The sequence below is a fragment of the Falco peregrinus genome, chromosome 2 (assembly GCF_023634155.1).
Source record: "Falco peregrinus isolate bFalPer1 chromosome 2, bFalPer1.pri, whole genome shotgun sequence".
NCBI classification, from domain to species: Eukaryota; Metazoa; Chordata; class Aves; order Falconiformes; family Falconidae; genus Falco; species Falco peregrinus.
In genome coordinates this window covers 124,078,945-124,139,892 of record NC_073722.1, presented here as the reverse complement: position 1 = coordinate 124,139,892, position 60,948 = coordinate 124,078,945, and the positions used below count along the sequence as shown (strand labels likewise).

The window sequence follows — 60,948 nt, the reverse complement described above, 5'->3', positions numbered from 1 at the left end:
GGACATCTTCTAGAGCAAAGACACAAAGTAGCCTTGTCACAGAAAGAGAAATATCCATATTCTTTATTTTAGCTTGTCAGAGAAGACTAGAAATGGAGAAAAATCCATGCCTGATCTACAAGGAAGTGTCTGTGGTGGGCTGGCAGGATTTAAAATTACTGGGAGCTTTGGAGTTCAGCAAGGTTGAAGAGCTCATACCTTAGCTTGAGCTCTTCAGAACTATTTCTCCTGGATCTCCTGCAAGAAAATTTTATTCTTTCTGAATTCATTTTAGACCCAGTTTTCAAATGTTTTTCATGGATAAGGCACCTATATTCCTCACTGGAACTTTTAAAGTCAGTATTTTGGGATGAAACGACCATTTTTATTCCTTTAAGTATGTGGGGCACAGAGCTGGCAGTGATTGATCCTTTACTCAGGCCAGTGTCTGCACCTCACCTAGAGCAGTTCCGAGTCCTTCCACCACCTGGGAGGGAGAAGGAAAACGGCTGTTCAGAGGAACTATCTGTAGTTTATAACAAGTTTTGCTGGTTTGCTTACCAAACTAAGAAACTGAGATGAGCTACATCTTTTTGCGTGCTATTTACCCTGACATTACGTCCGAAAGGATTACTTCCACGTATAGAGGTTGCATTCTCCTGCCAGTATCGGTCTCTCTCAGAAATGGAAGCGCTTTTATTAGCTGGCATTTTCAAAATGCCTGCATGTCTTCACTGTCCTTTCCCTTGCTTCCTCTGACTCCACTCTGAATTCCCTCTCTCTTGCTGTTTGCCTCCAGAACCGCCCGTTCTACTGGAGTTTCTGTCACCTCTGCCATTTCAGAGGGCCACTGGGATCTGAGCTTGGTTTCAGAGAACAAAACAGCACCTCAGCACTTGAAATTATGAGATGCTGCAAATGCGTGAAGAACTCTCCCCCTGCTCCTTCTGGCTGTCAGCTGATACCTTGAAGCATAAGGTATGATAACTTTGATACTAACATGTGGAATGACAGAGATTACTCATAATGATTAAATCACCTAGCAGCATGGAGCAGAGAAGAGTGGAAAAGCCTTCTGGAAAGCATGGAGCATCTGATCCAGCAGCTGCTGTGACTCACAGGGGGATTTCACATGGGAATGACTGAGCAGACACAGGAGAAGGGCCTTCCAAAGCACTGGCTTGCACAGATACTGTATAGAGTGGAGACAAAGATAAAACACTTCCATAAGGGCAGCAAAGCAACCGGGAAAGCAGCCCGTGCCTTCAGGGTATTGCTATGAATGGAAAAAGCACTCCGCTCCAAGTTCAGAGCCAACATGCTTTCCTCAAACGTGCAAACCACTGATCGTAACACCAGAACAGTCACAAACACTGTGGTGGGGAAGGCATTGCCCTGAGAAACAGCTGTGCACGTGTGTAGGAAGCGTGGGTGCTCCCTGTGACTTGGAAACACAGATGTGTAGTATGTTATATACACATCGATGGGGCTATAAATGTGCCTGTATGTCCAGGGGACACACAGGAGCATGACGGCAGCATTGGGTGGGATCTGCTCCTGGAGAGTGTGGTGTGGTGAGTGCCTGCTCAGTATGTGTACACATAGCACTGTGCACGCCGAGGTGTGAGCACATGCTCCCATGTGCATTCCGTGCAGTGTGCAGGGAGGTTTGCACACACCACGTGTAGGTGCCTGTCATTCAAAAGGGCAACACACCCACGTGGCTGGCAGGAATTCCTGGGAATGCCTCCTAGGAGCCTTGGCGCAATTAGATTCTGCATGAGTGGGGACCCAACCCTCTCCCCTGCCCGGCTGGGCTGTGCTGGCAGGCCGAGCCCTGGGCAGCTGGGGGAAACGCCACCATTTTCTGAAGAAACCAGAAAAAATGGAGCTCTGTTCCTAGCACTGCCAGCTGGGTACCGCTCCTCCTGGCATGAACATGAGCCAGCTCCATTGCGAGGAAGCACTCTGTAACCCACTGCCTTCCTCTCTGTCACCATTTCCATGCATGGCAAAGCCACCAACCCCCCCCCCCAAACCCACCCGGTGGGCTGCTGCACCCACAGCTGAGCTGAGCTAATCAAGAGCTCGACCAAGGCTGGTGGCATTCAAGAAGCAGACGCCTGAAGCACTGCTCACCTCCCGCACCAGCGCCACACGCCATTGCAGCAGCTGGCTCCGGTGCCCTGGTCGTTCCCTAGCTTGTACCCTGGCTCTCTACATAGAGACCAGCAGCGCTGGGGGGCGCCACCAGCTCCTGCCCTGCGCAAACACTCCCCTTTGTAAGGGCCGTTTGCAGTGCGACCCCCGGGCTGCGCGCACACGGGCAGGGGCAGGGGCCGGCGGCCGGCACCCTCCGCCGCGCGCTCCCGCTAGCGCCCCGAGGCGGCAACCGCGCCGCCCCGCGCCTTCATGTAAATGAGCGTGGGGCGGCGGGTGGTGATTGGCTGCGGCGCGCAGCGCTGGCGCCGCCCCCGGCAGGGAGAGGAGGCGGCGGCGGCGGCGGCGGCGGCGGGTGGCGGGCGGCCGCAGCCAGGTGCGCCCGGGGGCTGCCGCTCCGCCAGTGCGCTGCGCCCGCCGCGCTGCCCGGCCCGCCACCATGACCGTCGCACGGCTCGACCAGGGGCAGCGCCACCGGCCGCGGATGGCCTTCCTGAAAAAGGTGAGGGCTGAGCAGTGCGGGCACAGCCGCACCGCTGTGGGCATCGGCACCGGCGGGCACGTTGGGGGCCGCGTCCGGGCGGGGCGGAGCGGTGCCCGGGGCAGCGCTGAGTGGTGCTCCGGGCGGGGGGACCCGTGTCCATAGCATCCCGCCCGGCCGCGGCTCCCCGCCGCCCCCAGGGTGTGCGGGGTCCGAGGGGTGACAGCCCCATCCCTGGGGGTTTGGGGCCGTGGCCTGTTGTGGAGCCCCGTGGATCTAGGGTTCAGTCTTGGGGGGCAGAGAGGCAACGTGTGCTGATGTCACGGAGGAAATAAAAATGTAATTTTGTTTATTTTTGTAGCTTAGACTCAGCTAAATTCGCCTGACACGTTTCCTTCCTCGCCCATTTCTTCCACAAAGACCCTCAAAACCGTGTCGTTTCCCAGGGAAAACCCATCATCTATGGTGCCAGGCTGCTCAGTTAAGCTCTGGGCCACAGTCAGTCCAGTGTGTGCATTCCCAGTGCTTCCAGTTTGCTTTCAGAGGACGTATCACGGCCAACTGTCTGCTCTCTGTCTCTTTCCACTTTTTCAAAAATGAGCGTATTTGTGACCAAAAACAGTTGAAAGAGTGGGAAGATGTAGCCTACACTTTTGGATGCGATGCATAATTTTGGAAAGCATTTGGTGTTCTTTTTTTTTACAGCATTCATTCAAAAGTGTAGCCAGTTCTAGTATAACTGGTATCTGCAGATTTTAAAAAGCAGAGTCTTTTCTCCCACACACCTCTCCTGCCCGTGGCTTATCTTGTTGAGAGGAATTAACTGAATTTCCAGTGACAAATACAGCCAGCTAGTTGCTGTTTGAGTTGCACTTAGCTCTCCTACAACACCCATGACCTAAGGAGGATTCCGAGGGGAAAAAGGAGGGAATGTGAGGCTATTCCATGCTAAGGTACAAGCTTGGCAATACAAGCACCATATTTTTTAATACTGGAGGAAGTAAAGAAGGTATTTTCTTTTGGTTCTGTGTCTTTCAAGGTAAATTTGGCTGGGGAGCCCTGCCAGAGGAAATAATCTGGGCCAAATTCTGCACTGAGTAATACTCCATGGAGTTGGATGCGGGGGTGCAGAAGAGAAGCTGTGTTCTTTGAGAAAACAACCACCAGCAGCTGTGCTTTAGCTGCTTCCTAGGAGCATAGCAGTCTTTGCAAAGTGCTCAGAGTTCCTCAGGTGGGAAGATCCGTTAAAATGCAGTGTATTGCTGTTACAGAGCACGCACCTCTCGCACTGTGAGCAGCAAGAGGGTTTGAGTAGTTCTAGTGCTTTGCAAGTCTAAGACCTGTTAGCACTAGGAAGAGAAGCTCCCAGATGGTCAGCAGAAGGGCTTTGGCTCTCATCGCTGCCTTCATTCCTCCTCTCTTTTTTTCCGAAGCTGTGTATGGAGCCTGGGCTGTTACATGGCATTGTGGTCTGTATGCAGCCAGCCATGTCCTCAGAGCTGAAATACTGAGCACCTTTACTGGTTGCCTGTGTGGTGGGAGCTGAGGATGCTCAGCATGCATCCAACAAGTACCTTTGCAGGCTTAGATCTGTGAGGAGCTAAAATCCTAGAGAAGCTTTCTTAATTGCTTAAGTCTGTGCTCAAGCTTTGCCACCAGCTGGCACATATGCTGTAACCTTGGGTTTGCTCCAGCCACACGAAGGGATTCCTGCCGTGCTGTCAGGCTGCTGGCCTTGTTCTGCCTTTGCAGCTGTGATTCATCTCCATGCGCTGGTTCTCCAGCAAGCAGCTTGCGACTGCAGCAATCCTGCCCTCGGACAGGGGGAGAAGAAAGGGGGTAGCTTTAGGGGTGGTGGGCAGTGCTGTGTACGTGCTGTGATGCTGCTCTTGCATGACTTGGACTGGATGTAGAGCTTGGTCTTCATGGCTAAACCATGGGGGAATTGGAGAGCCTCCTCTGAGGCTCTGCAGTGCCTGCTAGGCCATGAAATACTCATGACTAAAACTTAGGTTGTTTTATTCTATTTTTTTTCCCCTCCTAAACTGCCTTGGCAGGAAGAATATTGGCACAAAAGTCTGTCGGGATGGGGAGGAAGCCTCTGAAATGCATTTTGGCTGTATGCGCTTGGCCAGATGCTGGGAGAGCTTGAATCAGCTCGAGTTCTTGGTACCTCTGCACCCCCCAGCAGCCAGGGTCTGGCCTCCACTGGGCATGAGCTGGGAAAGCAGGAGACAGCGCCGGGCCAGGGCTGTGCTCTCCAGCGGCTGCTGGGCTGTGTATTTTTCCTTGCTGTGCTACATGAGCTGCATTGTGACTCATACCTTGTGGGTAGGTCTGATGGATGCCACCCGCCTTTCTTCTCTGCCTCCTCCTTACTCTGGTTCCTAATGGCTCTTCCTGAGGCAGCGCTGCAACCGGGGAAGGACCAGCCTGAGGTCTGCAGCATGGCTGGAGTCTTCTCCAGCCTGGCTTCGATTCTTCAGGCTTAGACTCTCCAGCAGCTGCTGGCCCTCATCTGCCTGGGCATTTCTTGAGGTGTGCGAGCATCTGAATTGTGCTTTTGCTGGAAGGAGCTATCAATCAGACTCCTGCTCTCTGTTTGAGTGAGGCCCTGGATGTGGCTAAAGCTGAGCCTGAGGCCAGGCTGAGCCTCATTCCATCCTCCCTTTCCCCATCCCAGGCAGGGAGATGCTGGTGCTATGCGTTTCTGTGGAGCACTGCACTGAGCATGACATGCTCCAAGCAGCCCTGATGAAAGGCAGCATGCTTGGCCCCACAGGACTGTACTTTGGTAAAAAAAAGCAGGAAATTTTAGGTGGTTAACTATTGATTTTTTTTTTTTAATTTCTTCTTTTTTCCAATCATCCATGCATGTGCAAAGCAGGATTGTTAGTTGTAGACCTAGAAAACAATTGAATTAGCCTTCTGAGACCAGAGTCATGATTAAGATTTCCAAGATCACTACCTCAGAAATCAGAGCAGGGAGGGATGACCTTTGCAAACAGTACCAGGCAGTGAGCAGGGCTAGAACTGGGCAAATACTTGCGATGGAGAAAGCAGCAGATTTTAAACATAGCATGAGGTGTGTGCTGTGAGCTGGAGCCTGCTGGAAAAATTTGTCTTTCTTACATCTGAAGCAAAGATGCCTCTGACTTGATGCTGAAAGGGGCTGAACTTCTCACCTTGGAAGTGTTTTGCTGTTGCATGGCAGAGTCTCAGCACCCGGAGCCTGACACTTCTGTGATGTGGATGCTCTGACCCTGGGGAGCTGATGGGTCCCCAAAGGGTACAGCTCAGAGAGATGCACCCAGGGTAACTTACCCAAGCAACACATCATCAGTCATCTGCCCCCACTGCTCCCTCCCATGGGAGAGCATCTGTGCTGGATCCATCCTCTTCTTCCAGAGCCATGGGTACCCCATGGCTGATCATTGCAGAGAGGACCCTCACCTGCCCTGAGGCTTCCCACGTGCTTCTGAAATGCAGTGATGTTTTTTGTTATCATTTGCAAGTTTGAGTTTTGCTGTGCACTCAGTGAACTGGTAACTTCTTGCAATCAGATGGGGAGCAAACAGTTTTCCTGTTGTCTCCTCTGTGTCTTTTGGGGTGAGGTCATCTCCGTGCAGGGTCTAGCTGATGTGAAGGGAGACCTCAGTGTGCTCATGCCTCATGGTGGCTCTGTGCTTGAGGTGAGCTCAGTCTAGAGCCTGACTCTTTTAGCAGTCCTCCTGCTGATACTTACCTCTGCGTGCATCTCCACCCATCAACCAGAGTCAGGAAGTGGCTTCTGGCTCTACAAAATTCAAACCAGACAGCGTTTCCCTGGCTGAAAGCGTGACAAAATGTGTTAGAGCCCTTAGCAAAGCAAGTAAATGTTCCCACTGTATTTTAACCAGCCCTCCTGGCCTCTTGCCGGCAGCCTGGTGTTGATAGCAACTCCTGATCAGCAGTGTTCCCTTAGGAGAAAAGGAGGAGACAGGCTGAGTTTTGATCAGCAAAGTGCATGGTTTGCAGCCAGAGAAGTAGGCACCCCCCAACAGCAGCTCCCTGGCTCATCTCACTTGTTTCTTTTTAATATATATTATTTCTCCAATGATGAGTGGAAGCCCGGCAGGGTATGAACACAAGAGTCTGGAGCTCTTTGCTGGTTGAAGAAAGGGAACACGCTGTGCTGGGAGGCGGTGTGGGTTTCTGAGTCAATTCCTCATTCTTGGCTGGTAAAGACCCATCTCTTGAGCCCACTGGGGAGCAAACAGCAGCCCCTTGCTGGGGCAGGGTGTGCTGTACTGCTTGCAGGGAACTTGCTTGTGCCTGGTGGTACCTGCCTGGTGGTCGTAGTACTGCAGCACGGTGGTGATGAGCGGTGCTGTGTTCCCCCCAGTATCCCTGATGCTGAAAAAGTGCTGTCCATGGAGCAGCCATGCCTCTACGGAGAGAGTAAGTGACTTCCCCAAGATACCAATGTTTGTTTAGAGGGAACTGAATCTGAGTTTCCTAAATTAGTGCCCTGCCTGCTGGGCCATCCTGCCCCACCTCATCTCACACAGCTACACGGGCATCTCTCCATGCCCAACTCTGAACTTGCTGAGGCTGAAATTGGGGGTTCAGTTAAAATGTCTAAAAGAGTCTTCATATTCCATTGCTTTGGTCGTGTTTTTCTATTTTAATATATTTTATGTAAGTATTTTTACAAATATTAGTGTGAAATAATACCAGGCTTCTCCATTTTAGTATTAATTTGACACTGGCTTTATAAACCGTTGAAAATCCATTTTTACTGTCAAGCCCAGAGTGCATCCTGTCACTACAGGCTTAAATTCTCACTGAACTTGGCAAGACTTAGGACCAAAGTCACTGTGGTGCCTGTGAAGACAATACCCTTTATTATGCATGAGTGTCATCAAGTCACACTCGTTAAATCCTCTAATCCTAGTTAAAAAGCTACAGCCTCACCCAAAATGAATGTGTGGAGAGACCAAATTGGTCCTATTGGACCAGTTTTGATTTAATATCTCTGGAAGCAGAAGACAAAGAGAAGAGCATTATTCACAAAGCCAATGCTGTTGTGATACTCAGATAATTTAAAACGAGGAGATGAGGTGCGTGCTCCAACTCCACCCATCCGAGCAGAGGATCCCAAGTGAAGCAGGAGGCTGTTGTGCTTCTGGGATGATGCTAGTAGGAAGTCAAATATAAGAGGAGGAAAATATGTTTTAAAATCTTCATCTTAAAAAAAAAAAGATAATTGGGAACCAGAAATAAAAGAAGTCTGGCCCTGAGGGTGAGACTCTTTAACATGGTCTGTTAAAAACAAGTTATCAGCATCCCTCAGGGCTCAAAGGCAGGAGATGCTGCCAGATAGGAGGGTGAGTTGCTCCTGGTGGTGTGTCTCTGCCATGTCCCTGGAGGGACTGAGCTTTCTGCCCACAGGTGGGGCTAAGAACCCAAGGTGGGTGAGTGCAGCCGTCCACAGGAACAGCCAGAGTCCGTTGTACACCTCCTTCCTATAGCTGGGCTCTGTTTCTGCGTTTGCAGTCTGCTTTCCCACATGTGAATTCTGGTCCCTGCTGTAACCGGTCCTTGGCCAGCTTCTTAGAGCCTTGGCTCTGGTGGTGGCTGTGCTTTCTCTAAGGACGAGCCGTTCTTATCTCCCCTGGGGACTGAGCTTCTTGCTCAGTGCTGGAGCAAAGTGGTGTGCTTTTCCTGTTGCTCTTCTAAAGTCCTGTCTGGTTATTATCTGCAGACCAGAGACAGAACCTTTGCTGTTTGGTCTCCAGCCAAAATATTGCTTATTTGCTTGGTGCGTGGTGCAATATCTACAAGTCTGTACACATCTGGGATATTTGTGTAAAAGAAACACAGGTTTTATTTCCTCCCCTTTTTTCTTTCTTATTGCCCCAACAAACAGCCCACTGAGCCAGAGAAGAACATTTATGGTTAGCAGAGACTTTATTTGTTTTCTTGTTTTTTGTTTGGATTTTTTTTTTTTAAATCTCAGCTGTCATGGAGTGGTTACATCCTGTCCCTCCTCTGCTAACCCTGGCTGTGAGTGTCTTCTGTAGGAAGGAGTGACGCTGTGAGTCACTGTGAGAGCTGACGGGGTTTAGAGGTGGCATCTCTAATGGCAAGAGGAGGTTCCTTCCTGTGGCACCACTGCACGCTCCTCTGGGATGCTGCCCAGAGCTGTGGTGGTCCTGAGGCTCCCTCCTGTCCGCTCCTGTAATACGTCCCATCCCTGTCATGCTTTGCAGATCGAAGCACTTATGATGGAGATGCAAAATCCAGACACAGGCATCAAGATGCAGACACAAAGGGTGATGATCACGAGCATCCCACATGCTGTGGCAGGTAAGAGCTTCACTGAGGGAAGGGACTGGGCCAAGGAAGTTCATAAAAGAAAACTGTGTGTGGACGCCATGGCCACCCCGGGGTTACTACTGCCTGGCTGCATGCTGGAGCCTGTATGCCCAATAAATATTTGCTGTGCATCCTTTGAGATGTACCTACGCCCTTTATCTCATTCTCACTTGTGTCTCTTTTCAGTCCTAGCTCTTTGAATGAGAGACACTGTGACTGATAATCACGTGCTTTTAGCTGTCTCGTGTCAGTTTAACTCAAGTGACCTCCTCTTAGCATAGAGGTGAGTAGGTGCTTCAGCCTCCAGATCTGTTGTAGTCCTAGTGAGGCTAGATCGCAAGTAAAGATAAATGTTAAAATCTGATTAAAACGGGCAGCCTGGCGTCTGACTGAAAGATGGTACTTCAGAAATGAGCCATAAACAATTAGTCTCACTTTAATGTTTTCTGCTAATAATAATTTTTCTTCAGTACGCAGGAAAAGAACAAATATTCAGCCCACTTCTCTGCCTCTAAGTGGCAACTTTTCCTCCTTCAAGCAGGCTGAAGGAGAAACAGATGGGGAGCTGTGCTGTGTCGCGTGCAGCGTTACAGGCAGCTCTTATCGCAGTCTCCTTTGTGCCTGCTAGCTCCTTTCACGGGGCGCTGTCAGTACCTCTGCTTCCCTCTTCTCCAAGCCTCCACAAAAGCTCTTGTGAAGGATCCTCCGTTATAAATATTCACACATACTGTACCAGAGTTTCCCCCTCCTGCTTTGGTCTTTCTGCAGCCCTTTGAAATTCAGAACAAAACCTCCTGCTGAAACCAGAGAGCTTGCTTCAGGCAACTCAGGAGACAACTTAGCCAAATAGATTAATTTTTCCAGGCTGTATTTGCAAAGCCCGGTAGGCCCTCTGTGTTGTTTGCCCCAATTTTTTTTCTTCTTTTCTAATCAGAAAGCAGAGGCACTGAGATGAAGTCACTTGCCCATGGGCACAGTCAGTCAGTGAAAAAGGGTAAGGAGAACTTCGATGACATCTGAAGCTCATTCTCAGCAGCACCCTCCATGCATTACAGTACAAACCATATCCCAGCTTACACAGCTATTCTGCAGCTGAATTTGGTGGAGTGCTTTGCATCTATCTGCAAAGGAGCTGGCCTTGCCCCCCCTAGCTGTTAGTAAATAGTTAAGGCAGCGCTGCAGAAAAGATTTTCCTGTACTGAAGATAACGTGCCACCTAGATTAAGTGCAGGGGGAACAAGTACTTCTCTTGATGTCTGACCAATGTAAAATACCACTTCCCAAAAGTCCATGGCTAGATGGTGTGGAGAGAGGATGTCCATTGACACTCATCCTCTTTGCATGCTGTCTGCTTTATTTTTGGTTCATTCCCCAAAACTGCTACAAGTTCCCTCTTGCATGTCAGAAATTTTAGTCAACTTCTGATAGGCAAGTGAGTTGCAGTCTTCTTGCATGACGGTCATCACTCCCTGAACCATGATATTTTTCGTGCTGTACAAGTTGCATATATATTGATTGGCTTCTGCATGTTGCAAAAGAGACTGATTTGTGTTTATTGAGGGAATGGTGAAGATGTCAGAGCAGTGGACACAGACCCACTGAAGAGAGCTTGGCTCTTCACATGCAGGAAGCTAACTAGTTAAATTCAGTGTCAGTAAAATGGCTCACAACAGAAAAGGCAAATAAACCTCCATGTTAAATGTGTACCTTTGGGGGAAAATGCTTACCGAGAGAGCTGTCTAGAAATGAATGATGAGATAATCCTTTAATTTCATCTATTTCAGGAAGCAGGCAGTAGGATAAGAGCTCTGAGCCCCTATTAGAAAGTTAAGTCATCACTGCAATGTCAAGAAAGGTCAACACCTCAATCTGCAATCCTAGGAGGAAAAGACCAATAATTGATCAGGGAATGAGTGCATTTTTGTGCTGTTTAGGTGGAAGGAGGTTCATGAGATTTTCCCCTCGGAACATAAAACTAAAACTGCTGGAGGTTTATGCTGACTATGGCTGGTCACACTCCAACAAAAGAACTGGGAGGGGTGAAGTGTTTGTGAATGTAGAAATCTTGTTTCCCTTTGAAATGTGCTGTTACTACTACAACTACAGCTTGGATCTGAGACTCGGGGAAGCTGTGACTCTTAAAAGGAGTCGAGGGGACCAGTCACTCGTCTCTTACTAAAACTGAGACGGGACTGTGCTCTGTGAATCTGGAGATACTTTGCAGTGAATCTTTCAAGACAAGATGGTGCAAAACAAGGGGCACTTCCCCTTCCCTGGCTGTGGAAGCTGTTGCATTGCTTAAGTCCTTTCTAAACCAGTTATGAGGGTTTAAGTGTTGCTCAGGCCGCATGTGCTTCTGCGTTCTCACACTGTGCCATGCTGAGGTTGCTGCCTGCCTCAGGCTCACTCTGCCAGGGACTGATGCCTGCTTGGTCAGGAGAAAGCTGGAACGACAGCATGGCCAGTGAGGTACTGGCAGTGCATTTTATCTCTGTTTCTCTTGTGTGGTGCATTTGAAAGCACATTCGCAAGAAGGGGTCTTTGCGCTCGGTGTGATCCAGAGCACAGTGAGGGGTGAGGACTGGAGAGGTCTTGTTTTTGCCCATGGATTTGGGCACACTCCTGATTTCAAGCACCTGACATTTTCTTTGCTTTACAGGTAATGATATATTGCAGTGGATTCTCCAACGCTTGCAGATCACTCAGGAAGGTGGGTAGAAATGTAAAAACTGAGGCTTTTTCAGATTAGAGTTGTAAAACTTTAAGGTCTCCATAGACAAAACCTCTTAGATGAATTCTGTCCTGAGTAGCAGCTCACCTTTGCAGTGTTTTGGTGCACTCAGAATGTTTGCCTTCTCCGTTTTCAGAGGCACTGCACCTGGGGGACCTGTTTGTCAAATATGGATACATCTACCCTCTTCAGGAGCCAAAGAATCTCACCCTTAAGACAGATGGCAGCCTGTACAGGTTTCAAGTGAGTTACATCTTCTTTAAATCCACTGAGAGGGAGTTCAGCACTAGTTTTTAGAACAGGCAGCTGGGGCAGTTGCCCAGGAGCTGTAGTCATGGAGGCTATGCTGTCTAGCCGTGCTAGTAGTTCAGCATGCAGGAGGAAGGGATCCACAGAGAAGCCTCAGGCCAGTTCCTCCAGTTCCATGTGTCAGATTACAGTTTATAGGGAAACTAAATTGTTGTACTTTGTTCAACTTCAAAATAGCTGTGCTTTGTTCCAAATGTGTGTGCCTTCCAGGTCTTAAAGTAGCAAATGGAGTCGCTGGTTGGAAATAGAATGATTTGGGGAGACTGAATAATGAATATACAAAAGGCACAGTAATAATGGGATGTTATCAAGGTTTGTGGTTGGACTGTTTCCACTACGACGGGAAATGAGGGTACCCTTGTTGGTACTTTGAAAGAGGAGTCTGGTTCCCGCGCTATGCCAAATCAGGCTCCAGCATCTCAGTCTGAATGCTCAGGCAGCAGTGAAAGGTTGTCCATATTAACCGGCTGCAGAGCAGGAGTGGATTTGATTTGGCAGTCTCCTGACCTCAGTTCTCCTGCTGTAACTGGCCCGCACCACTGTGCAAGCTGACACACAGCTAAGGAGCTGAGGCTCTGAGTATAGCAGAGGAGAATTTTCCTCTCCCTCCAGTGTGCATGGTGCTTGCGTGCCTTTTGGCATGAGTTCGAGGCTATTGTGCACTAACAAAAGGGTTGTTTTTCTGCAGACCCCCTATTTCTGGCCTGTGCAGAGCTGGCCTGCTGATGACACAGACTATGGTAAGTGGTAGTGTTGTGCGTGTTTAGGAGGTGTAGTGCAACCCCATGTGTGTTTGCATACAGTCCTGCACTGTGTTTGCTGTTCATCTCTTTGTGTTGTGTCCACATGCGATGACCAGCCCTTGCATTTTCTTTCATACTGTTTTGTGAATAATTCTCAGTAATGCTGAACTGAGGGAATGCTCTGGATGTGACCACTTTGTGGTGGCCTTGGTGAGAGAAAGTGCTTAAGCTTCTCTTATGTTCCACTAAGATCCATCAGACTGGAACTCATCTGAAATACCCTGCTGGGTAGGGAAGTCTTTAAACACAAGGTTAGATTTCCCTGAGTAGTTAAGTGTATTCCTGGATCTGAGCCCAAGACTGTCTTCCTGTAGATTTGGATCAAGCCCTGCACTCGGAGATGGTACTTTCTTTACATAATGCACAGTGGCTTCCAGTATTTCCTGATGTCTCTTTCCATATCAATTTTTTGTTGCCTTTATAGTGCTTTTTATTATAGGACTGGTCATGAATTTGCTCCTGTGGGCTGTGCAGTTCACAGACTGATTTGTTTATACCAAGAGTGTCTTCTGTGGCTTTTATCTACATATCTGTATATCTTCTGGGGAAATAAAAAAGCCCGTTTTAGATTGGAATGTTTTTAATAGAACTTTGAGCAAAACATTAGCCTATGTTCAGAAAACTTGGAGGTCAAACTGTGAAGAACCTCAGCGTCTTAAAGATTTGGTCCAGTATCCTTTGACCTGTGAAACCCTGGCGGAGTTCCCAAAGGAGGAGTGACTGCTGGCAGAAGGCACGTGCTGCCCATTCTGTGTGGCTGTTCCCAGCCTGGGCACTGGCTTGTGAAGCATCAGTGACAAAGCGAAGCCACCAAGTTCATTTTTCTTCAGTGAGCTTGGAGCTCGTGCCTGGGGAGATATTGTAGAAGACAAAGATTTCTGTGTTTGCCATGTGGGTAAATTTTTAATTATTCTTGATTTGTTGATCTGAGTGTAACTGAAAGCTTATTTGCTTCTCCCTCCACAGCAATTTACTTAGCAAAGAAGAACATTAAGAGGAAAGGGATTTTAGAAGAATATGAAAAGGTAAAGATGTTGCCCTTGTTCCATTGCAAGCCCCTCATTTGCTACAGCTTTAGCCCTCTGTTGCAAATGAATGGAGCATGGCAAAAAATTACCTCTTCAACTGCATGAAATATTACTCCAGCAGTGTCAAAAGCCAAAATTTTGGAAGTGAAAAAGTGGCCAGTACAGGAAAATACTCTGAAGTCAATGATAATTTTAGCAGGGGTAATTGCTCTCCTTGCAGTGGTATTTTTGAACTGTTGCAATTCCTGTAATTACGTTCAGAACAATCCAGATTTCTTGGCTTGGTTGCTGGCCTGGCCTAGTTGAGCTATGGAGAGTCAAGAAAACCCTAGCATGGGAGTGCCTTGTCCAGAATTTTCACACTAACTGCTTTTTTATTTTTATTCCAGGAACATTACAACATGCTCAATCAAAAAATAAACTACAAGTGGGATTTTGTTATTATGCAGGCCAAGGAGCAGTATAAGTGAGTTGACTTGTGTTCCCTTATTTGCATCATTGGGGGAGGGTATGAGTAGGCAGAGTGTCGCTGTCTTGGTACACAGTTAAATTACAGTTTTAAAACATAAACTACAGCTTTAAAGTAACTTGCAAGTGCCCATCAAGATCGTGAAACAAACCTGCCTTGGTCAGCTTGGGTTTTTTTCATATAACAAGGAAACTTGGTTCGCTTCACAAGCTGTGAGTGAAGGAGTTCAGATGTTTCCAAATGACTGGATGCCCATTTGCAAAGCCTCACCCTCGCCCACTGCACCTGAGTTTCTCTCTATACCTGTGTTTGTCCACCAAAGATGTGCAATCGGTGTGGTTTGTGAGAGCACAGGCGGGGGTGGGTGCCTTCCCTGCTGACACAGTTGCATGCCTCTTTGCAAATGGTTTTTGCACATGCGTAAGTGTGCAAGGGGAGGTTTTGATTTTTGCACCTTATGCGACACCCTGAAGAAGCCAGAGTCTGATGCTGCAGCGTGCAAGCCCTCATTAGAGGCGGCTTCTTTTATCTCAGGGCTGTCCATGAGCATTTGTGGATCACGCTACTGGGCTTAGGACCTGTTATTGGTCTGGTTCAATTATTACTTGCACATGTCTCACAGCTGAACTGAATGGCCTGAATCAAGAAGCCATAAATGTTCCCAGCAGAGACTTCTGGAGAAAACTCTGAAGTGCATACTTAGGCACCCAGCCAAAATTATTTGATTTTTAGAAGCAGAATCCTTTACATTCCCAGGAAAGTTTAGTGAACGTGAGATGGGATTACTCCTTTGGAGATAGGATCTTTCCTACTTCTGGTGATTTCTTTTACCTTTTTTTACCTCCCAGCATGGCAGGCACTGCCTCTGCTGTTCAGCAGTGTTTCTGTCTTCACTGGGATGGTAGCCAAGTCATCAGAATACAGCTCATCAGATAACTGTCTCATTAAACACGAGACTGTTGTTCTTGTAAATGGAGGTCAGACTTTGGCTAAGGGATGCCAAATGCATTTTTAAAGTTAGATACTGAGACTGTCTGAACTAGTAAATTAAACACGTCTGAGGCTGTTTGATGATGGTGCTGGGGCAGACTGGTGCAGAACAGCCTGCATCCACCCTGTTAACCACAGCAGGGTGGCCACATGCAAACAGCCTTTTGGGAATGCTCCTTTGCCCATGCTAAATCCCAAACTGTGCTTAGGACTTTTCTGGGAAAGGATTAGTTGGTCCAAGCCCAAACCATGCTAGTGCCTCTTCCATTTAATAAAGAGGTGATTTCGGTTTTAGTGCCTGGGAACACTGCTTGGTACCATTTCCAAATCATTTCTGTGAGAAGCGCCCTCCTTTACTGTGAGACAGAGGTGAGACGTGTCCAAGGATGTACCTCTGCATGGCAGTCCTCGGATACTGCCTCAGGACATTGCAGATGGATAAGTATGAGGCAGCAGAAGTGACCACAAGTAGCAGGCTGTTAGTATAAAACTACCAAAGGGCTGTCTGTCTAATCAAAAGAGGATGTGTCTGCTCCCAGCTGAGCTCAGGAAGATGATGATTTCTCAAAAGCTACAGTCATGTGTGGCCATGTGAACAGCGTGATCTGCAGTCCAGAATTAGCTGGGGTAAGATGTGGTCAGGAGGCTGCATCAGAGCATCACGTAGTCAGGCTGGGACCCGTGGGGCAGGGGAGACTGGAGGTGTGCCTCCTTTCTCATCCCACTGGTTTTAGGAGAGTAAAACGAATGAATTCCCCTGGTAGAATCAAATCCTGTTCTTGGCTTTGCAGGGCAGGGAAGGAGCGGAAGAAGGCGGACAGGTATGCCCTGGACTGCCAGGAGAGAGCCTACTGGCTTGTGAACCGAACTCCTGTAAGTAGAGGATGACAGTGTGTGGCGTTAGTGCCTTAGCGATGCCCTCCCTGCAGCCACCTGGGACAAACTCCTCCACACTAAGAGGACGGCTGTGGGCATGGCCGTCAGGCTGTGCCTCCTGTCGCTTCTCGTCAGGGAAGGGGCCAGCCCAGGCCTGCCCTGGATCCACACTACCTTTCTTGGTTGCTCTCAAAGGTGTCAGCAGGGGCTCCAAAGAGGTGCTCTCAAAGGGAGGGAGGTCTGGCTGCAGCACCTGTGCTCAGAGCGGGGTGTTCCCAGATTCAGCAGGCAGAGCTCCCCCAGGGCACTGCTGCCCAGGAGCCCTTTGGGGCTCAGGGGTCTCCTCATGCATTTGCACGAACCACAGACTTTACAACAAATGAGTGACAAAGCTGTTGGTGTTTCTTGTTTGTAACAGCCCGGCATGCTAGATGTCCTAGAGTATGGATTAGACCGCGTAACGGATCCCAATGAAAATAAGGTAAACCAGGTGAGACAGTTTTGTTTTGTATCTTTTTTTCACACCTACTGAATTTGTTTGGGAGGACCCAGACAGTGTCCCTGGGATTGTTGTTTTTTGGGCACCGCAGGCCGAGTGAGTCAGCTCAGCTGTGACAGCCGAACAGGCCAGGGGTTGAAGCAGACTCATTATCTGGGGAGTGGGGGCCTCAAAATAAGCTTTGGCAGCTCCTCTTGGATTGAAAATACTTAGTCAGCTTTCTTGCCACACCAGTTAGTGTGAGTACTTGGCTACAGAACATGCTTTCTTTGCTGGTGAAGCTGAATTAAGGAATTCTCTATCTCCAGATGCTCGTTGCTGCCTTCTTATTAGTGCTGAATGAACTGTATGGGGCTGTGGGGTGTAAAGGATCAGTGGAAAGATCCAGGTTTAAATTAAAATGACAGAATACCTGCAAAAGGGTAACGTGTGGCAAGAAGATGGAGAAGTTGGTGTGGTGGATAGGAGACACAAAACGTTACATAAAGATGCATATTGTGTAGCTAGACCGTAAGGAGACAGAATTGATGAACTGAGACCATGGAGGCTGTAACTGGGTGGGACTGGTTCAGAGTCCACTGTAGGACAAATGCAGTCAGTGGATGAGGAGCTGGAGCTGCTCTTCTCTTTCTCCATCAGTCCTTTTAAGTGATCCTGTATTTGTGCACTTAATGGTGTTCATTTGGAAGCAAAGTCAAAGTCTCTCTCAGCAATTAAATGCAAATGTTACTGCGATCACACTCACTGTATTCCCACAACTTCTCATTTTTGTAACAGCCTTTAAACATCTCAACAGCCAGAAGCAGAGTAATTGCTTTGGCCAACTGCGTTCTGTTGCTATAGAGACTGAAAAAGAGCAAAATGTAGGGTTGGGGTGTATTTTATTTTTTCTTGCTCTAAGTAGCAGCTGCCAAAAGCCTTTTTTGTATGTGTTTTGTGTGTAAGAGAAAAGGAGTGGTGGAAAGAGAGAGGGATAGAAGAGAGGAGTTAGCCAACTTCTCGCCCACAGTTTTACAGCTGACATGGAAGGAGATTTTAGGTTTGCAAACGGTCTGAAAGCCCGTAGCCATCTGCCAGGTGCTTGGTAGCACAGAGGAAGTGAGTAAGGAATCTCTGTTCAGTTCCCATCCTGGACATAGGGAGATGGCCAGTTCCCCCTGTTAGCAGGGGCTCCAAAGAGGGCATGAGCCAAAGGACACCAGTTTTGGGGTGACTTCACTGCCTTTCTCCTTTAAGCTGGTCCCTGAGCCATGCCTCCTCTCTGGAGGCTGAGCTGAAGATAGAAGGTTCTTGCTCCTTTTTTTGCTTTTGAACAAGTGATTGACAATACATGAGACAGCCAAAAGTCCACATAAGCCACCTTTGGACTAGCAGCTCTTTAAAAATTTTATTTCTGCAGGCTGCTTTCACAAACACCTGTGGCTCAACAGCCTTTGGCAAGCAGAAAGGGTGGGCCAAGCTCTGCTGATAAATGCTGAGCTGACTGTGCTTTGTGGGCTGTATCTCCCCCCTGCTGAAGGCAGTGCAGAGTTTTATTGATGTTTTCTGTGGGCCCAGCCTCTGGCTCTGACATAGGTGAAACAATGGGAGAAGAAACTGAGTGCATGAATCCAGCACCCATTTATTTGATTTGTGTCTCTGTTCCCGCTCAATCTAGCCTCGCTTTGTTGGTCAATTAGTTGTCTTTATCTTGAAAGCTGAGAAGGAAAATATTCCTGGTCTTAATTAACTTCTGACTTCAGAATGACTTATTTGAAGCTGGTATTGGCATGAACATCTGTCTTTCGCTTGCCTCAGACCTTCTGGTGGGCTGCTCCCTCCCTAACTGATAATGTCCTCTGGGGTTAAACAGGTGCTCGCACTCCTTTGAAGGGGACTTTTATTATTGACCCATGGGCATCCCTCGGGTTATAATGAGTTAGAAGTTGTAGCTGGGCAGGAGGAGTAAGGCAGAAGTAGCCATTCATTGGACAGCTAATTAAGAGATGCTTTAGCCTTTTGTTACCCCAGGTCTCAGGCTCCTGGTTGAGCCTCACTGCTTAGAGAGTTACCAGGCAACTGCCAGAGGCCGTGTCTGTGCCTGCGGGTACACACTCAGCTTTTGCCTCCTGTAACCAGTATTTCTGAAAGATGCTTTAGCTTAGCCAGGTATCACCGCACTGTATTCCGGGACTACTGAATGAAATGCCCTGGCTTCTTATACGCAACAAATCAGCCACAGATCTTCGTAGTCGTTGCTGGCCTTTAATTTCATAAGTCTCTGTCAGTTTGGCTGCCAGATAAACACCTAACTTCTGCTGCATCCATCACATCTTTTGAAATAACAGGGTCAGAAGCGGATAGATGGGGACGACCAGCAATTTGAACGAAACTGGGTATATGAACTGTTACAAATTTGATTTCTAGCTGTTGCGCTGGAAGCACTAGCACAGTGGAGATGCACGTTGAGATGATCTTATACTAGATGCAGAATTTTCCTCTGGTGTGCAGGGCTCTCAGCTGGCTGTGTGTAGGGAAAGGCCCACACGTGCAGCAGAGGAGAGGTGCTCATGTGCACAGAAAGAGAGCTGTGTGCATGCCGGAGTGCAGTTTGCCACTGCAGTGTCAGAGAGGCAGTACCCACAGGTTTTTGCAGTAAAGTGACCTGCAGAGGAGGCTGAGCTGTGCTGGCACTGTCCCGTGGTCAGTGGCTGGTGCTCTGTGCAGGGTCCCCAGGCTAATCCTTGCAGCATGCCGAGCTGTGGGCACGGACAGGGAGCACTGCGGCATTCGGGGCAGAGTGCAGGTGTGATATGCAGTGCCCGAGTCCAAAATGAGCCCTGGATGACAGTGGCCTGTCCTTGTTCTTCACTCCGAGCTCCACCTGGACATACACACAAAAGCTGTTGTCCAGCTGTTGACGACCTCTGTAAACACAGAACGGTGGCCAGACAGGCGAAAACGTAATGACTATTATCTCCACGATGTGGTCAGGAAGACCCACACTGAGAGCAGAGGAGGTCCGTGTGAACGGTTATCTGGAAATTAGCAGATGTCCCAACTTTTGTAGGAGCTGGTTGCTTCAGCCATGTGGATCAGCTCTGGACACAGGGCTCTTGAGCAGGTCCTGGCTGGCTCCCAGCTCGGCTTTGCAGCCGCTGCCTGCATGCATGGGGAGTGCTCAGCTGGTGGCAGTGGGGTGTGACGAGGCTGTGCACGGTGTCCAAGTGCTGCTGTATGTTGCAGGGAGGAGGATGTTGAACAGCACGCAGCACTTGCCTGAGACAGGCTGAGGTCTTTTACTAATTGCCACTTTGATTTGAAGCCTGCAGGGCTGGGGAGCTTATCCGTGGTAATTGCGATAAGTCACTTGTTAAGGGCATTGCAAAATTAATCTCATTATAAGAAATGACTCTTTTGTTCCAAATATTATTTCCTTCCAAAGAAGGGAGGGTGGGTGGAGGGTACAGGACGCTTTGGTGTTGCTGCTGTCAGTAGCAGGGGGTAAGGATGGATAGGATGGGGGGGCAAGTGGCAGTGCTCATAGGGCACAGAAGGTATTCAGGGTCCCTTGTACCAGCAGCTAAATTGGCAACTGGTCACAGGAGCACCATGGGAGAAAGGGAAATGAAATGATGTTCAGCTGTGGCGTGAAACAGCTGAGGTCTTTCCCAGTTACTGTGGATTTGAGAACTGGAAAGAGCTGAGCACAGCCAGCATTTGCACCCCTCAGTAGGATGTTTGGTGCTGGGCTCCCCTTTGATTCTACTCCAGTTCAGTGTGTGCCACTACTCAGTGGTGCTCAGCCCTTCTCATGCCATAGCCCCCTTTTCTGTGCAAGCCTTGGCAAATCCCCTGCCCACTGTGGACCACCCCCACCAAAGCTTCCCTGATTTTCCCGGGACCAACTATCCAGAGGGCTGACTTGCATGCTCAGGCTGAGGCAGGAGGGGATCCTTGTTGTAGGATGCACTTTAAAAAAAAAAAATAAATCTTTCCTTGTTTGCAGATGTGGCATTAAGTTTGATTTTTACTCACCCACATAGAATTTTTCTGTTGTGATGGCATTTTTCTTGCTCTATATAACATTTAATTTACTGTGTTCTTTTTCTTTTTCCCACCAGCTGTTTGTCTTGTGTGTGTGTGTGATGTGCTGCCTGCCTCTAAGAACCCTGTAGAAGATAACACAACTTTACTACCACGTGAACTGCCTTCAAGCCACTGTGCCAGCATCCACCTTTCCTCACCCTGCTGCACCAGGCCTGTCCGAGGCACCCACTTGCCAAAACGGAGGAAGAAATGAGGGGCCTTTTCAAACCATCTAATGATTTTAATGTGTTGATTTTCCTAAAGTAAATGCCCTAGCCACACTTAAATTCCATCAAATGAAACAGTTCAACCAGCACTTATAAATCTGATGGGGCCTGTTTTGTATCTTGGGTTCCCCAAGGAGGCAGGGAACTCCTATTGTGCAGGAAATAGCTGGCCTGAAACAGAAACAAAGTTCTCTAAAGAGGACACTTCTAGGACAGTAAATGCAGCGAATTTCTCTGTGCCAGCAGGTGATTTTTGTTGGTTTTTTTTTTTTTTTCCTTCTGTTTCTACAGTCTTATCTGAAACAATGATGACACTGTAGAAATGGGGGGAAGAAATGGTGTCTGCGTGGAAGGTGGCCTGGCATCAGGGGTGCAGCTAAGAGCCGACAAGGGTGAAAAGCTCTTCCTTAGTCCATGTGTCTGCTGTCATTTTATAAGATGTCCCAGGAGCCTTTGAATCAGCAAGGGAAGCTGTACAGCCCTGTGACCAATGATTCTGCTGTCCAAGAGTTTTTTTTCTCCCCCTTGATGTGTCAGCCCTTACCCCCTCACATGCAGTTCCTTGTATGTGGCCAGCAGAGCGTTGCAGCTGGTGCAGCTACTGTTTGTTTTCCTGTTTTTCCCTGCTGAGATTGTGTGCACCACAGTCATTCAGAGCTGGTCATGGTATTTCCAGCAGACAAAGCTTTGTCCCCTTGCAATGCCACAGTGAGGTTTTCTGTTAGTACTACGCTGGCCAGGCTAGGTTGGTGTTGGGATCAGATGGGCTGGCTTCATGGTAGTGCTACAGATTGGCTGATCTGCTGCATATCTGGCTCCTGCTGCTGAAATCGTGAGTGTGCCTTCTCGAAACCAACCATGTTTCAGCAAAATAGGCATATTTTTCTTCCATATAGAGAATAGTCTCTCCTTCCTGAGCAGGACTGACGACGATAGTTAAAATGCCAAAGCAGATCTGTACCAGTGTCCCCGCGATGGTCCCCTCACAAAGCAGCCCTGGGAGAGCATCTTGCCTTTCCCAGAACAGGGGTAGCTCAGGGTGCAGGCTCACTGGTGAGAAGGTGGGAGAAGCAGGCTGCCTGCGGCATTCGACACCAAATGCTTCATCCCTCATCACTCGCAAAGTGTGCTTCACCAGGGCACTCGGCAGACCTGTGTCTGCAACAGGGTTACTTTGGAAGAATAATTCTGGGATGCAGATCTTGTTGGCTGAAATGGGAGGTGAAGAACTGAAACACTGCAATAAGCCTTTAAAGCCTTGCTGGGAGCATCCCTGACTTAGCCTGTCTTTCCTTCTGCCTCCTCAAGTTTATTTCACACAAAGTAACTGTGCTTCAAAGGAAGCTGTGTGAATAAACACCCTGCAGTTAATTTCTTCCCTTCAATTGCTTGTTCATTTGTGGATGACATGTAACATAGTCTGAGTTATTCAAATCACAACGTAAACACCCTTTGCACAGCAGATACTGCTTCTGAGGCTTTTAATTGTGGTGTTTATATTTTGCAATGTGTTGGTTCCTGTCTCCTTTAGCTAATATTGAATGATCTAATCTGTGTCTCGTAAATGAATCTATTTTAGCTCCATTAGAATAACCCCTTAATTGAAGGCATACAGGCAGCCTGTGATGGAAGAAGCGATGCTAAACAGCAAATATGGCTAATGGAACGATTAACAGTAAATATGGCTAATGGAACGATTTACGGTGTGTGGATGCTCTTAGCTTTGATGATACCCTGATTAGCTGAGCTGCTGTGTTTGATTTTAATTGTAATGAGAATTAATTGGAGAGCACTGCACCACAACGGCAGCCCTGCAACTGTGTTTTCACATCTCAAAAAAGGCGAGTTAAAGCACTCGTCCCAATTTAATGATTTTTGTTCTTTATTTTACAGAAAAAAACTATGGACGTTTATAGAAGAGAGGTAAGTGGTGGTCCTTCCCTCACTTCTAGGTGTTCCTCCCGTATGTGTTGGTTACATCAGTGTTGTATGGAGGCTGAAACCCCCCTTTGCAGGGGATGAGCTGTTTTAAAAATGCCTGGGTTTGGCTGGCGGAGTCTCTGTTCAATGGAGCTTTTGGTCAATGTGCTTTCAGGACATTTCCTGCCTCTGCACCTCCCGCTGCAGGCAGCCAGCAGCTCTCCCAGTGACGGGAAGGCTCAAGCAAGGACAGCAAAATCCAATAGATCAAAATTAGTGGTGGGGAAATCACAGGAGATGCATCAAGTGGCGCCAGTGTAGAGACAGCCAAGGATCAATGATAATTATATGCTAAATTATCCAGAGCATTTGTAGGTGCCTAGAATGGTAGATATTATGCAATTTTTATATAGCATGGAGAGTGCTTTTTAATTACTTGCACATTGCAAAATGCTCTTCTGGCATTTGCAATAAGCTCAGTGAAAACAGCCATTTTACTAAAACAGTTTAGGGATTCTGTGATTCCTTGGATATCCAAGAATTAGGGAAGAAGCAGTCCCTGTTGTAGGTACCCTCAGTACCTGGGAGAGGGCATGTCTGAGGTTCAGATGGAGGTGGCCTTGTCTTCACACCTCCATGCTCCTAACTGTGGACATGTCTGATCCCTCTCAGATCATGTACTATCAGCAGGCCATCATGAAGTCCAGAGTGAAATCTTCTGTCTCTCTCCAAGGGTAAGTCCTGATTTCCTTCTGTCCACATGTTAATTAGTCTTCAGTGCTTATCTCATGAGATGATGAAGTTATCTTCTCCAGCAGCTGGTGACTCAGTCAGGGGAATCGATGTGGTGGCCACACGCAGTGTTGTTTGTGCTGTTCGGGCCGTGCCATTGCCTGGGCCAGGAGGCGCAAGGCAGAGGAGGGATCAGAGTCCCGGTCATGATGAAGAGGCTCCCTTGGAGCTAAGGAGAGGATTGCTGTGAATGTCTGCAGAGCAGCACCAGCCTCTTGGTTGAGATGCCCTATGAAATCAAGAGATGTTCAGACTGGTCAGGGCTGGACCATGATGCCTGGAACTTGGTATATTTCTGTAGTTTGGAAAAGCGGCTGCGTGGAGGCTGCCTTGGGAGGATGCAGCAGTGTGTCTGTCCTGTGCTTGTTCCTGTGAGGGATGAGTAACCGGCGGAGACAGACTGATCCTCCCATTCCTAGTCCCCAGCCTGCTGCGCTGGATTCAGCCCCTGTGTGTGTTCTTGTTCATATAGTGATGCTCACCAGAAGGCAGCAGAGCTAGGGAGATCTCTGGTTATTCTGTGTTAGGAAGGAACACATGCCTCTCCATGAACATCCAAGCAATTAATTAGCAATTCCTCTTCTCAGTGGGGGTATTTCCTGATCAGTTTCTTAATGAAGCCAATTAAGTGCAAAGCTCCCAGTCCTAGCATTAGCCATTAGTGTGTTTGCCACAGGCATTTCTTACCTGGAATCTTAAGTGCTGGCCAGTTGCCTAGAGCTGCAGTCCCTATCTGTTTTACATAGTCATTGCCACCCAGGGATTCATATCAAATCTAAGATAAACTAGATGCTCAGCCTGTTCCCTGGGAGAAGGCAGTCGAGGATGAATGAAATTGGAGGAAGAGTCTGGGAAGCACTGCTGTCTTCTGGCGCCTTGCAAGTTGTGGTTCTCAGCAGTTCTGCTCATTTCATCTGTCACTGACTCCCAGGTCACTTAAAACTCTCCTGCCTCAGTTTTCCAAACTCTGAACTGGAGCTGGGGACACCTGGCTGCCTTCAGGAATTTTTTTGGTACTAAACTGTTTGGCAATGGAGCTTTTCATTCATTAGTTCTAGTCTTCTGACAGGATAATGCCTATCACCTAGATGAAAAAAAATCCTCAGGAAATTTGGGTCTCAGCTGCAGGATTGGGTCCAAATCAAATTATTATTGATGAGGATGTGAGCAGCAACTAGATAGTATGCATGCACCAGAGCATTCCATTGATTTAGGAGGAGCTGCGAGGCACTAATCATTAAAAGGACAGAGCAATGTTACTTGAGTTGACAGGTTTAGATTTGTAGCCTGATTAAAATATATGGATTGGAGTGAATTATGCAGGTGCTGAATGCCTTGGCATTTCCAGTGAGAAGATAGCATCGAGGACTTCTGTGCCAAACCTATGGTATGCTTTGTGCAGTAGCATTGGATAATTGCAGGATGTGTGCCAAGGTGCCTGTTAGCAACGGGCCCTTGGACAGTGCGCTCCAAGCTTTGAGCACATGAAAGCAGTTTGGCCTGGAAGGAATTTTAAATGCAGAAACCAGATGATTTTTTTCAAGAGTGAAAAAGGGAGGAGAAATCTAAAATTCCAGGACGTTAGTGAAATCCGTTGTAATTACGAGTCTGGCCAACTTAGAAGGTAGAAGTGTTTGTCTGGTTCCTGCTAGGATAGAGACATTTTTGCTTCACGCCAAGCCCTCAGAGTCATTTGCAGAGGAATGAGCTGTGCGGTAGGTGAGCAGAGGAAAGGAGAAGCCTGGATGTGCCCTCAGCGCTCCCTCGCCTCTCCTGCAGCTCCCTGGGCGCTCCCACGCCCCATGGGAAGGCTGTGGAGAGCCCACCCTCAACAAATACAGCACTTGCTTTCCTTTTCTCTGGCACTTTCCTCTCTGTAATGTGTGGCATAGCACGGCACAGGATCAGGCCTGGAGAAGGAGGCAGAAGGCATTTGGGGGTTTAGTCCCGCTTTCCTTGAAATGAAGAGGCAAAAGGAGGTGATGGAAGAGAGTCTTGTATATACCTGCACTTGAACTGACAAAATGACTGCTTTGAAAGACAACCAGGAGATTATTGTTTGGGAAATGGAAAAGATGAACTGAGCTAATGAATCAATTTTTCTAGGAAGGCAGGGGCTACACTGCAGGTCCCTGTGCTGATAGGGCTGCGCCTCTGAAGATACCTATCTATGGTTGGTGCAACCACTTATTTGGTTGTAGTGGGGCTGGCTGCAATTCTGCCTGCAAATTAGTATTTTGATTTTGTTGGATTTGCTTGCAGGCTTGTGAAGTACTCTGAGCAGTTTCTCTCCAATGATCCTATCCTGTCTGGATGTCTCCCCAGCAACCCCTGGGTAACAGATGACACTGAGTTCTGGGATCTCAACTCAAAACTGTATGTATTTGTATGCTTTTGTCAGCTTGTGGTTTACACTGGCCTTTATGCTGATAGAAATCAGAAAAGGGAACCGCTGATTTCAGTGTGATATCTAGTCTCTGATCATAAGCAGGGAAGCAATTCCCTTTCTGACATAGCTTGGCCATGCTAAAGAAACTGTCTCTTGGGAATACTCCGTGCTGAACTTCCAGCGTTATCTTCCTCAAGTGGAGCCTGCCTTAACATGACAGAAATTCCTAAACTCATGATGGAAGTATGCGCTCAGCCCCTGCTGAGTGGGTCTAATCCTCCCCTTGCGTGAGTCTAGTCCGCTTTTCCTAGCACAGGAATGGAATATGACCAGTTACACTCAGGTGTAGCCCTTGGTTTAGCATTAACATTGCTAAATTAGGTGCTGCCAATGGTGTAGCAATTCTAGGTTCAACTACTGGCCCTTGGTCTTTGCACACACCCCAGGAGAGAGTTTGGGCTGGAGGCACATACTGGGAGTCCATCCTTTCTCTGAGGTCTCCCTTGGATTTCCATTCAGATAGTGTTTGCTAATTATACAGTGGCATCTCTGGGCTTGAAGCTTACAACATATTACTGGTTCTCATTTGAGACTGGCAATCCTGTTAGACTGATGGTATCCCATTAGACAGCCCCAAAGGATACTTTCACAGAATGCCGTTATAAGAAGCAAAGCTTTGGGCAGCAATCAGTGCCTCCTCCAGAACAGAACTGAGCGAAACCTGCAGCAAAGCTGGGCTGTCATTGCAAGAGCAGTGTAAATCTGAGCTAAATCCTCACCCCACTGTGTACCAAGTTGTTTAATTCTGGCTTAGTGGGGGCTGACTTCAGGAGCTCATTACAGCATTCTGGAAAACAGGATAGTGCTGAGAAGTCCCTTGGCATTCCAGCAAAGGGCATTTTGGTTTTAATTAATCTGCCAATTAAGTGGGCGACTTGAAACTGGCCATGCTGTTTGTTTTCAACCTGTGCAGAGTGGAAGTCCCCACCAGAATGCGTGTGGAGCGATGGGCCTTCAATTTCAATGAGCTGATACGAGACCCGAAAGGTCGGCAGAACTTCCAGGTGTTCCTGAAGAAGGAGTTCAGCGGTGGGTCTGCTGTGTCTCTGTCTTTCTCCCTGCCTGCGCTACAGAGCGGTGGTGGAAATCCATGCCTTTGCAGTAGGTGCTGTGAGCCGAGGCGATGACAAAGTCGCACAGTAAAGGCAGTAGAAGTGACTTTGGAGGCGATGGCTTTGCAGCCAGTGCATGCAATACCATCTAGTGGCACAGGGCACAAAATACAGCCCAGGGCACTCCCCGCGTGTGGGGATTGCTCCCAGGCGAGCTGCAACTGGCTGAATTCGCAAGCTCGCTTAGGTGTCAACGAGCAGAGAGCAGGGGAAAGCTGTATTCCTCCTTCAATCCCAAGGGGATTTTCAAGGTGGTTGTAAGAACTGCAGAGACTGAATCAGGACCAACGCACTGAGTCAAATACATTCAGTTTAGGAGTTAATAAATGGGATTGTGTTTTTCTCAGTCTCGCTCTCTGCTGACTGCATCCCTGTTACGCAGGAGAGAATCTGAGTTTCTGGGAAGCCTGTGAGGATCTCAAGTATGGAGACCAATCCAAGGTCAAAGAAAAAGCAGAAGAGATTTACAAGTGAGTGTGATGATTGCAAAATTTCTTGATTTCTTAAGCTCTTTGTACATGAATCCCATAACCTTCTTCCACACGTTGTCATTCTCCGCATTATTTATTCCTGAGACTTTTCTTTGTAAGCTCTCATCAAATGTGACTGTCCAGTGTCCCTATGTAGGAAATGAACTTGTGAAGATGAAAGCCTAAGTACTGTTTTGTTATATAGTTACTTTTCCTCTCTGTTCTCCACTATTACGTTTAGGTCTTAGCATGTAATTGAGAGGTGTGGAACAGCAGATATCTTGGGGCTGCCACGAGGAGAGTGGAGAAGCCCTTTTTGCTTCCAGTGGGCTCAGATTTGGTTTATATTGTGTGTTAACAGGGCAAGAGGAAGTGACTACATGTTGTAGTGTTGAAGAGGAGACTGACTGCCCAAAATCAGGACAGCAGATTGTAGTGGGGAGCTGAAGGGACTTTTCCTTTCATGCACAGACAGGATCTCCAGGAATTCTCCAGCTGTTAATGGCAGTGTTGATTCCTTCTCGTTGCAGGCTCTTCCTGGCTCCGGGAGCAAGGCGCTGGATTAACATTGATGGCACAACAATGGGCATCACTGTCAAAGGCCTCAAGCACCCTCATCGTTATGTTTTAGATGCTGCTCAGACCCACATTTACATGCTGATGAAAAAGGTTTGTTATTTGTTTCCAAAGCCTTAAGGGGATTCCAGTCCTCTGGGCCTTTCCGTGCCTTTGTGTGCTATCAGCTGTCACTTTCAAGTGGCCTTTGTTTGAAAATCCTTCGAATTTGCTGACTTAAGCAAGCACTGCTTCAGGTCTTTGTATTTTGCTGCTTCTTCTTCCCTCTAAGGCAGCTGTGCCCAGGGTGGTGGAGGTCAGGTGTCTGCTGGAAGTCCTACTTTCTAAAATACCAGCTTGGTCACCAGCTCGTTCAAAGCTTGAACAAATCTTTTAACTTGACTCGGTTAGTACCACTCTGTGCCGCATCAACTGGATTTCAGCAGTGGATGGGAAAGGTAGTAGCAATTGTGATGTAACTGCCTGAGTTTTGTACCAACAGCATTGGCAGACATGACCCATCTTAAGTTTTACCGAGTTTTTTCACACATTTTTCTGTGGTTGTGTTTATGGACACCCTTTTTTAGGTTTGACTGATGCAGCGGACTGCGGGCTGCTATCAGCATACAGTATGTCATGGCTGTCATTAGATCCTGGTAACTACAGATAACCTGTAACTCCTCCTTATGAGTGACACAAAATACACTTAGCCGGAAGGAGTATTATGGGCCAGAGCAGCAGCTAGTGCATGTTGACACTGAAAGCAGCAGAGCTGCACTGGTTTTCACCAGTTGCTGAAAAAGGTCCGGCTCCTGAAACATAATCACGTTGCCTCCCAATGACTGTGAGACACCGCTGGCTTGGGCTAAGCTCTGTTCAGACCTTTTGGTCTGGGTCTTACCTGGGAAGCTTTATTGTGAGATGGAAAATCCTGGGAGTTTTACACCAAGATGAAAGGGTATTGGTTTAAATAGCTACATTTGCCTGCAAGATATAAAGTCCCTTGGGCTGCTGGGGGAGATTATCCAGTTCCCAGCCTCCCTGGCTCCTGAGCAGTTGTATTTGGTGGTGATTTTAATAAGGGTGTTTGCAGCCCATAACTACCAGTTTCTCTTTTTTTTCTCCTAGTAGGACTCCTATGGCCGCTATTTAAAGTCTCCAGTATACAAGGAAATGCTGGCCAAGGCTGTTGTGCCACAAGAGACTGTCAAAAAAAGGCAAGTGAAACTGGATGTAATTGTGGGGTTTGTTTTTCTTGTAGCAAGGGTAGAAAAAGCCTGGGTTGCAGCAAAATTACTATGATTTAGACGTTTGTTTAATGAAATAAGATTTTTCACTAAGAAGATGCCTTGCTTTGAGACTGATTGTGCTGTTTATTTGTGAGCCCTTTGGAAGCGCCTTGTGTGCAGTCAGGATCAACTTGACAATTGCTTGGCTGCCTTGTCTGTTGGGTCTGTTCAGAAAGGCTGTGATTGTTGAATTAATGACAACTCCTTTCCTGGAAGGAGAAAGTGCTGTGTACTGGGCATGGGAAAACTCCTGCCCACAAAACACTGGCTGCCGAGGAGACACAGAGCCACTGCAGGGTCCTCCGTGGGTTCTGCTCAGCTCTGCCCGGACAAAGCTGCTTGCCCCCTGCAAGGCGAAGGTGACAGGCAGCCACATGGGAATAAACAGCATCTTACTTGCGAGGGACTGCTGGCACAAGGTAGACGGCGTTAGAAGCAGCAGGCTTGAAATGGCTCTTTCCCAATCAAGAGTTTGAAGTGTAGTTGCTTCTTAAAGCTGAGTGTACAACGTCATAGCGAGCCTGGGTGGTGTGCTTCTTTCTCTGTTCCTCTTCCACTCATCAACCTAGCAAGCAAGAAAGAGGAATCATGGACTTTCACGCTATTGTTTCATCTAAAGCGCATTTCAAGTCAGTGGAAAAAACCCTCCTGCTGACTTGCCTGGGGTTTGGTTAGTTTTTCCCTGAGCCACACATCACAAGATCCCTGGTAGATGCTGGTTAATCCTGGCGACTAGCTTTGTGTTTATCAGTGCTTGTTCTGGACACTCAGTGGTCAGCATCCTGGTTAAACTAAAGAGCTAGTACCTCATCCAGAGGTGGCTCAACACTTGTTTCCCCTGCTGCCGGTGATGGCTTTGCTGCAGCAGGTAGCAAGTGGGTTTTTGGGGTATCATATCACAGGCACCAGAAACACCTATACTGGTCCCTATCTTGATCCTCTGAAAGCGTTAGAAAAAATTCCACTCATGGCAGGTGTTTGGCTTCACACTGAGAGTTACGTGCAAACACGACAAAAGGAGTGAGGTACCGGCCATCTCCTGGCCCTGGAGTCACTTACGAGGACCAGGACCGCCTGGATGCTTTTAGCAGTTCTGTAGCTCATGTGTGGGACCGTGTCACTGAGTCCTACTTTGAACCACCTCATCCACAATTGCACTTCTTTGTTTTTGTGCGGGTGATAGTGGCACATGTCTCCGTGTCTGAGCTTGCCCTCCTGGTAAATTTGCTTACTGGGAGTGAGTTTTTGGTGCCTTTTGACTTTTCAGTAACACCCTGCTTCTTTCACTCCCTCTCTGCCCAGCTCCCCTTTCCCGTTCAGACGCCGTCACCTGCGCTCCAGCCCCAGCCCCATCATCCTGAGGCAGCGGGAGGAAGAGGCCAAAGCCAAAGAAGCCGCCGCGACTGTGGACATCACGCAGGTCATGAGCAAGCTGGACCGCAGGAGCCAGCTCAAGGAACCTCCCAAATAGGCTCTGAGCCCCGCAGGGCACAGCCCAGGGAAAAGACAAGCCGAGCTGGTGTTGAGCTTCGTCTCCCCTTCCTGAAGGTGTCAGTGCTGCTTTAGGTTTGCAGGCCGGCTCTGCCAACAGCCTGCTTCCGCACGTTGCCACGGCTTCTGGAGCCGCGGATGTCGCTTCCCAGGCAGGTTAGGCATGGGAGTGCTGGTGGAGCCTGGCTGCTGGCTGTGCCGGACTCGGGGTGCAGGGCCCGGCTCCCTCCCTGCACCCCTCGGAGAGGAGGGGGTGCTTCCTGGGTGCCTCGAGCTCCCTGTGGAGGTTGGGTGGCCCAGCTGCCTCCCCCTGCCTCCTGTTCCTCCAGGAGGTGGGGTGGCACAAGGCAGTGTAAAGCTCAGCTGTCCCAGTCCTTTGGGTTCAGGTCCTTGTGACCCCGCAGGGAGCAGGGTGAGGTGGCCCACCTCGGAGTGCGTCCACGCTGGTGTCCATCCTCTCAGAGGCGTGCGTGCCCTCCCAAGGGGTGTATCTTGGCCACCCACTGAGAGGAGTACACTCCTCACTTCAGGTATCCTGCACCTCCTAGCCAGTGCAGTGGAGCCAGAGGCAGATCTTGAGGGTAATCTTCTTGTGAGAGTGGTAGGATGAGTGTTTCTGAAGGTTTAGATGACCCTTTGAATTTTAAGGATGCTCACAAGTGCCCCTGGGACATAGGAGATCTCCCCCGTGACTCCCCTGCACAATGAGGTAGGTGTGCAGGTGTAGCAAGCCATTGCTCACAGGAACCTGCAGGAGGGCTTGAGAGACGCAGCCATGGCTTTGTGTTTCTTTTATCAAACTTTTCCTACCTCTTGTCTTGTCTTTTTCCTGCTCTTCTATTTTCTGTTGTTAAAAAAACCTAACGGGGTACTTCCAGCTTGTAGCCCAGAAGCAGGGAGGAACCAGGGTAGAGGTGTTCAGAGCTGATTTCAGCTTTAAGTAGTGGTATGTTTTGTGTTGGTTTTTTTTTTTTTTTTTTTCTTTTGCTCTTTAGAATGAGACAACCTAAAATACTACCTTAGTGCTAAAGAGCTCAGGGAGATTCCAGGCTTTGTTGGGAAACCAGAGTGTCACTGGACCAGGCCAATGATAACCAGAAGTGAGAAGATTCCTGCAAAGCCCAGTAGAGGGAATTGGGGGGCAGAAAAGCTTTCTTGTTTGTTAAAACTTAGAGGAAACAGAGGAACTGGGTGGGAAGCACTGAGATCCAGGAAGCTTCTTTACTCTGGTTTGTATTGATCATCTGTTCTTACTGCTGGTACGATTTTAGAGGAAATGGGAGGTGGAGGAAGCTGGATGTGAGTGGGAGCCCTCAGGTACTGGGGTGCATGCAGACCAGCCCCTTGTGAGCAGGCAAGATAGTCAGGCAATAGCTGTTCCCCCAACAGCTTTGAACAGCAATTCTAGCCCTCCCTGTGTGTGTTGTCAGGAGGAGGAATCGGGGCTACCTGGTCTGATCTGGTATCACTGCAGAACTAGTCTCCTTTGCTTTGCAGCTGAGCTACGGAGATTTTCTTGACCTCCATTGACCTAACGGTGATAAACCTTCTTAGAGGAATTGAAACCAAGTTGCATGAGTCTTTTGCTCAGATGCCCTTATTCCCAGTGGAAGCAATGGCAAATTTTGCAATGCTGTAAGGGTGAGCGGGCTCAGACTGTAATTTCTTTTGAATTAATGTCTAATACTGAGCAGCATCAACCTACCTTGACATAAGAGCACTGAAAGATACTCAGGAATGTAGCAGGGTTGGTCCAAAGCTACTTGGATGTGATGAGCTCTGCAGTCTCTTCAGGGTTTGTTTAACAGGGAGCACTGAGCATGCTGGGACTGCCAGTATGTAGTAACATGAGGAAGATCAAGTCAGAGTATAAATAATAAATAACAAATCTGTGTGTTCCAGTCAGTCCCTCTGATTCTACTTCTATTTTGTCTGCAGCTCTGCTTTTTATGTTCCCTCTATCCATTCCTTTCTCTTGATTTTTCATCATCTCAGCTTTTCATCGTTGTCCCCCTGATGTGGGTTAATGCTGCATGCTCTGGAGTCACTGTGCTTGTGAAACACCAGGCCTGCACTTGCAGGCAGAAGCTGGCTCTGTTCTGCTTAGAGGCTGAATAAGCTGGCATGACCCAGCGTACCGCTCCTCGGTCCCTTGCTGTTCGGTCCCTGAAGAGGAAGGTCGCTGGTACAAAGTGTGACCATGGTACAAACTGAACCTCACTTTGTGCCAGCCAAGAAATTGTTTGTTTCCATTGGAAATCAGAGCAATATGTTGTTTCATTTCTTGGCCATGGCTTCCATGCATTCATCTGTCTAATAAAAATAAATGTAGAAAATGAAAAAAGAACAAAGTTCATCCTTCTCTGTCTTGTCTCAGTGTGCTCACCCTTCACTGTGTCATCTTTCTGCCATGCGTGCATACATTTTCTCTGTGTTCCTCCGCTCTCAGCGCTTCTCTTAGGACACTTGAGCTGCGTTTCATTTCTGCTGGGAATGAGTCCTTGGGAAGCAGGGTGGGGGGCACCCCGGCATGCAGCGTGTCCTCTGCTGATGCATCTGTGCTTGGGCTTGTCCTGAGGGCTGAATTAGCTGAGCTGGAGACTTCACAGCACCAGCCAGGGACACTGGGGGCTTCAGCACAAGATGTGGCTTCTTGTATTATCAGTTGTCAGGGTTTGGAGCTCGGTGTCCTATTTCTTGGCCACCGCGGCAGCCGGCACAGTGGTGCTTTGGGTATGACATGGTTATACCATTCATAACCAAGATCACGTTCTTGGGGTAACAGACTCCTCCGTGCCTAGAGCTAATTGTTGTAAGGAATGAGTCAAGCTGGTGTCTCCTACAGTGTCATAGCGCGTGTGGGGCCGATCTGTCAGCACCGCTGAGGCTGGTAGCAGCGACCCCCTTGCTTTCCACGGGCAAATTGTGACACCTCCGCTCTCCCGCTGCGGGGGAGCAGGGAAGGGGACAGAGCTGCAGGAGAGGGGGGCACTGGCCCAGGCTTGGCCAGGGTAGCCATCGGCTGCCTCCCAGCTCAGCCCTGTCTCTCCTGGTAGCAGCTGGCCCTTCTCCTCCTGACGAAGCCTGGGGAGGCCAGGCCAGCCTCCGGCATGCTGTGCCCCGGGGCCTGACCGAGCCTCTCTCCTTTTCCTCCCCGCAGCCATCCCACCACACCTCCCGGGCCCCCCGCCCGGCTGTCTACGCTGGCACCAACACCCCGCCATCGCTGCCTGCTGCCTCCCCCGGCCCCCCGGCCCAGCCCCACCGCGCCGCCTGCCCCAGGCCCGCCAGCGAGGCCCCAGGCGGCGCCCAGCAGCAGCCCGAGGGGGCCGGCCCCGGCCCCTTCCCCTCCGCTGGTGGCAGGTCCCCGCACGGCCGCCCTGTCCTTCGGCCGGTTCCTGAGGAGGGGCTGCCGGGCCTCGCCCGTGTTCGCCGCGCTCTCGCCCAGGTGCCCGGCCGTGCCCCACGGGAAGGTGCAGCCGCTGGGCGAGCGGGAGCGGCGGCTCCGGCCGGACGCCGCAGCGGTGAGCAGGTAAGCACCGCGCGGGCACCTGAGCCCCCGTGCAGGGCTCGCCTCCGGTCCCGTGTCCGTTTGTACGTAGAGGTTGAAATGGCGCCAGCTGAGCCCGTTAAAGTGGGCCTTGTGCTTCGTATTGCAGTCAGCTGCTGCCGCCCCCCGCCCCGTGCGCTGCTGTGGGGCTGGTGTAATGGCGGCTGTGGGAGTGGGCACCAGCCCTGCGCCTCCCTGGCGCCAGGCGAGGCAATGGAGGCGCTGCGCCTCCCCGCCGGCCCCAGGGAGCTGCGGGCCATGAGGCTGCTCGGGGTACCTGTGGCATAGCCAGGGACGTGGCCTCTCCTTCCCCCTGGGGACGCCAGGCACCTGCACTGGTGTCCCCCTGCAGTCGTGCCACCCCTTGCCCGCGTCCCCGAGCCCCACGCGCTGGGGCAGGCCGGAGGAGGTGATGGCCCCTTGCACGAGGCAGCCCCAGCTCGGCATGAAGTTATGTTTCTCCCCACATCAAGCACCTTCATGGGCTGTGGGGCCTTGCGGCACAAGCAGCAGAAGCTGTTTGACCAATTTTGTTATTTTGGTGGCTTTGGAGATGAGCTCCAGATCTTTGCACCAGCAAAGATGGTGAGATGCTCCGGTACTGGGGGGCAGGGCCCCCGTACACCCTGAGAATGTGGCCAGCCCAGCTGATGGTGCCGTTCCTACCGTTGCATCTCAAACCCACCACTGGCGTTGGTGCTGCCTGCCCCAAATCGTGGCCAGGCCTCCAAAAGCATCTCTTCCCCTTGGCTCCTTGCACCTGCTCCCCATATTGGATGTGGTTTTTGATGAGAAACAGGCAGGAGGCCACACCGGTGGTTTCTCTCTCCTGCACTTACACCTCCTGTTTTGCTTTTGAGTCCTGAATTTGGCAAACCGCTCGTACGTTTGTGTTTGTTCTCGAGCATTGGTTCAGGTTTGGTTTAGTGGTTTGAAAGTCAGAGGAGACACAGAAGTAACAAGGGAGGAGAAATCCTGAGGGGGATCGTGAACGTTTGTCCTGCCAGAGCAGGATGTGTATTCATATTCATATTCATAATCTGGGGATTTGTTGCCTGGAGAGACTGTCACTGTTGAAACTAAATCCTGGCCATGTCCCTCACCAAGAGTAACATGTCCTCAATCTCTTTTAATCCACCTTTGCTGGTGACCAAGTGGACGAGTCCACGTTATAAATTCAAAAGCATAAGTCTGAGGGCTCCTGCTCCACCTGGCTCTGCGCTCTGGCTGTGCCAGAGCTGGGTCACACAGCAGTTTTGCTTCAAAGGGCTGGGAGTGCACATTTCCTTCGTTTTCCATCTCTGCAGGCTTGTGCCCAGGAGTTTTGCTTTGGGATCTGGGGTTTGAACAGTGGAAAACTCAAAGCCAGACTCCATGCTGCGTGTTCGCTGTCTCCGAGCGCACATCAAAAAGTGCTGTATGCGTGATGAGTTTTTATTTCACAACACAGCTTCTTCCAAATAAAAACGGATGCTCCTTTGGAGAGCCGGATCTACCCCATAGACTCTGAGGAGGGAGAGGACAACCGCCACCGAGCTTGTAAGGACTCTGCGAAGGAGGTGATCTGCCCGTGGGAGAACCCCGCGGAAGAGGGGAGGGCTGGGTAACGAGCAGCCCAGACACGGACGCTCTCTCCAGGCCTGAGAGCACAAGGTCTGCCATGTACAGCTCGGTATACGTGCCGCGGTGTGAAGAGGCGCGTTACGGCCATCCTTTAGCAACAAGGAGGCTCCGGCTCTGCAGCTAGGAACGGCGGACCCTGCCGTACCCGTCTGCTTGTGGTTCAAGAATCTGAAGCATTTCTGGACTGGTTTTCTTGGCTGTCTTTGGTATATTCTGATCTGTTCATTACAAACATCTTGATAAATGAACCTCGTTTCTTGCCTTACAGCAGACGGAGAATTTATGTGTGTGTATATCCTGGGAAATAGCGTCTTATCTGAACTACTTGCTTGGCCATGAGGTGTCAGCACACTGTACACAGCACAGCTGGAGCAGAGCTTGCAGGCATTTTTCAGAGTAGGACTCAGACTTCAGTGCCAAGTCTGGGGCATGTTTGCGCCCCCAGCTTGGGTCCACCTCTTATTATTACTATTTTTTTTAATTTTAAAGCAAGTTCATTAAAAGGTAGCTAATTGCTGGGGAAGGTAAATTGAACCCCTCGTGAGAAGCTGTGTGCCGAATGGCGTAGCATCGTTCCTTAATCCAAACCAAAAATGATCCCAAAGAGCAAGCAGTGCAGGAGAAGAGCAAAGGCTCCAGAGCAGTTCTGCGTTACCTCCCGTGTCCCTTCTGTGGCCTCTCGGTGCAGGGATGGGTTTTGAAACCATGACTTGAGCTGCACCCCGGCAACACCTGGGAAGATCCAAACCAAACCTGTGTTGGTGTTTTGGACCTCCCCAGACACAGACTGGTGCATTGCCACAGTCTTTACTCGTGTTGTTATCAAGAGTGTTAGAGCGTTGCTTTCCCTATGTCGTGTCAGTGTTGAAGATGGATTTTTGTTCACACTTGGAGGGTTTCCTAGATGTGCGTGGTGTGGGTCATCATTCTGTAATTTGTCCGTGTGGCCTGTGACTTTTGGTGTTGTTATTTTGCACTTTCTAATTGTAAACAGAGCTTTGCATGTGTGGCTGACATGGTTCGTCATGCCGATTGCTACTGTGGGATTTAGTCTCTCCTCCCACATGCTCAGTGGTCCCCATTTCCCCCTGGTTGGGGATGACACTTCTCACTACAGGGCAGGTCGGGAAAACCAAGAGGCTGTTTCTGTTTCCCAAGTCTCTTTCCCAGAGGAGCAGGAAGATGCACTGCCCCAAAGTGAAGGTCGAGCGGGAGGGTGCTGGCCCGCGCCGCCTGTGATGTTCCCTCTGTACAAATGCGTGCCTGCTTGTGCTGGCTTTGCTTTGTGGGAAGGATCAGGCTCTGCTCTGGCAGTCACTAGTGGTGGCCACCTGTTACTCAGGAGAGACAAGTGTGGTGTCTTTTGCGATTGTTTTTGTTGATATTGTTACTCAGCTGCTCCTGACGAGACACTGGTAATGTATAATCCAGGCAACACAAAGGAAGACATTGTGATGTGTAAGTTAATAATATCATATGTAATGTTATGTACATATTATAAGAGCTATCCTACTATTAATATTTGTCTCACTGGTTTGGGGTTCCTCCTGTGCACCTCCTTGCCTTCTACTCCAGAGGCCAACAGCAGCCACGGATCAGCAGTGTGTGGCTGGGGCTGGGACGTGGGTCATGCTCCGTGGAGACAGTGCGTGGCGTCACGTGGAACCCCGTTGTCTGTGGTTTCCTCCTCCTCAGCACTGCTGGCGTGCAAGAGCCATGGTGGGCACTCAGCACCAGCTCCCCAGCTGGCTTCCTCACAGCTGTGGCTCCACGTGTCCTCGGCTCGCTGCGGAAGACATCTTGCATGCCTTGTCCCGCTTTCACAAGCTGATGAATGCGTGCATTCTCCACAATGAACTCGGGCACTACTCTTTATTCGGTATGTGCTTAGCAAGAGCAACACAACTAGTGCTAATTAATACCCACCTACCATGAGAACCTCTTTGTAGTGATGTACAGTTTGCTAGCCACAGGGGAGAGGGAACTTGCCACAAAGAGGTGGGTCTCACCCATGCTGGCCCCACTGAGGGGGTGGCCGCTTCCTTTGCTGCAAAGAAGCGTGGAGGGTTTTCTAGAAATATCTCCGGGTTTATTTTCAGTGGCCTGGGGTGGAGGCAATCAGCCTTTCCTCTGCAGGCAGAGCTTGGTGGTTGCCGAGTGGGGAGCAGGCTGTGGCTGTGCTGGCTCTCCCGTGGGGCACGCGCAGGCGATGGAAAGCTCATACTCGCTGGTGACCCGTTCTGCTCCTTAGGGAGTGGAGCGTGAAGTTCTCCCCATCTTCGCCAAGGAATCAAATAGTGCCTTGGCCTCATGCTCATCTTCTAAACCAGAGGAAGGACTTCAGGGTCCAAAACAGGCTGTTCTGTCAGGGCTCGGACACCCTGATGCAATTGCATCCAGACAGACAGGTACGTACAAGTCCCAGAGGCCAGCACTGGGGGTTCAACATTTATGTCTTCAGGGCACTGCTTTTTTCCGCCACTATCTTCCAACTTGAGGACTCCTACAGTTTTTTTGCCTTGTGGGGGCACAGACCCCTGCGTCATGCATCTCAAGCCCATGCCTTGCTTTCCTTCCTTCCTCCCTTCACCTGCAGACCCCCCAGGTGCCTGCTGACTGCAGGTTGAAAACCGCTGCTCCGGGGGCCCTGGATCCCTCCTGTCACCTCACTGTGCTCGCACGGTGACATCTGACGATCTCGCCCCCGCTGGAGGCCTGGCATGCCGGAGTCGGGAGCGCTTTCAGCTCTTGCAGTTCAAATCCCCTCGCTGTGCAGGAGCCCATTTAATGCTGCCTGGAGTCACCTGGAAGAATTAGCTCACTGCAGCAACTTAGACATCCAAGGTATTCCGATAATGTGAGGGATGTGTAAGGTTAATGACTGGAAAAAGTGATCGCTCCTGGGGGCAGTTTCTCAGAAAACTCCCTGCTGCTTGGCTGACAGAAGAAAGGAGACTCCAGCAGCAGCAAGGAAGCCCCGTGCCCTCTCCGCAGCGGCTCTGCTCTCCTGCCCCCCACCGCTGCGGGGGCTTGCGGCTGGCACAGACCCACGGAGCAGCCATGGCCCCGCTCGGGCTCGTCGGTGCTGGAAGAGCTCCCCGCGCTCCAGGTCTGAGCTGATGTGCTGCAGGAGGGGCCACAATGGTCGGACTTTGGATATTGTTTGCGAGAACTTGGAAGGAAGATGCTTAATTAGCTGTGTGGTCCTCCAGCGTGCTTCACTGCCGCGTGGGGAGGTCCCACACCCCATGTTAGCGCGGGGTCCTCCAGCATCCTTTGCCGGGGCTCAGGCTGACCCACGGCTGCTGGGATTTGTTCACATCCTTGCTCTGCAGCAGTGGGCCAGCCTGGAAAGCGAGAGCAGCTTCTGAGGTTTCCCCAAACCTCCGTGAGGGCTCTTCCCAGGCTGCCTCAGCCATCAACCTCAAGGGGGACACTGTTGGGATAGGATGGGAGCGAGTCCCAGGCTGGTGAACCTCAGGCTCTTGCTGGAGCTTTGGGCAGGAGGTGGATCCTGCGGTGGGCTGCCAGCTCTGGGGTGCTGCGGCTGGGGCTGCTCACCGCTGGTGCTGCGGGGCTGGGGTATGGGCAGCTGGAAGGTGTTGGCAGGGCTCAGGGAACCGGTTCAAATGTCCCGCTTCGAGATCTGTTTTCCAGGTGGTCGGCATCTCTCGAGTCTGCCTTCAAGCTTGACATTTCAGTCTCTCCTCTCCGGCTGGGACATACGGCCAAGGCGCCAAAAGCACCGAGAGCCTTTTTCTTCCTCTGAAGTCTTGGACTGTGCATTGCTCAAGTCTCGTTAATTTAAAAATGGAACAAAGAATGCTCAGCATCCAGCAGGATCAGGCCTCAGGAGCAGGAAGTACCAGCTGGCTCAGGAGAGGGCTTGTTCCCCTGAGATTCCCAGCGTGGTTTTGGCAGGCGGCGTGGTTGGGATGGCTCTGCGAGCAGCCTCGTCCTGCCTGAAATGCCAGCCGTGGCAGAACAGCTGACTCAGAGCATGACAGCTCTTCACAGCATCCCCCTTGTGAAAGGAGCTGTCAGAAACGTTCCCGACACCGCTGCCTTCACATTTTTGTGAGGGTGGCTTGAAAGCGGAGATGTAAGCGGAGCCCCCACGTCATGATGCTCTTGGAAACGGTGCTCCGTGGGTGGAATTCACCTCTGTGCAGGGGCTGCACCACGTTACATCCTACTGGTCTCCCAGAATAGGATGTCAGGTGAACAGAGGTGGTTCACGGTACATTCACCCTGACATCTGAATGTCTGAATTATGATAAATGTATTATGAAAGAGTCATTGTGACTTGGCTTCTTGGAGTGCAGGAGCCTCAGGGATCCAGGAAGAAAGCCAGTCACTGGGGTAATTTTTCCCCCTTGCCACGAGGGATATGTTTTATGCATTTTGCAGCGCACCTAGCCCAGGAGCAGAGGTGAGCACCTCACAGGATCTCTTTTAGGGCAGAGGTTCCTAGATCTGTTCTGCACCACGCTAAACAGGAAAAAATAAGCTCTTGCAAGTCAGTTTACTTTTTAAAATTCATGTTGCCATAGCAGCTTAGCACACTGTCTCAAGTCCTCCTTGCAAAACTTTGATCACCATGAAAACAAAATTATGTTGTTCTCCAACGTGTTCTACATATAAATATATCGAAGTTCCCATAGTTCATGCCTCAACGTCTCTGCAAAGACCTCTTTTATTTCTCACTCACAAAAAATTTCTCTGGCCAAGGGACAGTATTTTAAATCCTTGAGGTGCATCAGGCTCAGTCTTGGTGTGAAGCTGGCTCCTCAGCATCTTCATGGTCCTGCTGCTCGCGTTCCCAGCTGAGGTTCTGGTTCCAGTGGTTTCTAACACACTCTGTACACCACAGCACTGAAGCCCAGACACCAGCTTCTGTCCCCCAGACTGTGGGAATACCCTCCTCCCTTGGCTCTGCTCTCTGGACATCAGCTAGTCTCTTCCCTGAAGTACTGAAAGAACACAAATTCCCCTGAAATATCTACCTATTTGTTGTTATGCAGCAGGAGCACTGAGCTCTATTATCCTCGCCCACCTCTAGTCCCATCATGCTGGATTCCCTCTGTCCCCAGGGAAAGAGTTAGTCACCCCTCTTCAGATGGGATGAATTCACTTTGGAAATGGTTTATTCCCTCCGTTGGCTCTAGGGGAGTAACTCTGCACTGGACGCAACTTTGCTATGGGTAGGATGTGATGACAGCTTATACATGGTGGGGTTATCCAACACCAGTGGCTTTAGTGAGAGTTAGTGCATCCAATGTGTTGTGTGCAGGCACCTGCTGCAACTCCAGGTAGGGTGGCCTGGCTCTTTGCAAGCTCTTCTTTAAGCCGTAGGAGACCTGAGTTTATTCTCATTGTTACCCAAGATGAAGCTGCCTCGTTCTTGCTCCTAAGCTTTCCTCTGTTGTGTGTGCAGAAAGCAATGGAGGGAACATTGACAAACACCAACACTTTAAATCCCGTTTAGAGCAATCCTTCGGTTTCCATCAGGTGGCCTATTTTTCTGGCTACATTCATGTTAGCAAGATTGGAATAGACCAAAAAGAAAAAAAGATATCAGGCTAGATATAGAAAAAATTTGTAATAACAACCTACACAGTCATTTGGTTAAACAGCACATTACCCCAAGCTACGCTTTTGCTGTTGTTTTTCATATGAATCCATCTCCTCACCCAGAGAAGACCCTTCCCGACCAGGACTGCGAAAGGTCAGTGGGGTTTTTATTAATGTTCATAGCCAGACTTCTTCCAGTCAGCTTTTTTTTTCTTTTTTTTTTTCTTTCTTTCCCAATCAACTGAAGGGGGGGGGGGGGAGAAGAAAAAATTGGGGTAAAAGTTGAAGAACACTTTAATTTATAAGAAAAAGAACTAAATAATTGATGTAGTCATGGTGCCAAAGGTAATTTCTGCTGCTCCCTCTATCTCACAAAGACATTTAGCATTGATTGAGATCAAAGTATCAAAAACCCCTGCTGCTGAGCTGAAAGGCAAAACTTTCGGCTGCCTTTCTCCGCTCTAATAATATCGTCTTTATGTAGTTAATAAACTGCACACTTCAGTCAAACTATATCATTACAGAAGACTTAGGGAGCTAATAATTTAAAAGCAAAGAATTGCCTCTGTTCTTCGCTTTGAACTAAACAACATTCTGTTGAATGAGGGGGACATCAAAGCTTTGTTACTATTACCAATGTGGCTGGAGCATAGGGCCGCACAGAGTGTGTACTTCAGTCATCAAGAGAAAAAAAAAAAAAGATTAAAGATACTGGCTTATCAACCCACAGGCAGAACCAGGTGTTTTCTTTTCTGCTGTGCAAGCATCAGGTGGTTTGCTTATCAATGAGTTTTCTTGTTAAATAGATGTACATGACTTAGGTTGATCTCTCCAATCCTGTGGCCCTTTTATTTCGTGAGCAATCTTTGGAAAAGTTGGGGCGAGGGGCTGTTTGTTCGCAGGAGGACAGCTAACTGGGCCTTTTGTTGAGCGCCAGCTCCCGTTTTCGCTCTGCTGACTCCCCCGGTGTGCTGTGCCGTGCTCCGCTGCGGCGGGTCTCCTCCCTGCTCCCCACATCCCTCCTGCACACGTGCCGTTGGGCAGGCGCCTAGGTGTGTGGCAGTCCCATCTTCTGCTGGATGCACCTTCACCCCCCGCTTGCCATCCCATCTCCAGGTCCTCCGTGCTCTGAGCGGAGCAGGCTCAGCTCTCCCGGGTCAGCAGACGTGTGTCCCTGCAAACCCTCTGGCGTGGCTGGGAGTGAGGACGGCACGGTGCTGCTCCACTTCCCTCTGCGTGGGGAAGACCGAGAGGATCTGCCGTCCTGCTGCCGCCTTCAGCTCTACCACAGCTGAGAACCCAGAGGTTTGCAAAGATCTGGCCGCTGCCAGGAGTGGGTGTCCACAGAGGGTCTTGAGCATGAAGATCCTGAGCTCATCGAAGAGTGTGTGAATCACGCATGTTCATGCCAGCGATGCTTCCACACCAGATGTTTTTTCTCCAAGTATGGCACCAGGAGAAAGAAAGGCTTTCTTTGATAAATCCCACTGAAAGACAGAGTTTTTTCTGGGATGTTTGGCAGGGATAGGGTCAGCAAAAACAGTCCAAAGAGACTTCAGGAGGTGTCCTCCCATCCCTTCCCTGCCATGGCAACATCTGCCCATGTCGTGCGTCTGGGCTGCCCCCAGGTCAGACCTCCCATGGGCTTGGGCAGGAGATGTTTGGTACGGGGCTGTGGTGTGAGCCCCACGGCCTCACCAGGAGAAACAAGGTGAACCCCGAGGTCAGCACTTGAGAGGACAGGGCCTCTAAACCCTCCAGCTCTGACCTCCTGGGCTGGATGGACCCCTGGATGCTCCAGGCATGTCTGGGAGCCGGCAATTCAGTCTGGGCTCTATTATGGGATACTTGCACTTTTTAAATGCTGCTTTACACTTGCATCAAAAACTCTCCTTGGTTCTTGGCAGTCTGGATCTCATCCCCTATTAAAGACTGGAATTTAAAAAAGCAGAAAATAATGGCTTATTTCAAAGTAACAATTCGACTGCTTTTTGAAATGCTGTCCTTATTCAAAACCACTTAAATTTGTACATATTTCTAAGTCTTTATTATCCTCAGGGGCTGAACCAATATGGATCTTGATTTCTGCAAATGTTCTCCTTGATTTCTGTGTCAGAAAGTTGAGAAGTAATGTGAACAGATCGGACATTAACCATAGGTAAGAAATGGTTTCCTGGGAATTACTGCTTAAGTTATTCTTTAAAATACTTTGCAAAGCCTATTACTATGGGGAGAAAATTTGTAGCAGAAGACTTTCAGAAAGGATGGTCTTGTCCTTTTTATCCCGTTGAGCTGCAGGCTGGAGCGTGTGCCTGAGCACATGTGTAGACATGTGTGCATGTGTGTGCTTTTGTAGGCTTCATTCTTTTTCCAGTGGAAGTGGCTTTACCATGCAGTGAGAGGGATATTCTAGCCCTGCTGAAGTGTTCAGAATTTTCATCTCTGATATGCAAGACGGTTTTCTAGCAGGTACACGCACAGCTGACATGCATTTTATGACCAGAATAATGTAAACAGCCCTGTAAACAGAGAGAAACTTGTCCATCATCTCTGCTGCAGATTAATGGGTGACCTGCAGATACCACGTGCTGGTGGTGCGTGTTGCTTTAGGACAGCAATAAACAAAGAAGGAGGTGGGAAAAGGTCTTCTGCCTGCTCTGGCTGAGACAGTGTGTGATTCACATGCAGACATAGGGCCAAGGTTTTAAGAAGTGTTTTCTGAAATGTTGACTTCATCTGCCAGGAAGGTTTTGAGTTTGTCTGAGCTCATCCGACTGCCACCATCCCGGCAGGGTGAAGTGTGTCACAGTTAAGTCAGCCTGATGGGTTGTCTCTCAGAGGCAACCGTCAAGCCAGAGGAGACCCTGATGTGTTCTGCTTGACTTGTTTGGACTTTCACTGGCGGGACCTATGGGACACAATACCCAAGATTTGCCCCCAGAAATCAGAACACAGTGGGTAGTATTTAATACAACCTCTAGAGCAAAGTACCTGATGCACATTCTAGAGCACAGTATCTGCCTGCCCGTCTGTCTCTCTCTCTCTACATTCATGGAATGACTATTTCTGCAGAATTTAGGAATGCTCCCTTGTTCAAAACAGTGCTGCAACCCAGTGCGATGCTAAGAGAGGCTTTCCAGCTGGACAGAGATGCAGAGCTAAAGATTCTTGAGCCAAGCTTTGCAAGATCTGGTAATACAAAGATAATAAAGTGACTCTGATGGGAGTGCAAGGCAGAGTGAAGCTGTCTTTAGCCTTTACCAAAACCACCGTCAGTGCCTTTGCCTTTTCACAGCACAGCTCTTTGCAAAGCTAATTGGGTTAGTGCCTTGCAGGGGGTTTTCAGTGTCTGCAGGAGATGGGCTGCTGCAAACACCTTCCCCTTCAAGGCACACAGCGTTGCCTTTTTCACACCACAGCTCTCTCCCTGGCTTCTGTTCTCGAAAAGCAAAAGTCCCAGGCTGTTCTTCAGTATCAGCCATTACAGTGTTTCAGTTCTTTCCTCCCAGCCATTTTCAAATGTTCAACTTAAAAGGAGAATGTTTCATTTTAGGCCAAATTCCCCCCTCCTCTCCCTTTCCCCTCTCTTCTCCTTCGTCTTCATTCCCCCCGCCCCTCCCCCCCCCACCCCCCCGGCCCTTCTCTGGAAGAAGAACAAAGTCATTCAAATCAGGAAGCTGAGGAACTCCATGTATACTTTCCACTGGGACCTCAATCCCTACTGGTTTGGCTTGATTTGATTGAAGTGTAATTTAATCCTTCATCATTTGTCATAATGTCATTTATATATAAAAACAACACTGCATCCAACCTTCAGATCAGCACCGAGGAGCTCTCCAGGAGGCATGAAAACGAAGTTGAGGAGCAGGCTTTGCTGACTGCAAGGAGGGTGTGAAGCTGGCAGGCAGCGGGGCAGGGAAGGCACTTGGATGAAGCGTGTCACCTTTGAGCCAGGTTGCTTTGTGTTAGTGGGGATGGGTCTGGATTCACAGCGAAATGAAGGGGCGATTGTGAGCCCACCTACGCAAAATAATTCAGGTTGAGTAGGTGAAATACCTGGGAGGAGGTGAACAACCCGGCTTTCAGCGTGGGCTAGAAGCTGGAGTATATTTGCAGGTGCACTGGTAAGCGTGGTGATGATAATGTCACTGCCCTCTGTTACCGGCTGGAACAAGGCAGGGCTGGAGCCCACACACCTCAAACCACGTCTTTATTTGTAATAGAGGAAGGGGAGGAAAGGGAAGGGCCTCTCATGGTGGGAAATGTCTTCCTAGCTCTGCTTTGCTATCATTGTGCGGGTTTCCTCCATCCCCTCTTCTTTAGAGTGACCTCTGTGTCGCTGGTGCTCGCCTCAAGCACTGGGGTGGGGGCTGCAGTGCTTTTTTGACACCGAGTCCCTCTCATGGAGCCTGTAGGTGAGGCAGCAGAAGTCACCAGGCACTCATCTCAAGGCTGTAGGAACCTGAACCTTCATCTTTTGCCTCAGGTGTCTCATGTTTAGCGATGTACAGCTAAAATACTGAGCATCTGAGCTCTGGCATCTCTCTGCTCCGTCATCCCAGCGGTATGATGGGGGAGAAGGCAGGCAGGGAGGAGAGGCTGGCAGCTCTGCTGTGACTCCAGGGAGCTTAAACGGGCTGGTGGCTCTCGGTGGTTACGGACATGGCTGCACGCAGGTGCTGAGGGGGCACGTGGTCCAAACCCCGTCTGGACTCCCCTCTGAAACCTCGCCCCAAGTCCAGCTCTCAGGGTCCCCATCCATGGCACGGGAGCTCACTGACCTGCGGTGAGGCGTCTGGAGAGGCAGCGACACACCTCTCCCTGCGTTACTGCTCCTGCTCTTCACTGCAGCTCTCAAATAAATGGAGCCTCGTCAGAATAAAAACAGCTTCTGAAGCTTTGGTGCAATATGCTACAGACCAAAACCCAGTCCAGCACAGGGATAACTGAGAAGCGTTGGGAAAACTCTGCACTCGAGAGCCCCGAGGCTTTTGTTCCGCACTCTGTGCCCTGCGCGGGCAGGGCTTGCTCCCCGCGGTGCGATCTAACACGCAATCCGCGGCACCCACCTGGCTCGGCACCCAGGCAAGGATGCTCCTCATCCTCTTTCAAGCTTGCTGGCTCACTTCTCCTTGCCTGAGCGTTTTTGGCACGGTCTGGCCTCACAGCTAGGCATGTCCTGGAATGCTCCGTGGCACGCCCTGCTGAGAGGCACCGCGGGGCAGGAAGGTTATGGACAATCTGCAAATGTCGTGTGAGGTGGTTTTACTGGAGGATTTTTTTGAGAGAGATGCCGAACACCTTTGCTTTCCCCTTCCTATCTGTTCCTCCAACACCCTAAAAGGAAGTCTGAATAAGGGGAACAGATAAGCCTTATCCCTCCGAAAGAAAACATTCCTGCAGTCAGGGTATAGAAGCCAGACACCGCCTGCCTTTCTTCAGCCCAAGCCGTGCGGGTACCGCAGCAGCCAGAGCCTGGCTCTCTGCTGGGACTTAGGACAGGAGCCAGAGGTCACAGGGCTGGAGGGTGACAGTGCCCAGCGCAGCCCTCCCCGAGGGACCAGGCTGCCTGCCATCTGCTCGGGGGAGCTGGAAGGGCCTGTTGTAAAACACAACCAGTAGAGAGGGTTGTGTGAGGTCCCCGCTCACCCTCCCCGTGTCTCGCTGCAGTCGGGGCTCTGCTCCATCCCTTCCCTCTAACAGCGCAGCAGAGTATCTATTCACAGCACTTGTCAAAAATTAAAGCAGAACCTTTTTTTTTCAAATGCTCCATCTGTACTTGGCTGCCAGAAAAGCGATTCTTCCTCCAAAAAAATTTGCATTTAAAATTCCAAATATGCACTTTTGCTCAGACGAAAGAATGTGTGTTCCTGCTTTCAAGTTGGGTTCTCTGTGACCTCTAGGTTTTAATAATTTCAGCAAAGTGTCATTTGACAATTCAAATACAGTCGGTAAGCACAGGAAAGTAAATGTCCTTTAAGATAAGCGCATATTATATTGAGAGTTGATGATGAGAAGATTTCACCTGCAGCTAGAAACTTCAGAGTAATATGTATGACACTTCTGCATATTAAAAAAACGCTTCGGTGAAATATTGGTATTTCCAGATTTCAGCTTTGCCAGTGCTAAAATATTTCCACTGTTTAATTCATAAGAAAGTGTGATGGCCTTGTATGCAGAGGTTTTGCTGTTTAGCTTTTGCTTTCCAATTAAACATAAATCAGTGTTCAAATCCTGCTTTCTGCTGGTCTGAAGGGTAAAGGACCCCAGGCTGGATGGCCACCACCTGCTCTGCCAGCCCACTCCCTCGCCTCGGCGCCGTGCTGCCTGCGGTGCCGCAGTTGGGTGATGCTGCAGCGGGCCCAGAGGTACCACTCCTGGTCCAGGGATGCAGAGCAGGCTGGAGCTGAGAGTGGGGCTGACCCCCCCAGCTCTCAGCCCCAGGTGAATGTGCTCGTTTGGCTTTGGGCTCCCCCCTCATGCTCTGGTTTCCTCAGATCCTCTTGACTTTGTTGTGTTCTCCCAAAACCCTTGCACAGAGAGGACTGTTATCGCACGGACACCCACCCCTCCGCACGCAACTCAAGCCACCAGTCAGCAAGCAGATCAGCTTGTCACAATAATTAATAGGCCTCCCTGTGGTCCCTGGTAATCCATCCCAGGACTGCACAGCACTGGCTCTGTTTTACTTAGGTATATGTAAGCCTTCGAACTGCCCCAAACAGAGCCTTTTTTCATGAAACTCCTTCATTCAACACCTTATAAGGGCTGTGGGCGCAGGGAGGGGGCAAGTTTACACAGATGCTAGTGTCTCAGGACTTGCTAGCAGGTGTCTCCTAACTTTACACAGACCACCCTCACACTAAAGGGACTCTTTTGCTTTGAGCCTGTTTGAGTTACACGACTTTGGTCTTTGAGTTCCTGTTCAGCGGGCGATTTATGACTTTCCTTATTGATAATGCTCCCGTAAGCAGAGGGATGGATCGTTAGCCGGCGGTGTGGGTCTCATGGCATCTTCGAATAGCTCAAGTTCCCTGACCATGCAATTCCTCAGGCTTTCTAGGGAAAGGAAAACAACACCACCACCCCTACGGGCTGTGGGGCTTTTCATTTGTTTGTTTGTTTGTTTAAAAAGGGGGTGGGGGGTGGGTTTGAGCTAATGATAGGTTTAAGCAAACAGTTTCCTCTGAATTTGGCCATTTTCTCTCGCTGAGGTCATATGACAGCTGAGATTACATGATTAGAAATGTTTCACGGCATTCCTCCAGTCTCAAGAGGGGAGGAGGGAAAATGTTTAGGGTTTGCTGTGTGTAGTTCAGGGAACAAACCTCTGAAGAGCCGTCCTACATAGGGGTGATCACAGCGGGCATTGCCTCTTTCTCAAGGGACGGAACTGGGAGGCAGTGGTGAGCTCCAGCTGCTGTTCCTGATGGAGAATTCAAGGTCCCTCAGGCTTTGGGAAGTTTGGGTTGGGACAGGCTGTTGCAAAATTGGGTCCTTTTTTGCAGTGCTCTGAAACCTCTCCAATTCTTGCTAGGGGTTAATGGGGAAGCAGTGTTATTGGGGTGACTGTAGTGCCCGGGAATCCCACAGCAGACAACCTCTCCTTCATCTCTGCTGTGCTCCCTGCTGGTGCTACTGCTCCTTGTCACCCCCCCAGCCCTCACAGTTGTTCCCTCACACTGGGAGAAAGAAATGAGTCTGTAAGCAAAAAGCAAAGGTTATTTCTCTTGCACATCAATGTGCAACACAGGATGGCAAACAGGATTGAGACATCTGGACCTGCTCCATGATGGATCCATCACCATTACAGCTAAACACTTTGGCCAGACTCCACCACCTCTCCTCTCTCTGAGTCACACCTTTAATCTGTTAAAAATTCCACTAAAATTCACATACTATCCCCTTACAGAGGTGGGAAATGGGCACATCACCAGGAGTCGTGCAACTTCCCGAAGATTATGTAAAAATTGCTGGTTTGTTGCTGGCCAAGTTTTCTTCCCACTTTTCTGCACTAGCTCCCTAAACATGAAAATACCCCTGCAAAGCAGCGGAGAGGATGTTTTTGCAGATTGCAAGCCAATTACTATCAGTAAAAGACAGAAAATGTAATTAGTAATCTCTGAAGTATGCCCACCTCTTGCAAACATTTCTGCATAGCACGGGACGTTTCTGCTGAGTTCAGTTTGTCAGCGCATTGCAAGGTCACACTGCTGAACAGTTTAACCCCGCCGTGCAAGGGTGGGTTTCACAACACTTTCACACTGATGAGGCCAGTGAAAAAGTCCTGTTGGCTTCCCAGGCTGGACATCTTTCCCTCAACTTGGATTTAGCCACTGAACTTCCAATACTTGCCTGGACACACCTGTACTCTAAAAAAGGATCCAAGTATTAAAATATGCACCGATATCTCCCTGCAGTGGTATCTGGGATTATTCCCTCTGCCACTGTTTTGATCCTGGTGGAGGTTTCTTGATGATCAACAGCTGTTTCCATGGCATGACCAGTCAGTGGGCTACCTGCAATGAGCTGGAAGCCTCAGTCCTTGTAGACATATATCTCCAGTCAAGCCCTAATATTATAGCTGCACGTCACCGACTGATTCGCAAGCAATGATAGGTGCTCAGTGATATAAATGATATTTCTAGTTCAAGTCCTTATCTGGTGCAAGGAGGAGTAGCCATAATATTCGTCTCCTTCTGCTTTATCAGCTCCCAGTAGAAGGGAAGGTCTTCTGCTGATCATAGGGAGGTAACTAGCTGAGTTTATTCTTGGCTGCTTGATAACTTCACGCTTCAGCCCTCATCCCTCAGGTCATTTAATATTTTGCTCCCGACAGAGCTGTAGAAGCACCAGCTGAAGCCCGGACTATGTGTGTCAGGTACTGGATGGCCTCTCGAAAGGCAGCTGGTGCCATTTGTGAATGGCTCCAGCAAGCTGTAAGGATGTCTTCCCACACCCCTAGCCCCCTGCCTCTCACGCACATGCTTTATAAGAGCTGTGAGGAGTTAGTTTGGATAGGCATGATAAAAAATAAATGACTTTGTTGTGCTTTTGGAACCAAATAATGCTTTAATAGCAGAATCCTTTTTCAAAGTTAGCAGTTAAGAGTAAGCAGTACTTTAGGCAATCCAGGCATCTGCTGCAGGGACTTTCCCTCGTAATTAGTTAATGAGCTTGATGTACTTTTCCCATCTAATTAAGATGCCATCTTTTTAGCCTCGTTAGGAAAGGTAAACTTTTGAGACATATTAGAGGCAAGTTCCCTGCCTGACCCTTGACTGTGTGCTCTGGTGAGCTGGCAGCACCCTGCTGGACGGCTGCCCAGGGCGCGTGGGGAAGATGTCTGTAAGTCTCTGTGTGTGCAGGGTCGAAGCAAGGTGTGCGATACTCACCTCGCACAGGGAAGCTGGCGGACTAAAGGAAAAAGCCCATGCAGCTCTTTTCTGCGCAGTCAGTCACGCTTCCTTTCCACAGCTGAAAGTTTTGGTCGCCTGAACAAGCTCTTTGTTCCCAAATCCCACCTGTACGTGGGGTGCAAAGTGCTGCTGGTTCTGCACGGTAACCTGGGTGATCACTTCACCAGGACACCCCTTCTGTAGGGCTTGTTCATCAGTCTTCCTTAGGAGTAGGGGCTGTGATAGTCAGTGGTGGAGCTGGCCTTCCTAAAGCCCAGTATTGGGGATTTACAACAAAACTGTCCGTGAGAAAATGGATCTTTAGGAACATATGGAAGCTCGTTTCTCTCACAAGCTCCCTAGTTCCTGAAGCTAGAGGAGGCTGTGTCACCCCAGTCCCATGTCCATCGCTAATATTTTCTGCTTGGATATTCTGTCCTGCATGGAGTGATTACAGGTGGGTAGTACCTATCCCAGTCATTTCTCTATTCACATATTCTCTATTCACAAGGCTCAAATAAAAATTAGTTTAGAAACACTAAAATGGAATAATTTCATGAACTGGAATTTCACTTGTGACCCCCTTTTCTGCCTCCCTTGCTGCTGATGCACTTTGGGAGCTCGCTGCTTGCTGCACACCCTGATTGACATCCAATCCAAACCTGCCAGGACCGGGAGATGCAGAACTTCAGGGAGGTGGAGTTCCAGCCCCGATTCCCAGCTTTGACTCCACTTGGGGACTAAATATGTGTTCATCTTCATTTTGGGCATTATCCTTACTGTGATTCACAGGACAAAGGTGCCCAGGAGAGCCTAAGGGCAGGGCTGGGAGGTAGGACAGCCTCCTCCCAACTGCCTGCAAGCTAATGGGGGATTTGCTGGTTTGTGAGCACCATCTGCACGAGCAGAGGGAGTCATGCTTATTCAAAGAGACACCCTGGACCCAGAGAGAAGCAGCAGATCTCAGCAAAGCCATTGGTTTCACCAAACTCAAAAGAGTTACTTTGAAAGAGCTGGGAAGCTGCAAGCCTGATGGTTGGTCAGGGCTGCAGGCTGCGAGTTTTCTCTGGCAGCAAATGAAAGCAGTATCAGCTACAGTAGCTGGAAGCTGCCTGTATGCTGGAGTGCCAAAATACAGGAGAGAGCATTGTGAGCATGAATCCAAAAGAAGAAGGGCTACGGTGCTTGGCAGAGGGATTGTTAAGCAAGGAACCTGCTGGCTTTTGTGCTGAGTTTGCATGGGCACCGTGACCACCACCAGGGTTCCAGGAGGGAGAGGCACAGAGGGTCAGGAGCAGCACGGGGCACCATAGCCACCATTGTTTGCTCTGCCTGGTGCAGAAGTCACTTTGGCTGACACGGGAGAGGACAGTCATGGGCCCACACGACCTCCCATTGATACTACAGCTCCACTCAGTTCTGTTGCAAACCGCCGTAAGGCACAGGGGTCTTGGGCGTACGTTTCCCCTGCTAAATGGGGGAGCAGCTCCTGCTCTTTCACAGAGCAGCTGGTGCCAGATCCACATTAGGATGAAGGAGTCCGGGTAGAACAGAGTAACTTACTGACTTTCAAAACCAGAAAGTGAACTGGTGGCCACACTGGGGTTTCTGTCAGCTTCTTTTCCCAGCTGACCCCATTTTTATATGTTCCCCCTTCATAGCTGGGCTCCAAAGCCTGGATATATTTCCTCCTGGCCTGCCATCGTGCTGATGGGATTTAAATATGAAAAGCATTGCTCTCTGTGCGAGTTAAGCCTTTGGTTAAAAGTGCAGGATGTTAAGAGGTGCAGGATTTTTTTAGTCTCTTGTAAGGTCTTTTTCAGTGTCTCCTTATGAGATGGCGTTGAAAGTCTCTGTAATATAATGATCTCACACACTGTATATGCAATATCTCTCCTCCCTTTATGTAGAGTTTTCCTAGCTAATTTCACAGTACACTCCATTAAATCGCCATCCTTTGCTGTGAACTCTGGAGGTTCTTGCTGCCACATGGTACATGTGGCTGCTGCTTGTGTATCTGCCTTGAATTAATGCGGACAGCCTTCATCTCCTGCAGACCTTTTGCAAAGATCAATGGGCTTAATCCTTAGCCTCCAGAATTGGGCCCCAGAGCCACACAAATCCCCTCTAGTGAGCTTTCTCTGCCTCTTACCCTGTGGTCCAATGTTTTCTTGGCAGTCTTTGAGCAAAAGTTTGACCTCCTTCGGTTTGGGAAATGCCAGCTCCTAGAAACTCAGACGAATGAAGTGGGATGTGTCCCTCAGCCAGCTTAGGACCCTCTCCCTGCACCACAGCCTGCTGGGGCCTTGAGGCTGGCATTCCTCCTGGGCCGCTGCAATTACCAGTTATCCCACACCTTTGCCATTGCTCATCCGTGCCCAGGTTTGGAGGACTGAGGTTGCAGAAAGCTCCCTTCTCCCCCAAGAAGCTCTTGTGAGACCCACCCTGCAGCACTGCGTCCAGCTCTGGGGTCCCCAGCATCAGAAGGGCATGGACCTGTTGGGGCGAATCCAGAGGAGGGCAGGGCCGTGAGGATGCTCAGGGCTGGAGCACCTCTCCTGAGAGGACAGGCTGGGACAGCTGGGGTTGCTCAGCCTGGAGAAGGCTCCGGGGAGACCTTAGAGCAGCCTCCCAGGACCTAAAGGGGCCGACAAGAAAGCTGGAGGGGGCTTGTTACAGGGGCACGTAGCGATAGGGCAAGGGGGAATGGTTTTGAACCGAAAGAGGGGGCATTTAGATTGGAGAGAAAGAAGAAATTCTTCACCACAAGGGTGGCAGGACACCGGCACGGGGTGCCCAGAGCAGCTGTGGGTGCCCCATCCCTGGCAGTGTCCCAGGCCGGGCTGGACGGGGCTGGGGGCAACCTGGGCTGGTGGGAGGGGTCCCTGCCCAGGGCAGGGGGGTGGAACCAGATGATCTTTAAGGTCCCTTATAAGCCAAAACTTTCTGTGGTTCTATGAATAAGGGTCAAAAGCAAGAAAAAGGGAGCAACTGTGGATTCAGAACTGCCAGCACCACTTTTACAGCTAAGGTAATTGTCATCTTCAAGCCTTCGTTTATGTTTTCCCAAATCAGTCAGCTCAAGGCTTCATCCAAAATCCAGTTTTTTCAGTGGTGCCTTCAGTGGGCCATAAATCCAGCTCCCCAAAGGTGACCCTCAGCTGCCACTCACCTCGGTGCCAGGCACCCTGCCGTGCCCCCTGGGGTGGCATTTCTTGGCTTAGGAGCCCCAGCAATAAGGCGAGGACAAGGAGGCCACCACAGGTCGAGCTGCAGGCTTTTGCATTCACGTGGTATCCTCTGGCCCAGCCGAAAAAAAAAGGATAAAGCAGGGATGAGAGGATGAAGAAAGAAGAAGCAGGGCAGAAAAACAACGGGAGGAGAAGGTTATGGCGATAAAACATACTTTAGCATAAGCTTCTCCAATAAACTGCAGATACAATGCTCTGGGGTGAGCAAGGAGGGAAATTCTCTTCTTTCTCCCCAAACCACGCAGACCTCGCTCCTTGCAGTGACACTGCTGCCACCTCGGTCCCCCCCGGCAGCTGGCCAGAAGGGAGGCTGCCAGTCAGCCGGTGGCGCTTTGATGCGGGCACAAAAGAACAAGTCATTTGAGACGCTTCCTGACTGGTGGCCTGTATCAGCTTGTGAATCATCTGAACACTTCTGCTTAATCCGCTTGTGTATCTTTGAAGCCTTTTCTGTCTCGCAAACAAATGATCAACTGCAACTTATTTTTAATCCATTAAAAGCTTCCAGATATTCCCCTGTAAAAACAAAATACCCTGCCTCAGTACCTCAGGCAGGGGTGAATTTTGTATTGATTCGGTCTCCACTGAGCACAGCCAAATATTAACATCAATTTGTGAGTTGCTTGCTAGGAAGAAATGTCAAAGGTTCAGCTTTTACTGCGATCTAATCCTAGCTATTAAAATACTGCGGTCTCAGGGAAAGTAGCTACAAGACAGTGTCAAAGTGACTTGGACTTCAGTGTTGGGTATGGCACCCTTGATCCAAGGGGGCTAGAAAGTCAGGTCTGGTGTGTGGAAAGAAATCCTGGCCAAGCCGTACCGGGACAAGCTCAAAGCAACACTTCTACTGTTGTCTTTCGTTTGCAGCTGGACATACATGGAAGGACACCATGCTCTTGCAAGACATTTATATATCTACCCTCCCATTAAGTTTTATGTGAATTAATTACTGCTTTCCATTCCTTATTCTGTGTTTTGCTCTAACTCTCTGAACGAAAAACTAAAATTACAAAATCCAGCTGAAACTTAATTGAAAACACCAAGTTCCATCTGGCCTCACATAAATTATGGTCAAAGTTGCCATTTTAAAGAACGGTTGTTGTTGTTTTTTAATGCCAAACTATAAATCAGTTCAAATTGTGTTCAAACCAGCTCAAAATTGGGACCAGGTTTGCTCAAGGAGTTTGCAAACTGGAGCAAAAAGCTTTGGGCAAAGCTCAGCCGAGCACTGAACGTGCAACAAGCCAAGTGAGCGTGGGGTTTTGTGCCAAACGTTTCCCAGAGATGTGCTTCTCACACAGCTCCGTGCTGATTTATGCCCGGTGGAGAGCGAGGAGGGTGGTGTGGGCAGGGATGCCCTTCCCTTTGCAGAGGAGGAGCGGGAGGGGAAGGAGCTCAGGTGGGCACGTTAAGGGAGGAGGGAAGGGCAGCACAGGTGCCTCTTGTTTTGCCTTGATGGGGCTGTGAGCCTTTCCCAGGGACCTCGCTCTTAAGAGCGGTTGCAGCACAACCTGGCTCCTTCCCTGGGACGTGGGGTGCTGAGGACCCCAATATCACAGCCTTCTACCTGGCTGCTCAGCTGCGACAGCGGTGGTGGCATAGTCCTGTGCTGTCCCTGCTCGGGTGAAGCCAAAGGACGGCAGGACCTGCTCATCTGCGTCTGGTACCAGGCTAAGGGCGGCTGCGCAGGTGAGCGGTGCGTGCGGCGGGGTGTGAGGGCTGGTGACAAAGGGTGAGTGGCATGTGTCCATGCTGGTGTCCCCTTGCCACCCTGGGAGCGCAGGGAGAGCCTGGCCCCTGCTGTGTGTTGCGTCTCGCTACCTGTGCAAGAGCAGGCCGAGGGCTCTGTCTTCCTCCGAGTCATCTGCTGCTTTATTTAACCTGAAAAACTGTTGGGCTGGGGGTGTTTTTAACCACGTGGTCTGAAAATCCCTCTCACAGCACTCGCTTTTGATCATGTAAACAGAGCAAGCCTGTGTTTTAGATTCTTTCTTGGTTTTCCTGGTGCTGAGGAGGTGCAAGCAAGCTTTCCTTTGCGGCCCCCAGCCTGGTCTGTGTGCTGTGGTGCCAGCCTGGCACCAGTGTGATGCTGTCCCATGAGCTGCAGCCAGTGGTGCTGCTTGAGTGTGGCCTGACGGGTGAGGATGAGGCCCCGAGACACAAAAAGCGCCTCTGCAGCACGGCCCTGCCGTTCAGCTGTAGTGCTGCTCTTGAGAGGCTGTAAATAATGCAGGAGAGATCGTGCGGGATGATTTTGTAAGAGCAACCAGAAGTGAGATTACTCTGTGAGATTGGGGATGAAAACACTTCTTAAATGTTTAGTGAGCAGTAGAGTTAGTAGTTGTGTAAAAATTGAATGTGAGATGTTGCTGCCCTTGGGAGGTTGACCGGGTTACATTTTTGGTATTTAATGCCTGCGCATCTTTGAGACACAAACACTCAGCTGATCCTTCTTCCATTTTGGCTGACTGTGCCTTCTGGAGTTGAGTATCCTCCTGTGATGTGTAAATGATGAGTGACTTCTGATGATCAAAGAGGACTGGTTTGATAGACGTATTTCAGCTTCCTATTTGATACAAAATGCCATCTGGGTATCAGCCCTCTCATCCAAACCTATCTCGTTCAGAACATGCGTTTACTGGATTAATTCTCGTCAGGCAGCCCCTTAAACGGGAGCCATTCCTTCTCCTGGCCCTGCTCCTGCCAGGCTTGTGATGGCAAGCACCTCTGCTTCTGTGAGTAACTGTAGGCACCCCGGGGTCCCCCAGGATGTGATTCAGATGTGCAAATTTTGTTCTGAGCAAGAGTGGGGGGTTAGGGTCAAGTTCCTGGGAAAAGCATTACTCCCGTGTCGCAGTAGTGCGAACAGAGCAAAATCCGCATCTCCTGCCATGTGGGAAATGGGACGGGGTAAACTCCTCGCAAATTGCCTGTCCCATCCCTGTGTGTGCAGGCTGTGGTGCTGGGGAGGCAGCTGCCTGCCCTGGCAAAGGGCTCCTGCCTGGCCATCCCTCACGGCAGGGCGGCGGGGACCGGCACGTCCTTCGGTGGGGTTGCTGGAGGAGTCTGAGGGAGTAGGTGCTCTGAATCAAAGCTTTGAATTCCAGGTGTGAAGTGAAGCATTTCTGCTGTAGTTGGCTGGAAAAGCACAGTAATTCACATCAGAGGGTGAAAAAAATTTGTGTCTTATTTTTCATCTTTAAAAAGACAACTAGAGCTGGTGTTCTCCTCATTGTGTCAAAGGAAGATACTGGTCTCCAGTGTGTGTGGAAACACTTTAGCCTCGTCCCTTTCTGATGCTTCCTTTTGTCTTGAGTCAGAAAGAGGAGGCAAACCACCATTTGCCCCTGCCTCAGCTTGGAGAAAGTTGCTGCAAAGTAACTGCCCCCTGTGTGCAAACCTGTAGTAAAAAGGGAATGATAGATGATTTGTATTTGGATCCGAAAGGTGCTTTATGTTGAGAGAGGGTTGATCTGCAGGAGCATTGTCCAGCTTCACTTTGCATTTGTTCCTGTCCACTGGAGTGTAACTGGTGTGGCTGGGAGCTGGCTTTGGGGTCTGAGGTGTGGACGCAGCCTCTCCCACCGCTGCTGTTACTGGAGTGTGATGCACTCCAAAATGCAATGGGCAAAAACCCAAGCGAGAGGCAAGTGATGATGGTTAGACGCTGTCCTCAGTCCAGAGAGCTCTGTGTCCTCAAAATTACGATATGGTGTGGGCTTTGGAAGCTGTGGCTTGATTTTTTTTGTTTGTTTGTTTGTTAGCTGGGAACTAAAGGGTTTTCCTCCACAGTTTCAAGAAGTGAGGGATGGGGCAGCGAGACCATGGCACTGTCAGAAGTGGACACTGCTTGCTGCAGAAATATTGTGGTTATATGACCGGTTGCTATCATCCCACTGCTTAACCTTCCAAAGAGTAAAAATACTTCAGACCCCTGAAAGCAGCAGTAAATGGCTGGCTTTGGCTCCAAAATGTTATGGGAATCACAGAGACTTTGATCCCCCATCACTCCACCCCCTTCTACTTTCTGTTGTTTAACATTTACCAAACATTGCATCTCTTCACATAAAAATTCACCTTTGTGTTGCTACATATAATCATTGAATAGTGATAATAACAATAAAACTCCTAGGAAATCTCCCTGTGGCAACAAGTAATTGACCCAAGAATTTTCACTACAAGGAATTTTTTTTAATAACCACACAGCACTAGAGATGCCCGTTCATCGGGGGATACACCGCTATTGTTCTCATCAGTCCTGATGCTTTGCCTTCACCCTTTGAGTTTTCTCAAAGGATTGAGATTATTTGGTTTCTTTGAAGAACAAAGGATAAAGAATTTTTTTTAGATGACTGGCTATTTTGATCTGCAAGGTCTGCGCGCAGTGTGAGGGAACAAACATCACTAAATCATTAAGGGAAAAGGGAAGGGTATGCATAATGGAAAGGAGAAACACAAAAGCCACTGAGTCCAGTGGTTAGAGGAAGGTGCTGGCAGCCAGTGCCTGGGTGTTGCTTTCAGCCCTGCCGCTGATCCAGCGCGAGGGTTGCTGCCTTGCTCCTCTGGACCTTGGTTTCTTTTATCTATCATTTGGCAGGATAAGTCTTACAGCCAAAAGACTTTGTCAGATTAAATTAGTTAGTTTTCAATTCCTTGGGCCTTTAGAGAAATAACAGACGTTAAGTTGTGCCTGCACCTGTCTTCAAATGCAGCCAGTGCTTTGCTGCAAGATATAAGATGTCATCAAGGTGTCTAAAAATCCCGCTAGGCTGCCTGACCTCCCTGTCTGCAGCTGGACGTGGTGCTGAGGATGCCGACCTTGGGTACCTGATGCGAGGCTGCGGTGAGCAGCGGGATGAGGGATGCTCACCTGGTCTCTGCTGCTGCAGCAGTGCGCGGTCCTCAGTCTGTTTTCTTCTCCTGAAATCTTTTGTCGCCTTCTTGGCAGCAGGGGTTTGCAGCAGAAGGGTCTATGCATCAACCATTCAGATAATGGTCAAAGCACCTAATTTAGGAGCCATCGTCCTCGGGCTTGCTGATGGCTAGTGTCACATAGGACACCTTGAAGGGGACGTAAGGCAGACCCAGGACACTTCAGCAAGGACTGGTCAAACCAAGGTGCCGCCTTTGCCCCTCCAGGCTGTAGTGCTTTAGAGTTTGCCTTGCTGTTTTCCAGCAAACAGCTCTACAGAAAATGAAAATCCTTCTGTGAATCTGTACGTCATAGGATAACGCAAACGTACTTCCCATTCAAATGTGCCTTTTCCATTTTGGGAGATAAGAAAAGATCACATGTCTAAGGAAATAGGATTAGCCTGTAATTAAGGAAAAATCCTTCTACTTAGCGTAACAATTTTTTTAAACAGTGAATATTACCTGCTAATTATGGGGTACATGACATAATAAAACGAAGTTTAATTTGTACATGAGTGTGTATTTTCATTCTATTTGAAAAAAAAGAATGTTAATATAGTCATTCACCCAGATGCATAAATAAAAGAAATCTTCTAAAATTCCAGCTTAACAAACAGCATCCTGCAGAGTCCATCGCTGCTCCTGCTGCGTGGGATACAGCAGATGATGATGATGCTCAGCTCGCGGTGGTGGTGGTGGTGACTCCCAGGGTGTGCACTTACCACGAGGCTGTCACAGACTGTCTTTGGGTTGAGCAAGGTCTGTGCAAGGGCATCGTAGAGCTGGAGGCTATAAACCATGGAGAACAGATGAGTTCTCCACTTTAGAGTTTTGGTCAGAATCCGAGCGCTGCAGCATGACCCTTGGCCAGGGCCTGGAGCCGTGCTGGGCTTGTCCTTCACAATTTTTTCACAAAACCAGACCACACTAGGTTTTTACAAAGTCCAGACTTGTACAAGTGAGCTTGGACTATGCTGTAGTTGAACTATACCCTTCCTTAGTGGACCTGGGGAAATAGTTTGCTTGAAGCTATGGAGGGCAAGTGAGCTTATTCTCATCAAATATTGGTCCCCCTATTACCCATCAGTTTTAGATTTAGTCCTGAATTCTGCGAATGCTTAAACACATGTTTTGCTTCACACACTTAACGGAACACTTACTTACACACAGTTAAACATTTGTACTGGTTTTCACAGGATCTGAGAGTCTGCCACAAATATTTCAGTTTCAACGTCCACTTCACATCCCTCGAATTGGAGCTGGTCTTGTTTCAGAAACAACCCACTACCTTAACAAGTCACTTTGATGCGCTAATCCCCTTCCTGCCCTCTGGACACATCACATGAGCATGTCCCTAATCTTCAGTAGGGATTTTTTCTGGTGATTTCAGGTTCCATATGTTGTCTTGAGATGAATGAGTGCTCCTGACACACAAGACGGTAGTAGCGGTGGTGGTTGTGGGGTTAACCAGAACAACTTCTGAAAACGTAGAAAGGGAGAAAACATCACATCTGCTGAAGTGCCACTGCCATGTGTGAGGAATTTCCCAGCTTTGGCAGCCCGTCCTTGAAAAATGAACA

General features: G+C 49.4%; 1 protein-coding gene across 4 annotated transcripts; it reads left to right on the top strand.

The window, feature by feature from the left end:
* Positions 1 to 2,461: 2,461 nt before the first annotated feature.
* RGS9 (regulator of G protein signaling 9) lies at positions 2,462 to 36,201 on the top strand. 4 transcript variants are annotated; one of them, XM_055796626.1, is made up of 19 exons: positions 2,462 to 2,641; positions 8,875 to 8,971; positions 11,640 to 11,690; positions 11,848 to 11,954; positions 12,709 to 12,760; positions 13,790 to 13,848; positions 14,241 to 14,317; positions 16,102 to 16,183; positions 16,605 to 16,667; positions 22,874 to 22,903; positions 23,573 to 23,634; positions 25,955 to 26,068; positions 27,055 to 27,170; positions 27,636 to 27,723; positions 28,254 to 28,392; positions 29,410 to 29,495; positions 30,870 to 30,987; positions 34,219 to 34,590; positions 35,916 to 36,201. In XM_055796626.1, the coding sequence occupies exons 1-19, from the start codon at positions 2,579 to 2,581 to the stop codon at positions 36,033 to 36,035; spliced, it is 1,896 nt and encodes a 631-aa protein (XP_055652601.1). In that variant the 5' UTR covers positions 2,462 to 2,578; the 3' UTR covers positions 36,036 to 36,201. The 4 variants fall into 4 exon arrangements, 3 of the variants coding, with proteins under 3 accessions (XP_055652601.1, XP_055652602.1, XP_055652603.1); XR_008745906.1 differs by lacking the exons at positions 34,219 to 34,590; positions 35,916 to 36,201 and having other exon boundaries at positions 2,463 to 2,641; positions 29,407 to 29,495; positions 30,870 to 30,896; XM_055796627.1 differs by lacking the exons at positions 34,219 to 34,590; positions 35,916 to 36,201 and having other exon boundaries at positions 2,463 to 2,641; positions 30,870 to 34,210.
* Positions 36,202 to 60,948: the final 24,747 nt, after the last annotated feature.

Excerpts from the sequence above, each read along its gene's own strand:
- RGS9 (XM_055796626.1), top strand. The coding sequence starts at position 2,579 with ATGACCGTCGCACGGCTCGACCAGGGGCAGCGCCACCGGCCGCGGATG. Across the intron at positions 8,972-11,639 it reads CATCCCACATGCTGTGGCAG|GTAATGATATATTGCAGTGG; the intron begins GTAAGAGCTTCA and ends TTTGCTTTACAG. Across the intron at positions 11,955-12,708 it reads GCAGCCTGTACAGGTTTCAA|ACCCCCTATTTCTGGCCTGT; the intron begins GTGAGTTACATC and ends GTTTTTCTGCAG.